Source organism: Paralichthys olivaceus, chromosome 9, assembly GCF_024713975.1.
Source record: "Paralichthys olivaceus isolate ysfri-2021 chromosome 9, ASM2471397v2, whole genome shotgun sequence".
Taxonomy (NCBI): Eukaryota; Metazoa; Chordata; class Actinopteri; order Pleuronectiformes; family Paralichthyidae; genus Paralichthys; species Paralichthys olivaceus.
In genome coordinates, this window is record NC_091101.1 from 2,423,174 (window position 1) to 2,488,071 (window position 64,898).

The 64,898-nt window shown below is 39.5% G+C and overlaps 3 protein-coding genes, 1 long non-coding RNA gene and 1 other non-coding gene across 14 annotated transcripts; 1 reads left to right on the forward strand and 4 right to left on the reverse strand.

Moving 5' to 3' along the window:
• Positions 1-13,073: 13,073 nt before the first annotated feature.
• LOC109642039 (tectonic-1) lies at positions 13,074-25,069 on the forward strand. 2 transcript variants are annotated; one of them, XM_020110466.2, is made up of 14 exons: positions 13,074-13,383; positions 13,563-13,680; positions 14,795-14,928; positions 15,063-15,199; positions 15,298-15,400; positions 16,418-16,530; positions 16,954-16,974; positions 20,339-20,473; positions 21,603-21,728; positions 22,860-22,948; positions 23,085-23,222; positions 23,307-23,460; positions 24,521-24,652; positions 24,747-25,069. In XM_020110466.2, the coding sequence occupies exons 1-14, from the start codon at positions 13,116-13,118 to the stop codon at positions 24,891-24,893; spliced, it is 1,815 nt and encodes a 604-aa protein (XP_019966025.2). In that variant the 5' UTR covers positions 13,074-13,115; the 3' UTR covers positions 24,894-25,069. The 2 variants fall into 2 exon arrangements, with proteins under 2 accessions (XP_019966025.2, XP_019934290.2); XM_020078731.2 differs by having other exon boundaries at positions 22,863-22,948.
• On the reverse strand, positions 24,957-30,921 carry hvcn1 (hydrogen voltage-gated channel 1). Of its 9 annotated transcripts, none has more exons than XM_020081593.2 (7): positions 30,490-30,899; positions 29,614-29,639; positions 29,284-29,510; positions 28,264-28,368; positions 27,945-28,176; positions 25,962-26,074; positions 24,957-25,528 (listed from the first exon to the last, which is right to left on the reverse strand). In XM_020081593.2, exons 3-7 carry the CDS (start codon positions 29,452-29,454, stop codon positions 25,472-25,474), a joined length of 678 nt encoding a protein of 225 aa, XP_019937152.2. In that variant the 5' UTR covers positions 29,455-29,510; positions 29,614-29,639; positions 30,490-30,899; the 3' UTR covers positions 24,957-25,471. The 9 variants fall into 9 exon arrangements, with proteins under 9 accessions (XP_019937152.2, XP_019935487.2, XP_019936301.2 ...); XM_020079928.2 differs by having other exon boundaries at positions 30,204-30,646; XM_020080742.2 differs by lacking the exon at positions 29,614-29,639 and having other exon boundaries at positions 30,490-30,921.
• Positions 30,922-35,269: 4,348 nt separating this feature from the next.
• Positions 35,270-38,292, reverse strand: LOC109624326 (uncharacterized). Its single transcript, XR_002202372.2, has 5 exons — positions 38,193-38,292; positions 37,167-37,259; positions 36,230-36,275; positions 35,822-35,859; positions 35,270-35,541 (listed from the first exon to the last, which is right to left on the reverse strand). It is a non-coding gene; the product is annotated as an uncharacterized lncRNA (long non-coding RNA).
• Positions 36,804-37,004, reverse strand: LOC138411551 (small nucleolar RNA SNORA74). The gene has a single exon (XR_011244171.1). It is a non-coding gene; the product is annotated as a small nucleolar RNA SNORA74 (small nucleolar RNA).
• Positions 38,293-40,054: 1,762 nt separating the features above from the next.
• On the reverse strand, positions 40,055-46,507 carry cfap96 (cilia and flagella associated protein 96). The gene is made up of 8 exons (XM_069531982.1): positions 46,402-46,507; positions 45,857-45,965; positions 44,856-45,075; positions 43,986-44,123; positions 43,297-43,372; positions 42,113-42,298; positions 41,837-42,000; positions 40,055-41,012 (listed from the first exon to the last, which is right to left on the reverse strand). Exons 2-8 carry the CDS (start codon positions 45,954-45,956, stop codon positions 40,958-40,960), a joined length of 939 nt encoding a protein of 312 aa, XP_069388083.1. The 5' UTR covers positions 45,957-45,965; positions 46,402-46,507; the 3' UTR covers positions 40,055-40,957.
• Positions 46,508-64,898: the final 18,391 nt, after the last annotated feature.

Consider the following 64,898-nt stretch of genomic DNA (forward strand, 5'->3'; position numbering starts at 1 on the left):
GAACATTTTAAACCGATTAAACAACCTGACACACACACAAACACATACACTGACCTTTGTCGAGACAAAGGCAAGCCACATTGATGTACACACACGTACACACAAAAACACACAGCAGGAAAGCATCGGTGAAGGGCAGTGTTTGAAGGCCAGTGTTTTAATTTGGAGAGTAGATAACATGATGCTATCAGGACAGAGAGATGACAAACTCAAAGACAGACAGAGAGACGGGGAAAAGGGGATGATGGGAGACAAAGATACAGACTAGATATCCAGATAATATTAATATTCTATTAATCACTGTGATCTGTCAGTTTGTTTAAATTACAGACACTCTCTAGTTTTGTTTTTTTTTAATGCAGGGGTGCACGATTGTTGGGGTATTTTCTCTACCTTTAGTTATTGTAGCTGCTGTTAAATGTTAAATGAAAATGGGACCATGGGAGTTCTGATGGGTTGGTTTGGGTAAATTAAAACACCTCAATCTCATGATGCTTATTTACAGTACCAGGTTTGGCATGTTATCACCAAAGTCCATAACTGTGATTGTAAATCTGCTGCAAGAGGCTTTAACATTTAAGGTGGAGTTACTGATTCTGGCAAATTACTTTTGATAATTGAAAAAAAAATACACCCCTCCCTTTACTGCTCTTGATGAGTAGTTCCACCCCTCACCTTCGTCCATACGTATTACTAAGGTGCACAGCTGATCTCAAAAAGTTGGAATGAGCCACCACAAACATTTACATCATCTACTGAGAATGTTCAATGACCAGAATCAGCTCTGACAGCGAAGGTCTGTTTGACACTACAGTCAGACACTGATGTACATTATCTCTGCACCACCAGTGTTAGTGGCTAAATTCTACTCGCTCGGGGAACATTACATACCGGTGTGTGGTAGCCACAGCCCACAGCGCAGTCCGGAGGCAACGTCTGGTGCTCCCTCCACCGTTGAGATGGCTCATCGATGTTCACTCAGGTCTTCGCCTTGACATTATTTCATCATCTTGTTTGGGTTGGCTATAGTCCGTGGTGCTTCAGTACTTAGCATTTGAGTGCAGAAAAAACTGACCTCTTAGAAATAGCTTACATACTTGATACTCTTCTAAACCACCACTTGGATTAAAAACTAAATTTGAGTACGTATAAATGTAATTCAATTGTCTTTGAGAGACAGTGCAAGTGTATACATTTTGTAACGTCATGATACTGTACAAGACCTATGCACATGTTGTTTTGATCTGTTAGTGTGTTCTTGTGAAGGACAGTGATTTCAACAGGGGGGGAGGGAGGGATGATGTTTGAGGTGAGACAGTAGAGACGATGACCTGATGAGAGATGGACAGATAAGTAGACAGATAGATGGAGACAGAAACAGAGAGAGACATAGGCTGAGAGGATTAGTGGAGCAGAGGTGGTGCTCTGTAGCACGAGGACATGATACACTACAAACACATACATGCTTTGTATAGTGAGTTATCGCCAGTTGAAGGCAGGAGAGAACATTTCAAGAAATACTGCAGATTTACAGCTAAGGACACTGTTTCCTGGGAAGCTATAGTACATGTACAGAGCCCAGTGAAGGGCGCACAGCGTGTGTGAGTCAGTTTTTATCATTTGATGGCCAGCAGTTAAAGGAAGATTCTGGTTTACTTCAACCTCTTGTGTAGTTCCAATAAATGTGGATATTGTGACAGTATGGGTGATGGTAAATGTAATGTAAATCATGCAACTCAAAACTTGGCAAATCAAAATGATTACTATAACAAATGGGGTGATAACATGCCACAGTCTGGGACCTCCCCACACTTTAAGGTCATCCTATGTTAATCATCATGGTTGCACTTGTTCTACAGCCATGTCCCTGGTACAAATAACATTTGAAGTCTTTGCTTGACTTCACCCACAGGATCTGCTCAGTTGACTCATTGGTGGAGGCAATGCAAGGTTTGAGGGAGTTATGGTATAGCGTTCTCTCTTTCCCCCCCGTCTGGCCCGTGCCCTGTAAACTAGCTCTATGTCCCCAACCTACCAGACTATCCCCTGGGGTTCTGGGTTCCATCAAGTGTGCAGTTTTCCATGCCCCTACCTGGTTTCACACCCTCACCATATTCCCTTAGTTAAATAACTATGCCTGTGCTCTCTTTTTCTGAGAGTTGAAAGTTTCTGATAGAGCTCATGAACACACCCAGCAACATTTTATTTCAACTGTGGGATGACTACACTCAAACTCAAACTTGGTCCTGTGAATCCCGGAATCCTAACTGACAGAACCATCTGATGGACGAGGAGGTGGCCATGTTGTAACATGGTGCTGTGAGTTGATTGATGTGATGAAACATCTACCAGCATGTAAATCAATGCAAATATCTTCCCTTGCACCAACTGGTTCTGCTGCTTGGATAAATCTGAATATATGTCAATATTCTTAAAGGCCTGGTAGTGGCGTTTACCTTACTTGTGACAAAAATCTATCCAATTTCTGAAAGAAAAAACTAAAATCTCTTAGCAAGGTTTGATAATTGAGCTGCAACTAATTGAATTACTGATTAATTAATTAATTGATTTATCATTTTGTCGAACAATGCTGGAACAGAGGCTGTAGAGGCTACAGTCCGCTGCTGTGGGCCCCACTTCAAATCCCACATCGGACGGCCCTTTACTGCATGTCATTCCCCCTCTCTCTGCCCCCTACTTCCTGTCTCTCTTCAACTGTCCTGTCCATTAAAGGCATAAAAGCCCAAAAAATATACGTAAAAAATGCATCATCTTCTGTGACCAACAATCAAAGGAAGGACATTAAAGAAAAGTATATCAAAATGATATACAGTAAGATAGAGAAAAACACTTTTAGTAACCAATTCAAAAGATTAATCGCTCATTAAAATTGTTGCAGACTGGAGTGATGTATAGCTCACCTTTTAGAGCTACCGCCCCAATGAGGCAAGGTCTGACCCCGCAGAGGAGCCAGGTTCAATTTTGACCAATGGCTAGAAGTGGCAAAAATACCCACATTCTTTACTGAAGTAGAAGTACAGATACAGGAGTACAAAAAAAAAAGACTCGGGTAAAAGTAGAAGTACTGATTCAACTCCTTTACTCAATTAAAAATAAAAAAGTACAGGCTCTGAAATGTACTTAAGCACAAAGTAAAACTGCATTTTTAACTTCAATGATACACAATGCTTTTTTTGATAACTCGGAAAAACGAAAATAGTTCTAGCACACAAAATAGGTTAGTTTTCTTCTTCTGTTAACAACCTGCACAGAGCTGGTACAGAGAGAACAATTCCCTGGACACAGTCTAGTTTTGACGCCAAATTTCAGACAGAATAACAAAGACTGAACTGAACCGAGGTCCTGCAGGAGCACCTGGATCATTCTTTATAGGGAATAAATGGATGGGGAATGTGCTTGCGTTGATTAAGTCCCTGCCCTTTGTACACACCACCCGTCGCTACCATAGATTGGATGGTTAGGTGAGGTCCTCGGAGGTCCTTTGTGTTCCTCTCTGTGTTGTTATGTCCTTATGTCATGTTGTCATCCGTGGAGGTTGAAAAAAGTAACAAGGCAGTTTTGAGAATGTAAGGAGTAGAAAGTATAGATATTTGTGTTCAAATGTAGGGAGTAAAAGTCGTCAGGAAAATAAATACTCAAGTAAAGTACAGATACCTGAGAAATCTACTTAAGTACAGTAACAAAGTATTTGTAATTGTTATTTCCCATCTCTGCCCATGGCCATGTATGCATGTCCTCCCCCAATCTCTCTATATCCCCCTTTCACAGGCTTACTCTGTCCTATCCATTACAGGGGATAAAAAGTCCAAAAAATACATAAAAATAAAAAAATGTTGCAGACTAATTTTGCATCCACAATTCTGAAAAGTAGAAGTAACAAGAACATTTCAAGAATTACCTAAACAAATTCAGCTGATGCAGAACTACTGTGGACACCAGCTTCTACCAGCATATGCAGAGATTTTTCTGACAGACTTTCTCAATGTCTGTGCTGTCAGGGACATTTTCTTGTTGTCAGCATGCAGACTATCTGCTTGCTGTATATTATTTATCTCTGAAATGTAGATCCATCTCACTATTGCAACAGGACGAATAACATAATTTCTATAACATGTTCTGAACCAAGCCAGACTTGGATTCATCATCATAAACTTTTTTTTACCTGTAGATCATTGGTGGATAAAATATGATTTAGCTGGCATGCAAGCACAGTGCACATGCAAGCAATCCACTGACACTCAGTATTTTAATTTGCTCATGTAAAGCTGCAGCAAAATGTTTTGGGTGTGTGGTGTCAGTGACCAAAGACACAATGTCCCAGTGGTGTCATCAGTGCTGTTTCAACACCCACAGAGCTGTCATTGTTTGTGTGTGAAAGTCCCACTGAACCTGCCTTTGGCAGCAAAATGTTGAATATTGTCATTTTAGTATAAATAAAAACAAATTTGTTAAATCCAGGTTTGGAATTGAGGCTTAGATAAGATGAGACATATCACCTGTTACTTTTGAAGAGAGTGAGGATGTGGGAGTAGTATCTTTGTTGTTTCTGGCAGGCTTGTAGAAATTCACATCATTTAAACAAAATTTCTTTCTCCTGTAAAGATTTTTTCACTTCATCTTTCGATAAGCTACATACAAAAAGGTCTTTCTAAAAATGTCCCATGTGGTTCTGTGGTTATAATTCAGGCATAGTAAGTTAACTGCTACTTTATGCTTTATTAGTGCCATTTTACACTTAACACTATAGGACTGCCTAAAACTATAACACATGTACTGGCCAAACGTATTCACAAATGTCATTTTCAGCATCTTACTTAGATATTTTCATCACCTATATTTATATATAAATATATCAAATTCCACCTGTTGTTCATAATAATCAGATTGTAAATATATCTACATATTCACAGTATCTACAATTAAACAGGAAGTGATGTTAGGACTGCCAGTCTTTCAGTGACACTGAGCTGTGAGTAAGTAACTGGTCTATTAGCCCAACGTTACAGCAGCATTGTCACAGTGACATCAGGACAGAGGGAGGAGCTGCCCGCTGAGTGTGCTCTTAATGACCACAGGATTTATTCAATAAGTCCTTTAGCTTCTTAATTAATGTTCTAATTAGACTTCTTTCCTCTCCTTGCTACCAAGCCAACCACACACACACACACACATAAACCACAGGAACACCTCACATGGCCTCACACACGTAACACAAGAGAGGTGGCGACCTTGTGATAACCTGTGTGTTCATAGCTCAATGGCCATGCCCAGCATCGGAACTTCCAGATCACACACATACAAGGAGAGTGTGTATGCTATACACACACCTTGGCTGTTAGCCTCCATAGTGTATGTGAGCCTCCCCCTGACAGTTGGATAATATCCACAAAGACTCCAATTGAATATATTCATCAGTGTTGCATCCCCCACTGCCTTAATGGCTATTCAGGATTAATTAATGGCTGTGAGATACTGCTTGGAGTAATGGAGGTATAAAGAAAGCACAAGCAGCAAAAGCCCAAATACATGAAACCAATGAACATGTTTGACTTTCACAGGATCCATCAACTGATGAGACAGATAGATGATGGTAACGGTTTGCTGTAAAAAAGATTTCAGTCAGGATTTTGAATCCATCACAGCACAGAAACAGCACTGTTAAAAGTTACTAATGACCTTTTCATGGCATCAGATGATGGACTTGTCTCTGTACTCGTCCTGTTGGACCTTAGTGCAGCATTTGACACCAGAGATCATAAGATTCTGCTACAGAGACTGGAACAACATGTAGGGATCGAAGGAACGTCACTAGAGCGGTTTAAATCATATCTATCAGATAGATTTCAATTTATCAATGTCAACAATGACTCCTCCATGCACATGCAAGTTAGTCATTGAGCTCCACAAGGTTCTGTCCTTGGGATGATACTCTTCACCTTATATATGCTCCCCTTAGGCAACATCATCAGAAAGCACCAGGTACACTACCATTGTTACGCAGATGACACCCAGCTGTACATTTCTATGAAGCATGATGAATCTAATCACTTAGTTCAACTTCAGGAATGTCTCAAGAACATCAAGGCCTGGATGACTCAAAACTTCTTACCTCTAAATTCAGACAAAACTGAGGTTGCTGTAATTGGCCCTAAACATCTCAGAGAATCACTGTCTGACCAGATATTCACCTTGGATGGTGTTAGTTTTGCCTCCAGCTCCACTGTGAGGAACCTTGGAGTTATGTTTGACCAGGACATGTCATTTGAACCACATGTGAAACAAGTCTCTAGGAGGGCTTTCTTCCACCTGCACAATATTGTGAAAATTAGAAACATCCTGTCTCAGAAGGATGCTGAAAAACTAGTCCATGCATTTGTTACCTCTAGACTAGATGACTGTAATTCTTCATTATCAGGATGTCCCAGGAAGGGGCTGACAGGAACTAGGAGAGATCATATTACTCCTGTCTTAGCTTCTCTACATTGGCTCCCTGTAAAATTCAGAATAGAATTCAAGATCCAGCTCCTCACATATAAAGCCCTTAACAATCAAGCCCCTTCATATATCAAAGAGCTCATAACACCATATTATCCAAATAGATCACTTCGTTCCTTACACAGGCTCTCTTGTGGTTCCAAGAGTCTGTAAGAGTAGAACAGGAGGTAGAGCATTCAGCTACCAGGCTCCTCTCCTGTGGAACCAGCTTCCACTCTGGGTTCAGGAGGCAGACACCATCTCTGCATTTAAAGTTAAAGTTAAAACATTCCTGCTCATTGAGGGAACTGTTGGGTTTCTCTATATTAATATGAATTTAAGGTCTTGACCTTCTATGTAAAGTGCCTTGAGATAATGTTTATTATGATGATTCAATTTTATTTGTATAGTGCCATATCATAATATACATTATCCCAAGGCACTTTACAAAAATAGGTTAAACCTCCAACACTGTTGGATTTCAATGTTCACAAATACTTCTCAGTAGCACTTACATATCAGTTGACACTCCCGTGGGCATGGAGGTGGCTCAGAGAGAACCTCCACCTTTACACAGGGAGTAATCAGTGCAGCAGCTGGCTGTTAGGTGATTACTCCTCTGGTCCAGAAGGCAGCAGCTGATCTGCCAGACAGAGACATGTGGGAGAGCCACACAGAGACACACAGAGTGAGACACAAATGGAAAAGAACTGACATACAAGACACATTAGAGCCGAGATGACAGCGTAAACTGCTATACTTTTGAATCTAGTTTTTTTGAGGCTATATTTGCCATTCTGAAATAAACATGTTGAAAAACGAGTGGTTGTCTCTAGTTGCTGCGGGGAGACCTGGTGGCATCGACATGTGCCACAGTCAGGTTTAAAAGGCAGAAGCAGAGGGGCCACAGGAAGGGTAGACACATGGCAGAGAGCAAGCGAGAAAGAGACAGAGCTGAGCAGCCAAGAAGCCAGCAGAAACTGCTGGCCAATTAATGTGGGATTTATGTTTGTTCCTTTTTGAATAATAAATCTGTTAAAAAGTGAATGGTTTGTTTCTGGCAGCTGTTGGGAGACCCCGGTGGCTGTGTCCTTTGCCACAACTCCAAACCACAGCCATCTATCACATTTACTGTGCATAATGTTCTGTACTGAATGGTGAAAATGTGAATTGTCAGGGTCCTTTCTCTTTCACAGACACGAATTTGAAGCTGCATGTGGCGACAATGGATCAAATGTGACAGGGTTTTTCTTGGTGATGATGAACCACATGGCATTGCCAGGGTTTTGTGTCTTTTAGCTCATTGCTTTAGATATGTGTTTTTTTTTAGTCTTCCAATGTCCTTTAGTCACCCATTTGTGGAGCAGCAAGAAGTTGGGTTATGTAGTGAAAACTCAGATTAACTCACTGTGATCTGAATGCTTAGCACCAAAAGGTTAGAAACTCGTTCAAGCTACGTGCATTCACCAGAGGCCTGCCCTGCCACACAGGATTTGCAGTTATCTGGGTAATTTTTTAGTTTTTCAGTCCTTCAAATCTTGTTCACTTCTTATGCTTAACGGCTAACCTGCTCCAGAGCAGGTTGGATTCAAGATAAAGCATCAACCCATATAAAAGAAGTGCCCACTTACCATCAATTCCTTTGAGACATGACATCACTGTTCTTAAAGAATCCCGTGGAGCTCGTGTGGATTGTTAGAGTCTCTGAGGAGGACAAGGGTCTTCAGAGACCAGCACAATCCTTTGACCTACTCTGATGAGTGTCTTTATGAAAGATATAGATCCTCGAATAATAAACCTTTGTCAGATGCTGGAGCTGAACATTACCAACCTGACACGTAGGCACAATGTGCTCACAGTAACACAGACTGTCTGCTCTCCACTTTTCTTTGCTTGAGGAAGTTACTTGTTCACTATGGGTGAACTGTCATACGAACACATGTAAATAACGCATCAATGTAATGGAATTACAAACAAAATAATAGTCAGATATTCTCTTTGCTCTTGTCTTGATAATGTGTTTGTTCTCCTGGTATTTTTCTAATATAGTTTGGTCCTTGTTTGTGAAATATGTGGGTCTGCTGCCAGTACATGTGAATGGTCATGTGCAGTAAACACCACTCCTTGAATGTGCAGGTGCTCCTGTAGGAAAACCTGGGTTGACAAATTTGAACTTGCTTAGTAGTGCAGGCCCCGGGTCACACAAATGTATGACTCTGTCTGCTGGATGTGTGTATAAAAATGTCTGCTGACAACTCCACTTTAAATAGTGTACAAGTTCTTTAATGGCATAACAATATATCTTTCCATGTATAATTACATTGCAGACACGTGGACACAAATGCATGGCGGATCAATGAGTGCTGTATACTTTGACTTTAGAGTTGATGGTCCTCTACAGCTTTGTAGTGTATATTTTATTTATTCAGATGTTGAATATCCCTTGTACATTTAAAAGTCTTCTGCACAATTTAAGTTTCCAACTACCAGTAGATGTTAGCAGGTGTTAGCTGCCACCAGTGGATGTTAGGGACATAACTGCATTTTAGCATCATTAAGTGTTTTGGTCAAGGTAAATCTGACTGGCTACTGGCTTGCATGGCAGTACTATGAAAGTACTATGAAAGCCATGTGGCCGCTTAGTAGATCAGACATCATTACCTCTATGCCTTTTCAAACTAAACACTGTTCCCTTTTAGAACATAAGACAAGATGGAGAATATTCCTTGCATGTTCACTAATTAATGCCCACCACCAGTTGATACAATAGTGTTCTAACACTGAGTTGGTCCGTTTGTTGTCATTAATGGCACCAATATTTTCAAATGTACCCATCTTACAAGAGGCTGAGATGAACCATTTTGTCAGCATGCACACTATGCTCAACAGTATTTCCTGTCTCTTAATATTCGTATATTAACTAGAATCGCACTCAGTAGAGCGCATACCTCCCCCAAGGCCCAACAGTCCCCTTAAAATCAACCAAGCTGAACCAAATTGCTCTCACTTATAGAAATCAGTCCCCTAAACATGCCAGATTTTTTTCATCAAGATCCATGAATTCTGAGGAAATTAGCGGAAAAAAAAATCAACCTACCTCACAATGTAGAAAGTAATAAAATATTCCTGAATCTACCCCCTGATCCGGAACCACAAAAATGTATCACATATTCTTCCCTGACTCATACTGCATCCCTCGAACAAAGGTAATGGTAATCCATTCAGCATTTCTTTTCCCACCAAAAACAAACTCCTCCTTGGCAAAGGTTGTGCTGAAACGTAACAGAGAGATAATCAAAGAAACCATAATCAATGATTTGATCATCACACGTTAAATTTGAGATTGGTGGTTGAATTAGAGAACACATTTTATAGATTATATGGTTCAAAATGTCACAGCTGCATGAGATACTTCATATTACATGTTTGTTTAGATATTTAGGTCTTTATTTTGTTTTCACGCATGCAGTGAAACCAATTCATTATTGGTAACACCCCAATCAGAGTGAGTTATAAAACTGTAGTTTGCTCGGAGGAAGGCTTTTCCCAGCACTCTCATATGTGTTATTCCACAGTTTCAACTGTCAAATGTCTTTGTTTGCAAGGCAGGCTTAGCATCTGGAGATTCCTCATCTTACCTTAATCAAATCACCAGCTCCACCGTTGAACAAGTAAGGTTGTGACATTTATATCAAATTATACCATGTCATCAGTTTAAAAAAAATTAAAAATAGTCACAAGTCGCTCAAACATTTTAGAAATCATGTGGTCCAAAAACAAAATGTTTCAGTTTGATAAGTTTATTTATGTATTGACATAGTATAAAGACAAAATTAAATCACTTTGAAATGCTGGGTACTTTTTAGGTGGCAGACTAGAGAAGGCAGAGTACAATGACGCAAGTAACTTTCCAATGTAACTATCCTATGCTGCCATCTTGTGGACAAAGACAAACTTTAGCTGTATTTTTAAATGGGTGCGCAGCATTAATTAGCATACTGCCATGCCTTCATGTCTCTATATAAGGACATCGGTTTGGTGCCCCATGGCCCCAAAAGGTAAAAAAACTGTTTTCACAACAGTAGAAATGGAAACAATTGTGTTTCAGGGGTAGAAGCCACAGAAGCCACACTTTTCTGTCGCGTGTCCACCAGAGTAAGATGTTTTAAAACAAACTGAGGAGCTATATGCTGTGTACTGCACAGTGGGGGATACTAGAGCTGTGGACATTTCTCTTAGATGCATCGCAACTCAGACGTGGACTCCGTACGTACGTTTGTGAATGAGGCCAGTCGTTGATATCAGTTCAGCATGTGGATTTTATGGATATTGACTTGTTTTTAACTTGTTTATGTTAAAAAACAGACTAGGTTCACCTCTGGTTACAAAACGTGAGCATTATCATGTACATGTATTAAAAACTGAGAAAAGTATCTTCTGACAATAGAGAAAGCTTCTCAACGCACTGGAATTCCAACCCATGAGTTCTCAGAAGTCAGACGTAGCAGCTGGTGTGAGCACAACTAAATATGGTCTATGCATAATGTATTAGAGAGGTCTGGAGTGATTACAACTGGGATACAGTGATCACTGTTCCAATCCCTCTTCTTCCAGCAAACTCCTTACCTGGACTATATCTATTTTCAAAGCCTTCATTTTGATCAGAATCAGAATCAGAAATACTCTATTAATCCCCATGGGGAAATTCAAAAATCTCAGCTACTTGTAATGTAGCTGTACTTTTAATGTAATGTTTCCTAATTATATCCTGCATGGTTGTGACACTATCAAGGTCTGGATTGACAAAATACGTCCACAGAAACAGTCCTAATACTGAAACAAAGTTGATGATTTGTACTAAAGGGTTAAGGGTTAGTGGCGGCTGTTGCTGAGGGGTAGAGCGGTTGTCCTCCAACCAGAAGGTCGGCAGTTCAATCCCTGCATGCATACCAAAGTGTCCTTGGGCAAGATGCTGAAGCGGTTGAGTGGTCATCAAGACTAGAAAAGCTCTATATAAATACAAACCATTTACAAGTGATTCATTTAAAGGCTTAACAAATAGACCCTGCTCATAATGATAGTGGATGAGACACTTACATGTTAACCCCACCTCTAGCCCAATGTTCAGCAGTGTAGAAAATGGATGGATGGACATGATACTGATCCAGTGTTACATTGCCTAAAATCAGATTGTAAATAATAAGTCATAAGTCATCTTAGCCCTTTTGTTCCTGTAGTGACAGCTATGCATACTAGCATACTAGCATGATTTTCTTCATCAGTCATGTCTGTGAAGATTCTCAGTCATCCAGGTCATGGAATTTTCACATACGTATGTAAGCAACTTGACTTGCTTGTGTTCTTGATTCGTGTAAAGATATTTAACCTCTGTGGGTCTGTACCTGTGTTGGACTCCTCTGAGTCAAATTGTGAATTGCTGTTGATACCTGAAAGTTGTGGACTGACCCTGTGAGTCATTAGGTCACTGGAGTTTGGGTGTGGTTGGATGTTGAGCTGTTTAGGAAAAACAGTGTTTTAGGCAGCTGAAAGTTTGTGTCTTTAACCATGTCCCCTGTTAAATGACTAATGTATTAAAAAACAAATCTATTGATGTTTGTATGATAAAATTGTTCTGGAAATGATCTATAATATTGCAGTTTTTACTTAAGATCTGCCTTGAGACAGTCTCCATTATCAATGGATAATAATCCTGACATGGCCTATAGTGACCCAGACTTGTTTTCTTTGTTTTGGTATGGCTTTCTGCATGAGAGATGTCACAAGAATCTTCTTTGTCCAAACATCTGTTTTATAATAAACTCACATATTAAGTTAGTTTACTAAGTTAGAACCACTGAGGCTCTTTATTATGACCTGTGTATTCACCACTGTGAATGTCACCAAGAGGATCAGCCATTATCATCAAACAACTTCGAAACAAATCTTTCCCTGTCTAAGCAATAACTAATTGCATTATTTAAAATGACAACACGGTTGATAATTAATGAATAGTTTCAAATATCCAGAAAAAAAATCCCTTAGTCCCCCATGCAAGTGTGTTTGAGCAAGATACTGAACCCCAAATAGAATCCCCTGATAGCAGAGCCCCTGACTGCTGTGCCAACAGTGTATGAATGGTATATAGAAAAATAGCACCATGCATGATTGTATATGTAGAATTTAAAGCGCTTTGAGTGATCGATAAGACAGGAAAAGCGCATTCCTATATAAATACAGCCAATTTACCATTTACCAAACATTTGTTGCTTCCAGATTCTAAAATGTGAGAATTAGCTGCTTGTCTCTGCTTTTACAGAGGTGGTTTATAAATTGTTTTTCTTTTGAACTGCTGGATAGACCTTTCAAGGGGTTTTAGTGAATTGTGAATATGTAAAACTAATAATACATTTTTACATAATGATATACCAAGTGTACAAGTGTCACGTGTCATTAATTATTTTCATTGTAATAACTTGCAGGATTTTATTTTGAACCACAGTATTCGAAAGGCTTGACTGGTGGGTGTGTTCTGTTGGTGGACTGCAGGTGGCGGTAAAGTTTCATTAAACGCAGGACGCGAATAAAACAAGAAGAAGAACCATAGCAACGGTGAAACAAAGATGGCGGCCTCCGCCGCTGAGCTGTTGTCCTGTATCTTCTGCTTATGTCTCTTGATCAATGTCGGGACCACAGGCGAAAATGTAACGAGCCACGACTTCAATGTGACTGCGTCTGATGAATTTACCGCCACATCTAGCGTCACAGACAGTTCCACAACAACACAGGGGGCCACAGAACCGACACCGAGCTACACCAGCACCGCTCAACCCACCGCGGCCGCTAAGCCCCTGCCCGTGTCCGGCCGCCTGCTCCTTCCTGCTACTGACGGTAACCTGTGCTCACAGTTCACTGATACTCTCACTGTAAGGGTTTCTTTGTTAATCAGTCTGCAACATTATCAGCTACTTGCACTTCATGTTGATTTGTTCAAAGCTACTGACCCTGATCGAGATGAGTTTCTCAGTAAGAGGACCACACTTTAAGATCCGCGGTCTGTTGTGTGTCAGTTGACAGGTTGTGTCCCTGTGACGAGCACAGAGGTGTGTGTGACATCGGCTGCTGCTGTGACACGCAGTGTGAGGAGGAGCTGCCTCTGTTCACCGGCTGCTCCGTGTCCACTGTCAGGCAAGTGTCCAGCTGCTCAGGGCGGCAGCATGAGACCTCTTCAGTAGAGACACGGCTAAAGGCTTGTTCCATTCAATTTGATTTGTATAGCGCCAAATCATAATATACATTATCTCAAGGCACTTTACATAGAAGGTCAAGACCTTCAAATCATATTTAATATAGAGAAACCCAACAGTTCCCACAATGAGCAAGCAGTTGTTCTGGGTAGTTACATGTAATGTAATGCAACTGTTAGTGAACCAAAATAGCAGGATATCAGCAAAAGAATGCAGAGCATCTGTATTGAAATAAAAAGCAATAAGCAGAGAGGGCAGTTTATTTTTTTAAATGATTGCCACTATTCAATAATGATCAACTGTATCAAATAATGGTACAAAATAGATGTTATTCACAATGATATGCTAGGTAAGAATGTTCATGTTCAGGTTGACTTACTGCTCTGTATATTTCCAATGCACTGTCACTGCAAAAACACAATGTGGGATATTTATCAACATATTTTCTCATTGTAACACGGAACTTCTCTTTTTAATTCACCACTTACATTCCACTGATTTTCAAGTGTAGTTCCTTCAAACATTTCAATTGAAAAGATGACCAGATCGACCAGGGGTTATCTCTTCAAATGCATTTACTGTGGCACTTCCCTGCAGGAAGTGATGGTATCTTATCGGCAATTAGAAGCAAAATATGACAGATGTAATTAGTATGAAAGCATTACTGTTACAGAGGAGAAAGTAAGAGCAGCAGAGTACTGGGTAAGACACAACTCTTGTTTTACTGAAGAGGTTAGTGTGGAAATGATATACTTTGATCTACTGTGTTGAGTTTGCATAAATAGCAAATCAATGTATTAGGATTATATCAGTAAACAGGATGGAATATTAGAAATATTTGCATGTTTTTCTTTCAAATTAAAATCTGGTTTTCTTTGCAGTTGAGTAACCTAAATTTGAAGATAATACTCAGTGAAATAAGTACTGTACATGTTAAATGGAATGCTTGTTTGTGGATGTATTTTTCATGTGATGTTTTATCAGTATGAATATGACTCTTAATGTTTCTAATAGGTTTACGTGTGGAATAGTTTTGTTTTTCATTTTGATTGCAGTGGCAACAAACAGCTTTGCAGCTGCAATGTGGCATCGTACTCTTTGAGGAGCACCATAGACGGCTACTCAGAGCTGCAGTCGTCTGTCAGGAAGGAGACGAATCATGACATTTTTTGCGTTCAGTCACAAAACCGTAAGTTATCAGTCAGTACGTTTATTGCAGATGTAGATTTAAAGTGATCTCGATGAGGCTGGTGTTATTTTCCTGTTTTTCAGAATTTGCATTTGTTTCTCCATCTTCAAGTCTGTCTGTATTATGCTTTGTAGGTATTGATGGATGGTCTCATCCCTCACCTGCTCTTCCAACCGACAGTAACTTTGATTCGCTGTTTAAACAATTTACCAGCTTCCTTTTTGGCTCGGAGGAAAACACTGCAGAGCTCCAGGCTTCATCTGGATACCAGGTACATCTCTTCTGGTTTAGTCACTGCTGACCCTTGTCCTCATTTACATACCTAACATCCGATTGTGATGTTCTCTCTCTCATGGCTTTTGTTTTCAGTATGGGGATGTGATGGTGACGGCAGGGGAAGATGGAGAGAGAGGGATGTTCTGGTTGCCAGCACCTGGTGTCACTGCTGATTGTGTGGACACAAGTCCTGCAGGTAGCTTCTTCTCACCCACTGTATGTGACACTGTCACCTCGGCTGAACCCTTACAGACCTTTTACCTGTTGGCATCATTGTGTTTGTTGGTTAAAGCTAATCTAAAGCACTCCTGATGTAACAATCACCGGATCCCCCATCAAACAGTCAGCTGTTTTCAATGTGAATGATGACCGAGATCTTCTGAGGGATTCGGTATCCTCCCATTTTTTAAATTTCAGAACTTTATATTTGTTGTATTTATTTGCTGAGACTGTTTCTGCTTTTTGTTGTCATCACTTGTTTTGATCATTTTGTGGTAATGCTAACACAGGCAACTGAGTTTCTAATCTAACAAAACCCAGTAATATTTCTGAGGTCAGAAGGGTTTTTTAAAACTCCACTAAGTCACCCTAGACCATCTGAACACATTCCACCACCAAAATAGCTGCACATCAGCAATAACTCATGATGTGGACAATTGGTCTTATTAAATTAGTAGAATTCAAAACATCAGTGTAGCTCGGAAGAATGTCCTCCCTATCGACAAATACACAACATTTCTCAACCTCCAACAGTATCATTAGAACTTCTAACAAAACAAGTCTGGTAAGAATTGTTTATGTTATGTTTAATAGGACCTCCACAAAGTTTACTCATGGACAATTTGTATGAGTGTTGTCATAATTCACACAGCCCACAACAAACAATTTGCAACGCAAATAAAAGTGAAACACAATTTCATGGATGATAAGTTTGATTGACACCCTGTAGCATCTGAGCCACCCAGCAAAGACTCAGCACAGTGGTGTACTGATGTTTCCTCTGGAACATGAGCAGAAAATCAAACTTTAAAACTGCATCAAATAAGCATCTGTCAAATCCTCAGCTTGCTCTGATTGGTTATTGTTTGTTAAAGGAAATACATTTCTTATCTGTCCTATTTTATGGTAATTTCTTATTTCCAACATGCTCAAGAGAGTTTATAAATAAAGTGTTTCAAATGTTTGCTTTAATTTTTAACCTTTGTCGCGACAGCCTTCTTAAAAGATGAGAGCAGAGTGTGTTCCCGGCGTGTAAACCTGGATCAGGACTGCAGCTCTCTGCCAGCTCTCAATATGGACACCTACACTGACATCCAGCTCTTCACTGTGAGTCTCACTCTTACTCCTACTGCTTGTTCCTGGAAGAAAGTCCACTCTCACCCTTACTATCACACAGTATTTGAGTGATGCTGAACATACTTTTGCTGTTAAGGGGGCATTCCACCAAACCTTCAATACACACAGTCCCTTAACTGTTTTGAAGTGTAATGCTTAATGACTGAAGCACTCTTTGTGTTGTTATTTACATTTTGAGTTCAATTTATGTCAGCCCTCCAAAAGATGAAATTTACCATATTTCAGAGGGATGCATGGTGTTTTGGGTGGACCTTTAATTTCTTCCTTTTAAAAAAATAAAGTAACGTGACTGTCTGTAAAATAACAATTAAGCACGATTAGCAATCTATTGTCTTGCTCATTGCATTAAGGAAATTAATTGATGTTGTTAAAATCAATATTTTCTACTTACAGGGAAAGAATAATGATGCCGCAGTAAGTATTTATATTTTTTCATTTGTTTACCAACAAAAGAAAAAAAAGATAATGATTCGGGAATTCACTGGCTCTAGCTACTTAAAGCAAATTAACCTAAATCCATTCATTTGAGTTAGTAAATCACATGTAAAGTCATTTTTTAACACAACCTACTGACCCCCCAAAAATGTGTGTGTGTGTGTGTGTTAGTGTGTGTTGTATTATTCCTTCTTTATCTTCTTTTTCACTTTTACCGAATCTAAGTCATAAAGTACGTTTTTTCTTTTCGCAAGACCTTAAATGATTTAACATTTATTGTGTAAACTTGCATTACAAGTTCAAGTCCAAGTTAACTTTTATTGCCATTCATCCTCACAAAGTTTACAACTCAGATAAATGTCTTGCCTCACGGACCAAAGTGCAAAAATACATAACATAGAATATAATAACTGAACAATACCAGGAAGGTGAGTGTTTTGCTGGTGATTAGGATGCTGTTTACATGTGAAAATATTAACAGTGAAAAGTTGCCTGGATTGACATCACAACTAATACTAAACATATTATAAACATCAGAGAAAATAAAGCAGTGATCTGCACTGTAGTTATCCTCATGTTGTTACAGTGTTTCTCTGAGATGTTTACGGCCAATTACAGCAACCTCAGTTTTGTCTGAATTTAGAAGTAAGAAGTTTTGGGTCATCCAGGCCGTGATGTTCTTGAGACATTCCTGAAGTTGAACTGAGTGATTAGATTCATCATGCTTCATAGAAATGTACAGCTGGGTGTCATCTGCGTAACAATGGTAGTGTACCTGGTGCTTTCTGATGATGTTGCCTAAGGGGAGCATATATAAGGTGAAGAGTATCGTCCCAAGGACAGAACCTTGTGGAACTCCATGACTAACTTGCATGTGCATGGAGGAGTCATTGTTAACATTGATAAATTGAAATCTATCTGATAAATATGATTTAAACCAGTCTAGTGACGTTCCTTTGATCCCTACATGTTGTTCTAGTCTCTGTAACAGAATCTTATGATCTCTGGTGTCAAATGCTGCACAAAGATCCAACAGGACGAGTACAGAGACAAGTCCATCATCTGATGCCATGAAAAGATCATTAGTGACTGAAAAAGCAACAGCTTTTTCTAGGATTTTTGAAATGAAGGGCAGCTTGAATATGGGTCTATAATTAGTTAAAACCTCTGGATCAAGCGTAGGCTTTTTAAGCAGAGGTTTAATAACAGCTACCTTAAAAGCTTGTGGTACGTAGCCGTTTAACAAAGACATGTTAATCTGATTTAATATGGAACTGTCAATTAGGGGGAAAACTTCCTTAAAAAGTATAGTTGGGACAGAGTCTATAGACAAGTTGTTGGTTTAGATAATGAAACCAATAAGGTCAATTCAGGAAGATCAATAGCAGAAAAATGGTTCGGATATAAATCTGGTGCTACAGGTGGTTCTATGGTTTCAGGACTAGACAATGTATCTGTGCTATTCATGGGGAGGAGGTGGTGGATTTCTTCCCTGATCATATCATAGTAATAGTATAATAATAATGTAGTAATGTAATAATCCTCACATCAAGAGAAACGTTGTTGATTTTGCACCAACTCACCAGTTGCTCCACTTCCTCTCTGTATGATGTTTCAACATTGCTGCTTATGAGGCCACTATTGTTATGTCATCAGCCATCTTGATGATGGGGTTGGATTCAGACTTGGCTGAAGAGCCATGGCTGAGCAGCTTCTGGTTTGCACTGTCTTTAGTCTTTCAGTCAGAAAGTCTAGAGTCAAGTTATGGAGGGAAGTGTCAAAGCCCAGTAGTGATGGTTTTGTCACCAGTTGCTGGGGGATGACTGTGACAGCAAGTGTCCTTGGTGTCAAGGTGTGATAGGGCTGAGTGCAGAGTGTACGAAATGAGGGATGCTATGCAAACTATAATATATATTATAATAACTACTGTCGTACCGGTATCATGCGGTGACCCGGCCAGATTATAAATATTGTCCTTATTCCCTATTATAAGGTTTAAATGTAGAAATACTTTCATATTCCTTTTTAATAATACTCAAATTATCAATCAGTCAATTAAAAAAAAAAAATTCTGATTAATAGATAATGAATTACTGCTTGCTCTAATTACAATTTACATTATTTTCAGTGTAGGAGTGGTCATATGACTATCATAATAGAAGGGTTTTAGAATCAGGGGTTCAACATACAACTTCATATCAAACTTGATATAACCATGATGAAGAATGTCACTCTACTTGGTGTTACACTTGTCTTTATTTTTCAGCTTTACTTGTCTTTAAAGGTACACCAGGGATTTTGTTGTAGTGACCATTGCCCTCAAATCCAATAATATTCCCCAGCTCAGAACCCCACCTGGAGTGTGGGAATATGCAGGTGTTGTATTGTTTGCTATATAAAAAAAAACATGGAGCTGCAGTTGTTAAAAATCTTCACATACCATCATTGCCTCTGCCTAACCAGGAAATTTAGCAAGACACTGACATTTCATGGGTGCAGCTTGCCACATATTAGCATATGTAAGCACAGGCGAAACTTTGAGGTTAACTGCTGCAATGCAAAGACCAAAAAACCAAAAGCTTTTCTCAACTCTCCACTCTGCTCCCAAGAAGGAGGAAGTAATCACTTATTTTCACATTGGCATTGACAACACACTTTGGCTTTTACCTGTTTGCTAAGTAGTCTTTGCAGCATTATTTTCTCTAAGATACAGTATAGTATGAAACTCTACATACCACGGCTTGTTTGAGATATGTACTAAGTATAATAAATGTACAATCACATCATATAACAATAGGTCACTTGTACATCAAATGATTCTAAAAAACAAGCAATGCTGGCCTTACAGCATTGAAAAAATGGTTTGTTACGGGTTCTGCAGTAGTTGGACATTGTACACTTACACTTGTTGACTGTCCAAGTTCATGGAGCAAAGGAATCGGTAACAGAGGCCTACTACCTCTCAATGAACCTCAAGAACTATTGGAGTGAAAGTCTGTGGCCTGAATCCTGGGAGGATGGGATGGTTGGGATCCCCTTTCTTCTTAAGCATTTTTTTCTTTTCTTATTGTTTGTACTTGTAGTTTTTTTATGTACCTGCATGTATTTTTAAATAAAACTGAAAAAAGAAACATCATAAAAATGTCAATGTTGACAATATTTAAAACACAAAATATCTAGTCTTATCTTTAATCGCTATGGTATAATCCAAGTCCCTTAAAAAGCTAAAGATCATTTGTGATAAATGGACCGAAACTGTGGAATCAGCTTTTAAAGTAGAAAATGAGTCGGATGTGAACTCAGGCTATAAATGAACTGATGTGTGTGTCCTTGGTGTCCTAAGGTTGTTCCTGTGGAGGTAGCTTCAGTCATCCAGCAGTCTGTAGAGGGGACTCAGACTACGTGGAAAATGAGTGGAGGAGAAAACCTCAGTCCTCTTCTCTTGAACCCAGAACTCTGTGCTAATGTGGTGCTGAAGGTGAGTCCATCACTTGCAAGTATTACACACATTTTTGGATAAAAAATAATTTTACATGTAGTAATTTTTTCTACCAAAACATTACAAATATTTAGGGGTCATTACTCAGGGTGGAAAAACTACATCATGGGACACATACACACCTACACATACACACCTGCATCAGGCACACTAGTGCAACCAAATACAGAACAGCCCAACCTTAAAGGGTCAGTGTGTAGAATTAGGTGATATCTAGAGAAGAATTTGCATGTTGCAGCTGAATACTCCTCATTTCAACCTCCCCTTCCAAACATGAAAGAGGTGGTGGTGAACTTCAGTTGTCATGAAAACTCAAAATGTGTTTAGTTTGTCCAGTTTGGACGACAGTAAAAAACATGGCAGCCTCCACAGAGAGGACCCCCCTCCATGTAAATATAAAGTTTTCAGATATAAAAGGTTCATTCTACGGGGGAGGCAGTAGCTCAGTCAATAGTGACTTGGCTTGGGAACCGGAGATTGGTCGGTTCAAGTCCAGCATGAACAGAAGTTGAAGAGGTGCCAGTTCACCTCCTGGGCACTGCCGAGGTGCCCTTGAGCAAGACACCGAACCCCCCAATTGTTCCCCGGGAGCCTTCATGGCTGCCCACTGTTCTGTTTGTGTGTGTGGTCACTGTGTGGATTGTGTTCCGTTGGTGCTCCGTTCACACGGATGGGTTAAATACAGAGGTCAAATTTCCCCATGTTTGCATGTTGCATGCTGTGTGTGGGACCATAAAGAGGAATCTTAATCTTAAATTCATACAATTTAGATGAAACACATCAGTGAAAACATCACTAGGATTATTTTATATTCAATTTCTGTGAAAAATCTATTTCATCTCAATCTTACACACTAGACCTTTAAGATCTATCTTTACAAATGCATTAATGTTAGTTGTTGTTGTGGACTGTGTCCGAAATGTGTAAATAAGGTAAGAAGCTGATAGTTAAAGGATTTGTACTGTGATATGCTACAAGGTTTTTGTCCTTTTATTGGATGTTGACAGTACAAGGATACATAATTAAGTGGAGAAAACACCACACCCAGAAGAAGATTTTTCCACAGAAATAAAAGGTTTCATTGTCTGCTGGCATTTTGTCCCCTCAGGTTGTATACGTCATGAAGTACAACCCAGCGGGCGAGATAGTGAATGTGAGCGTATCTCTGGTACTTGGATTTGTTCGTGAAGCAGCACTGCCCCTGAAACAGGAGTTTCATATCACCTTTGTCCAGGTACTGTCACTCAACCACATATTGTTGCTGAAGGTCTTTTTTTTTAGTATTGTTTTGAAATCAGAATCTGCTATTTGAACAAGGTTGTGTATTTAGCCGTACTTACTAAGTAGGTTTCATAAAATATAACTTATTGGTTGCTCACTGGCGGTTTTGCAATGACTGCATTTTGAGGGCAATTTGAATGTTTTTTTTGTTGTTGTTTTGCTTAAAGTGAAGCATTGTCAATTTCTCTGCAAAGAAAATGTATGTACAGCTCTCAGAAAATGCTCTTAAAATGTATTCCAAATAATTTGAGAAGATCTGTTGGGAGATAATGTATATAGACTACAGCTGAGACAGGCGGCAGCTGGTTGTTCAGTCCTGTGGTGTGGCACGGCATTGAGCTCAGTCAGACCTGACCATCGTCACCACTAGGGAGATCATCACCTTACAATAAGTCAGTAGAGATTTTATGGAGATATGTATTACTGTTCAAAGTGTTTATACAAAAGTAAACATCTGACAGAGATGTGTTACGATAACGGTATTGCCAATTGTGGTATCATATGTGAGTAGGCATATTGAATATTTAAACAGTTTGGTTGTAATCCATCATCAGTTGTCACCACGATCCACGATCATGATCCACGATGTGGCTGCAGCAGTAATTTTGTATCTGCAATGATAAAGCACAAGAACTCCAACGGAAAAAGTCAAGTCTGGAACATTTATTAATGAGAAATTAATGTGAAGTGGGAGAAGAGGAAAGAGAAGCTCTATGTCGCTCCATGTAGAAAGTCACATATTACTAATAGATTTAACTCAACAACACATAGATAGATTTTCACCAGATAAATCACTTATGGAGCTGATTTGTTAAAAGTCAATGACAACAAAAAGTTGTTTTCCAAAACAAGAGAGACAATCTAAGACATATATTGATCAGAAAGGTATCATATGATGTCATAAGTGAACTATTAAGAAGTCAAAGGAAAATGGCGTCATACATAGTTCAAATCTGCAACAATTCCCTCCATAGATTTGTATTTTTCTCTGAAACAATCAAATTGCTCAAACATCAGTTTTACAGCATCTTTTATATGTTATTCTTGACAATACATGTAAATGTGTCCTTTGTCTGTTATATAGCAGGATGCTGAGGAGGTGGCTGTGCATTATAGTGGAAATCCAGGTTATGTGGTTGGACTGCCTCTTGTGTCTGGAACAAGAACACAAGAATATCCTTTATCTGAATCATTGAAAGTGTCCTTTAACAGCAGTAGTCAGGGGTGTGTAGTGTTTGCTGAGAATGGTAAGAAAGGATTTTCTGATGTGCTACAAGACTCAGGATTTGTCCTTAGCAGTTATCTTCACTGGGATTGTCAGAAGCATCGACCCAAGAGAAACACTGTCTCTTCTGGACGCAGCTGAGGATCAAGACTGTCTGCGTGGTCCACATCAGCGCTCCCCTGTCCTTTTTGGTCTGGATTCTATGTCTGGCTGCACATTAAGGCAAGACAAACTCACCAAATCCTATTCCTGTGTAGAGCTACATTGTCTTGATTAGAATTGGGATGACTTGTCTTGTTCCTGCAGACTGGAGGACAATGTCAACTGCTCCCTGGTCTCCCAGGCGCTCCTGGATGTCCTGAGAGGACCAAACTATCTCCAGTATGTGGCTTCTTTTGGAAACTCCCCATTAAACAATCCACTTGACTGGTTGCAAATCAATAGCAGCTTCAGTCCAAGGGTAAGCACAGTTTTGAAAACAGAAAATAGTAAAATCCTGAGAGTTTAAGAGAAAGTTAAAGTAGGTCTGACCAAAAAAGCTCAATATGTATCCCATGTCCATAATACTGTCTCTTTATCTGATAGTAATATCTGATACATTTAAGTGAATAGTTTAATGTGACAGCAGCACTCATGAGACAGACATATATCTTTTTGCATCTATTTCCCTTATATATATATATATATATATATATATATATATATATATATATATATATATATATATATATATATATATATATATATATATATATATATATATATATATGTATAAGGTCAAGTGAGCATAGGTCAGTGGGGAAGTGAGGAGGGAGGACATGTGGCATGGTAATACAGCATTGTATTACTGGTGGGGTGGCATCATGTATAGGCATGCTATATGATGCTCCACACAAGGAGTCTTGTCAGAAGTGAGGGAAGGATGAATTGACCCAAATACAAAGAGGAAGAAAAATCTGCTGCAGAATACAACCAACCAGAGACTGCACAATGAACGGCTTCAGGATAAGTCTGGGACTGTCCCTGAGTGGCCAAGCCAAAGGTCGGACATAACCCTGAAAATTCAGCAGACACTTCTCATCAGTAATCTGTCGCATACAAAGATGCTCCTACAAGGTGCTGAATCAGATCTACAATATCATGACGTATAAAGACTGGAGACGTGTGAATAAATAATGTATGTTCTTCAAAATAAACCTCCCTGCCCCCTAGTTCTGAGATATTCCATATAATGACCTAAATATGCCTAAATATGATTTTTCATAGGTCAGAAATGCTGCATGTCGATAGAAAATTATCAAATCTGTATTAAACCTTTAAAATGATTTTGTCACAAAACATTCGCTAATAAGACTCATATTAGCTTTCCGAAGCTATTTGGTGGTAGTTAAACTCAACAGGCTAATACTTCAATTACACATTGTACTAAATACTTTTCTTAAACCATACTGTATGTTTTCATAGTTATGGGGCATGAAATTGTGTGCATTTACATCCAGCATAATGTTTGTTGTTTGCAGGAAGCCCAGAGTTGCAGCATCCCGTTGTCACTTCATTTAGAAGTTAAATGGACCAAATACGGATCCTTGGTGAACGCCCAGCCTCAGATCGTGAGCATCAAAGAGGTTATCCAAACCAACACCACCAGCTTGGTATGAATGACCCTTTCACAGAGAAATGCACAAGGCAATGGAAAGTTAATCCTCTATATGACTCTACTGTGTCTATCTGTTTTTTATCCAACAGGCCCGGTTGTCTGGCGGCAGCAGCATCCTGACAATCAGCATGTCAGTGGCCTTCATACCAGTGTCGGCCGCTGCTCTTCCTGGTTACAATGCTATGCCCACCATCAATGCCAAACTACCCTATGACTTCTTCTCCCCTTTTGTCTGATCCAAGAGTTACATCACAGTTCATAAAGGTTCCACATACACTGGACAGGACATTTTTGACAAGTTCTGTTTGTATGATCAATTTAATACTGTACACTGTAAATAACGTACATAGAATCTTTGTAAGATTATTAAACATTGTTGAATAAATGAAATCCTTTTTTACAAAACATACAATACTTCTCAATGTCACTCAGTAGATGTAAATTTAGTTTTATGTGTTAAGTTATCAGTATGAACAAAGTTTCAATTATTTACAGGCAAGTTAAGGCTGTGGTCATAGCTTTGGTCATATCCAGTAGCATCTGAATATTTGGCATATATTAGATAAATGCAGTACTCTAACTGGTTAGCATCACTCCAGGTTTCCATGGACAAAATGAGATGATTACACGAAATGCCTACAGCTAACTGTACAGTTGATGTAAAGCTTCTGTGAACAGGTAGTAGGACTGAAATCAGGTCTACAATAAAAGTTTATGAAGGAGTATATAGTTTGAAAATTAAAAACAATGGTGCAGAAAGGAACATAATATAAATGACATTAAACAGTAACTCCACCGAAGTTACTTTGATGAGTTAGAAGTCTATGCCATGCTTCTTCAGGAGGTCTTCAAGTTTCTGTTTCTCTTGTTCCTGTGCCAAAGACAGAGACAGGAGACAGACAGAGAGAAGAGTCAGTCTGATGGTGAACCTCATTGACCACATAATAAATATATGGTATTCATTTTGTGATCCTCCCTCTGAAATTATCTTATACACTACCTGCCATGTACATTTCTTTCAGGACCAAAACTTCACCCAACAAATTTTATTTTACTGCTGCCGGCTTCAGCAACAAGTCCATGGACCCCATGCAAAATTTGAACTTTCCATGGCCAGTACATACTGTATATATGTACAGTTGTAAATATTGTTCATATATATGTTATCTTTTTTCTAGAGTTCCTTATTTTTATATTTATGCTACAAATATAATGCAGCAAATTCTATGTATGTGTATATGTATATAAATGTCATGTAGTGGCTCTAATGTATGTATGTGTGTATGAAGCAGTTCAGGAATAACCAGTTTATCGGTGCGCTCCTGTAGCTCTGTGACTCTCTGAACGAGGTGGTCGTAGCTTTCCTTCAGTTTGTGGAGCCTCTGGTCTGCACGGGTCTTCACTGACACCAGGATTCCTGCAACACAGGCAAATACAAAGGAAATGTCTCAACAGTCAAACTGGACTCCTATGGTTTTATAACTGTCTATGGTCATAATGTTTCAATAACACTCGCCATCATATGTATTGGTAATTATTATTTTTTTTATCTTTGAATGCAAATCTATCAGAATAATGACATATTCATGCCAATATTATATTGCCAATGTTAGCAAGCCAACAAACTGATATTTGGCAGTGTTCATCATTATTGGAACTTTGACTTAGCGATGCTCACATTTTGCTCATTAGCAGCAAAAGCACAACAGGTTCTTTTTAGTGATCTAAGCTCGTGGTGAAAGGGAATTTGGTTTGTGTCCAAATCCACTTTTGTTAATTTAACAATGGAACTAAAAGGTCACTGTACCAGGTGCAAGGTTCTCTAGGGATGTACTCAGTCCCTTAATGTAACATGGGTGTGTTTTAATACACCAGACCATCTCCCAGAGGGCCATCTCCCATTCCCTTATGAAGAAAGGTGAGTGGTCACCTTAGTGGATTGATATGACGATGGATTGTAGATTGTGGTGGTGGATCCTGATCGTGGTGGCAGGGGGACTATTATTTTCAACAAGACTGCTTGATATACAATATGTCTACTCAGATATTCTACCATTACTGACAATAACTCCTCAACTTATTTACCTTCCATTGTGTTACAAACTATTTATTCTAACCGATATTGTAAATACTCTCCATTACACATGGCATCTATTGAACTTCTGTCCGTACTGGGAGAGGGATCCCTCGCATGTTGCTCTCTCTGAGGTTTCTATGTTTTTTCCTCTGTTAATGGTTTTTTCTTTCGTAGTTTTTCCTCACTCTTGTTGAGGGTTAAGGACAGAGGATGTCACACCTTGTTAAGCTGTTCGAGACAAATTGTGATTTGTGAATATGGGCTATACAAACAAAATTTGATATGACTGAAATACTGTAACATTTTTTAAAGACTAAATTTGGTTGCTCAGCCACTTTCCACGTCCTCAAGAAAGCAATGTGCGAACACTACACCTTAGATAAAGTCCAACACACCCATGGGTGCTCAGGGTGCATTTAGCATTTAAACATGAGTGCTTGATGGGAAAATTATAACTCCATCAGTCTGAAACAAGCCAACCCTAACAAAGCAAACTTTTACCCTTAAAGGTACAGTGTGTAGAATTTTGTGATATCTAGTGTTGAAATTGCATGTTACAGCTACTCTCCTTCCAAACATGAAAAAAAAAACTGTGGTAGATTCAGTTGTCATAAAAACTCAAAAGGTGTTTAGTTTGTCCAGTCTGGACTAATGTAAAAAACATGGCGGCCTCCGTAGAGAGGGTCCCCTCGATGTAAATATATATATGTAAATATATAATAAAGAATTTAAATATAAAGGGTATTTTCTGGGGTAAAGAAAACTACAATTCATACAATTTAGATGAAACAAACTAGTGGAAACATCATGAGGATTATTTTACATTAAATTTCTGCCAATAGTTCCCTTCTCCTAAATCTTACACACTGGACCTTTAAGATGAATTGCATTTAACCCTGTGGTGAACTAGATTAAATGTGAATGTACTACACTGTAAATCTGCTGTTAGCTTGTGTTCACTCCCCTGAAGGGACAGACTGAATAAAGCCCAAACAATAGCTAGATCTAATATTTGTTCCAGTTAGTCTGAGTCAGGAAGTCACAGCAGTCCTGAAAATTACAGCAGGTCCACACAGTCACAAGATCTCCACTTCCCTTCACAGGAAGGGAGTGAGTGAGTGAGGGAGGGAGGAAGTGAGGGAGTGAGTGAGTGAGGGAGAGAGGAAGTGAGTGAGTGAACAGAGAGACGCAGAGAGACAGTGTTACTGACCATTGACAATTCTGGCCACCCTCCAGAGTCGCAGTAGGATGAGGAGACCCATCCCATCAAAGGCATCCTCATGGAAAATGAAGGCAATGTCCAACACGAAGGACACCACCACTACCAAACCGTCAAAGACTTCAAACTTGTGGTGGAAGAATTCCAGGCGGTAAGCAAAAAGCTTACCAGCCAGCTCCACCAAGAAGAATGTGAGCAGAGCCAGACTCAGGTAATGAAACACCTGCAGAAACAAATACTCGCTGGTTACTTTTGGTTGTATTTGTAATGGTGGCTTTGCTGTGAGGAAGTGGTCAATTCAGTGTCATACCTCAGGAGCAAGGTGGCCATGTTCCAGCTGGATAACAGACAGATCAATAAGCAGCTCTGCCAGAACAAAGATGGCATCCAGGAGGACCAAACACACCACCAACACCTGAAAGCAACATGAGATAGAGTCAGCAGGAGGCACCTCGCTCAGAGTTGTTGGCAGTTCCACCATGGTTTGATTTAAATAACTAAAGCCAGAAGATCCCATATTATGCTATATTTTACAAATAAACCATTTAAGCAAATAAAGATTACATATAGGTTTAAAATGAAGACAGACTCGTGTATCAATTTTTTGGTCTTTCTTTCCCAATAACCGAGCCCGGTTCTGCCAGAGGTTTCTTCCACCTGGGAGTTTTTCCTCCCCGCTGTTTCTCATGCTTGCTCGGTGTAGAAGAAGTTAGATTTTGTGTTTCTTAAGATTTTGGACTTTTGTGCAGCACCCTGAGACAACTGCTTGTTGTGATAATAAATTTGATTGAGTGATTAATAATTTCATGACCTCTTATTTTTGTGAAGGTACACTGGAATATACTATACCTTATATGTGAATGTATATGTACAGTATATGTACTTTAATTATCTAAAGTAAATATACTCTTTCTGTAGTGAAATACCTGTGTTTTTATACATTTCTAAATTGTTACTGATGCGACATTTTTACAAAACTGTTTACCCCTGAGACTCCAGAAGTGTTACGTGGATCAAACACTTCACCCACCCCTCCGTCAGCATAGTAGTGAGTGGATAATGAGTGAATTTTCAGTGAACTATCCCTTTAAGTAGCAGCTCAATGTGGAACGAGTTTTGAGTGGTTTTAGTTTATTGTATTTTAAGTAGCCTCAGTAAAGATTCTGAGTATTTCTTTGGGTTTTAGTTTTGTTGAACTAAACAAAATTTTGAAGATGTCGATGTGGAGAATAATGATTGGCATTTTTTTACTTTTCATTAATAATAAAATCAAGTCAGCATCCACACCAGTGGCATGAACAGATGAAAAGACATACAGTATGTGACAGACCTGGAACCGATCAGAGATGTAGAGTCTCTTCAGTGAATCCCTGAAGGTCAGTGTTGTTGGGAACAGTCCCGTGGCCGGGCTCAGCTCCTCGCTGTCCGCATGCAGCTCCTCTTCCCACTGACCAGGCTGCTCATCACCAACAGTGGTGAAATACTTCAGGTATCGAGCCATTACAGCAGGTTCTAGGAACGTAGAGGTCCACGTCCCACCTCAGCTCGCCTCACAGGCTAAATAAAACACAAGGGGGCTCTTCAGTTCAAAGGTGTGTCAGAGGCTGTGCAGTAAGCTCCCACTCAGTGTATTGATGCAGTTTCAATAGCTGTAACTTACAAGTGTTCTTGTTACTTCAGGAGCTCCTGATAACAGCAAAAGACATATATAAAAAAAACATATGGAAGTTTTCTTTCTTTCACTGACTTCTTCAAATGTACAAAACATGTCAGCATCTGTACAGATTTCTTCACAAGACCATCTGAGTTGACTTCTCCTTTTTAGATTCAAGCTGTTATTGAGAAAGCGAATCCTCCCGGTCAAGGCTCAGAAGGAAGCTGCATGTGTCTCTGTTCATGATTCTCCCCCCATAAGAAGAGCTTGTTGAGAGGGAAAGTCAGGAAAGTGTTTACAGTGGAAGACATCCACCCAACCTCTTCATACCCCCAGCAGCAGTCCGTGAGGTGGGTCTCACTGCTCCAGCCTCTCTCTCTCGGGACATGAGGGTTATTGAAGCTTGCAGCTAGACTGAATGTGGCCATCAACTCATACACATAATGAAACTTTCAGCTGAAGGAACACAGGCTGAACAGACCCATGCACTGCTGCAGGGACACACGGAGGAAGAGTTTAAAATACAGGCTACTCCAAATATAAAACTCCTCAACTTATCAACGGTGAATGACACGCGCATGCCGCGAGACACTCACCAACAGGTAAACAACAGAGGGCTGCTGGGAGCTGGGGCGCAGATACAGGTCGGCTTTAACCAGGACAATGTTCGGGAACTGGTTTTCATGGGGAGCTGTGTTTAGCAGTTAGCCGAGCGCAGAGCCGCCGCTGCTGGACAGGAGGCTTACAACTCGTGATGAAAACATCCGTCCGGACTGCTTTCTGCAGACCCTGCGGTTTCTCTCGCAGTCACGTCACCAGCGGCGTCAGCTCTTCAGACCCGGGGACAGTGCAGCCATGAGTTCAGATGTGGAAATGTCTTACCTTCGTCGTTCGAGCTCGGCTCGGCTCCGGTCACTGAATGGAGACCGGGGAGAAGCTGAGTGGAAGCAGAAAAACTCCGCCTCTGTCTCCTGTTGTGTCCTCACACCGCTTCGGTCTCTCAGTGTCTCTCAGCTGGACACAGGGACAGCCCTCACGTCTAATAAGCGTCACATATGTAAAGGTGATGTACACTTTTACACACAGCGTTTCCAACATCGTCTCCACTAATTCACCCAAAAGACGATAATAGACCTTTGATTAAAAACACTACATTTGTTTTTAGTCGAATAAAAGTATTTGCGAGGAGCACATGGGTAAGAAGCTGCTCATGGATGAAGTGTTCAGTTCAGTGGGAGAGCTGATTTTATGTCCCGGAGCTTTGACACCAACCACGTGAGGTCTGGTTCTTCTCCTGCTTCCTAATAGTTTGACAGCCTTTAATGAGCCCAGGTTCAATTCACCTCAGGTCTGTGCCTCTGGACATGTTCAGCCTGTCATCAGACTGATGACAGGGCAATTGTAGATTTAAAAAGTATGAAACATACGCAGTCTATATGATTATTAAAAGTTACAGTGTGTAGAATTTTGTGATATCTAGTTTTGAAATTGCATGTTGCAGCTGAACACCCCTCACCTCACCCTCTCCTCCCAAACATGAAAAAGAACCTGTGGTAGCCTTTAATATTCATAAAAACTCAAAAGGTGTTTAGTTTGTCCAGTCTGGACCAAGGTTATTATAGTTTTGAAATTTTGATTAGTTTTTATCTTTATTTAGTTTTTCAGTTTTCTTTTTTATTTCAGTTTAGTTTTAGTTAGTTCAACAAGTGATTTTGTAGTTTTTAGTTTAGTTTTTATTTTGCGGAATCGACTTGTTTCAGCTTAGTTTTTATTTAGTTTTAGTCTTAGTTTTAGTTTTTCCAGGTATTAAGAGAAAGCTTCGACTTGTAGGAGCTGAAAAAGGATGAAACAATGTGTGACACCAAATATGGTTTATCAAGCCCTTTAATTTCATTCAGCTTAAACCATCACCTGCAGGACAGGCAGTAATCGAGGGAGAAAACTAAACTGAATTTATCTGCAATTATCTGCACAACCTGTTCCTCTGGCACACAGCACCAAGTCAGCAGACCGTGAGCTCAAGCAACACCTCATGCTTGGCTAACCCCGACACCAGGACCATGTCTAGCGTGTGTGGTAACTGCAATGATGCAAGGGAACTTCATCTTAGAATTTGAGATAATGAAGTCATGAAATGAAACGCAAAGAATTTACATAGAAAAAGAAAATTGCTGTGTTGGGTTTATATTACTGCTAATAAGAGATTGATCCAATACATATCACTGACTGGTGCAGTCCCAGGAATAACTGTCGATCACAACCTTTCACACTGAGAACAAAAGCCAGATGTTGTAGGACGTCAGTTTTGTTGTATTATTATGTACTAGAAACTGGTAAATTGCCCGGTTTTAGTAATTGATTGTAGACGGATTAATGACAATTGAAAAAATAATGCAGATAAATTGGGCCAGCTATTGTAGACTGCTCCAACAAAGACATCAACTGTGTAATTCCTTGTATTGAAGGTGAAAAGTGTAGCCATTAGTGCTAGGTGGCTATTTTAAAACTCTATTTTTTCAATCAATCAAATTGTATTTGTATAGCCCACAATCACATATTGCAATTTGTCTCATAGGGTTTTACAAGGTGTGACCACCTCTGCCCTTAACCCTCAACAAGAGTGAGGAAAAACTACCAAAAAAAACTGGGGAAAAAGAACATAGAAACCTCAGAGAGAGCCACATGTGAGGGATCTCTCTCCCAGGATGGACAGAAGTGAAATAGATGCCACGTGTAACTGATAACATCAGCAAAACAACAGTATTTACAACATTGATTAGAATAAGCAGTTTGTGACATAATCGAAAGTAAATGAATTGAGGAGTAATTGTCAGTAATGGTACAATATCTGAGTAGACACATTGTATATCAACCTGAAGTTGCTCAGTCTTGGCAAAATATGTTTAGATCAAAGCGGAGATGCTGGATGGATCCATTGTAGAAGAAGTTAGTTCAGCTATTGAACCTCGTGGATCAGGTCCTGGTAATAGGATTTGTCAAGGGGTGGTTATCTTCAGACAACGTCCGATGGTTGGTCCATCTTGGATGAGCTTAAAGCTTACATTTTTAATAAGTCTTGGTAGGTTTTCGGGTTTGGGATTTTGAGTTAAAAATAATTTACTATTGTACTACAATATTTGTACTACTCGTCTGTCTGTCAATCCATCCATCCAGAGCCCATAAACCCAATATTGATGTTATTAATGTAATCTCAGATCTTCTTTCCCACATCGCTCCAAAATGTGACAGTATTATGGTAGATTTTAGAATCCATGTTTTCCCACTGAAGCCATGAGCTATGATTTAATTAACATACTCGAATCCATTGATTTTGAATAATCAGTGAAGGACCACACCCATGTGAAGTGCTATACCCTAGATTTAGGTCTCAGGTCTATCCATCTCCAAGCCTATGTTAGAAGATTTCCCCTTTTTAATCTCAACTTGCCTCACTCTTCTCCCGTTTGCTCTGCTTTTTGTGTTACCACGTTATAAAATCCTCCACTGTCTTTAGGTGTGTAGCTGCCCATAGAGGCTCCCAATACTACCAGCATTAAGCTATACCATCTTCTGCAAGCACAGAAGAATTTGTCTCTCTTTTTATAGTACAGTTTTAGCCATCCTTGACTCTGTTGCTCCACTGAAAATAAAAAAGCATAAACTCTTAGTCACACCATGGTTTAATAACAACACCAAAGAAAGAAGAAGAGAAGGCAGAAGGGCAGAGCGAAGATGGAAGCGGGATAGATCACAAATGTCATTTCAAATTCTGAAGGATCTGTTGGACAAAGACCTGCTGGCTGTCAATAATGACAGAGGACTTTTCTGATTAATTATTCTCATTTATTATTCTGATTAGACAATCCCATAATCCCAGGGTACTATTTTGGTGTGTTCAAATCTGTCACCCCATCCACTTCCACCTCCTGCTAGAAAACATGTTTCTAAATTCTAGAATTTCTTAAATTCTTTCAGAGACATAGTAATTGGCGTCGGAGTGAGTATTATTCCCCCTGTAAATGGTCTGTCCATCCCCACTGTAAACTTTTTACAGTAATTCTTTTTATTCCACCTCCTTACCTGAACTTCATGAAGATGTCCTGCAGTTCTCTTGACATTATTCCTTCTCAACTCTTCAAATACGTTCTTGGCACTATCAGCCCAAGTATTCTCTCAATTATCAATAGCTCCCTGGACACCAGCCACATACCCCCATCTTTAAAGCATGCAGTACTCAAGCCAATCAAAATAAATTATCTGGATGAGTCCTTCCTCAGTAACTACAGACCCAATTCTCAACTCCCCTCTTTGAGAAATCTTTGAAAAAGTGGTTTTTAATCAATAACTCTCCTACAACGGCTTTTTTGGAAAATGTCAGTCTGGTTTCACATAGTACTGAAATAACTAATGACCTCCTAATGGCCAATTCAGGTAACTGCAATGTCCTGCTTCTGACACTATTGCTCACTTTCCATAGACTGACCAAATGGGCAGGGGCCTCTGGTTCTGCTTTAAACTGTTTTCTTCATATTTATCCAACAGATCCTATAGTAACTCCTCAGCTGCTTCCTCCTGGTGTCAGCCAAAGTTTCATACTTGGTCCACTCTTCTGTATCTGTTTCCACTGTCACGTTATTCAACCAGATTCCTATACAGATCACTGTAACCATTTGACAGATGAAACATCACTTTGTGATTTTAACAACAAATCCAAGTGAACATTTGTACCAAAATTTGAGGAAACCCCTGAAAGGCACTGTTGGAATATCACATTCATGGGATAGGATGGACAGTCTGACAACCTGAAAACATAATGGCTCTGGCCACTGGCTGTAACTGGTGAAGAGGCACAAAAACTCAACACATCTTTTCATGTGGATGATACACACCTCTACCTCCCCCCTTGAACTAAATAAATATTTTTAAAAAACTCATGACATTTAAGTCATGGATAGCTGCCAACTTTCAACTAATTAAGAAAATGATTTTATTTGGACCAAAGCATCTTGTTAGCAACATTTCTCATTTGTCATCTTTATTTAAAATTCATATATAAACCTTTAAGTCATTTGATCCTGCACTGAAATTTCACAAATTAATAAAGTTGAAAAATTAAGCTTCATGCAGCTACACACCATTTCCAAACTTCTCTCAGTACTTCTGATGTGGAGAAGGTCACCCATGCCCTCACACTTTGAGTACTGCAACTTGTTTTATTTTAGTTCAAAATGCAGCAGCAAGTGTTTTAACAAGGTCAGAAAAGAGGAAATGCACCCTCTCGCCTCACTGATTGCCAGTCAGCCACCGGATATATTTGCAAATTCTAGTTGCAAAAAGGGACCAGATGGTCTCACTTCATCCTCATCTCAGGGTTCCTACCCCCACATACCACTGTCTGGACACTGAGATTATCTGTTCCCAGACCAAGACACAATCAACACATCACATTTTTGTCTAGCACTATAGAACACAAATATTGTGTGTATTAAGTTAAGCCATTTGAGCAGCATGGTTCTCCAAAAACTAATAAGAGTTTAACTAGACAGTGACATGTTCATAATCAGAACCACACAGTGTATTTGACTGCAACCCCAGTAGTAGAATAGATACATCCTCTAAACAAAAAGATCTTTTTGCCATCACAATAAATCACAAAACTGGATTTGAGGTGGAGCAACATACTTTATTCCAACATCTGTACATAATATAGGATGCAGTTAAACAAAAACCACAGGTTCTACATTCCATATTGGCCATATGATTAACTATAAATTTATGAGACTGTGCGTTCTAAAAACAATTCATGCAACAAACTTTACCTACAGCTTTAATCAAGTTGAGCAGACATGACTGAATCATTGTGTACTGATGACTGTCAGCAGCCTAGTGGACCGAGACCTTACCCACTCATCCAGACCAGCAGGATGTCAATGCCTAGAAACACAAAGAAGCATTATTACCAAACAGCTCATATCCAAGTTAATACAATAAGTATTTTCACAAAGTATGTTTCAGGATCTTCAGTCAGATTCTAGTAAATAGTTTTACTTAAACCTGTGCCAAAATCCCGACTTAATCTCCCAATACTACGATTCCACAGCAGAGTGAATGGTCTCAGCCACGGCAGTACACGATTGGGTTCATAGCTTTTCGCCACAGTACATGCAAAATGGTGCACATCACTTTTGAATCATGCAGACAGCATGCCACGTACCTTTGCTGCCCCCTAGAGGCCTGCTGCTCACCATGCTCCTGTAGAGAAATGAAGAGCAGTGGGTGAAACTTGAACTCTGCTGCAGATTATTACTGACAGCCAGCAATGCTCAGGTCTTGAAAGTCACCATGGTTTTGTCAGCATGATGTGTTATAATATTCTGTCATCACAGCATGAAATATTAATATTTAGTATTAATGCAGAGGAGACAAATTAAAGGGAAACAAATGGAAGAAAATCAGGGTAACAGCGGGACACTGTCTCAGTTTAAGATGCAAGGGTCACATGGTTACCAGATCTCAATATTAAACACCTAGGGGGACAGATGGATGTCCCTACAAATCAGACATGGTGGTTTGCCCTTTAATTTGTCATCCATCAGTTGATTCAACTGCTTCCGTCACTCACCTCAGTCAGTCTGCAGCACGACTGTCCAGCAGCTCTTAGGCTCTGCCTGAAAGAAAGCCATGGACATTTAGACACAGCCACAAGTCTTTGTGCATTTCTATTGTCAAGTCAGAAATAATAATCTGTGTAATCCATAAAAATCATAATTGAATATTTGCCTCAGGACTTTTCTAGTCTTGACCACTCAAAGCAATTTTACAGTATATGAATATTCCTCCTTTATGGAAACTTGACATGGCCATTTATCAGACTTCAACATCTTACAGACTAAATGAGTAATGGACAAGTCAGCAGATTAAGTCTATGCATCTCCTGGCAATTAAACATAACTGTAACAAACTGCATGCACACATCTGATCATAGTTAGCTAAATGAAAGCACCATTTCTATGAAAAATGTTTTCCTTTCTTTTTAGGGTTGGGCCATGGCTGACATGATTAATCAATTGGTTAGTGAAAAGATCAATTTGGGTAAAACCCTTTCACAATGTTAATGGTGCATTTTAAATGATGAATTCTTTGTTGCATGTCTCATGGATAACACATCTTAACAGCACCCTGCTGGTGTCAGTAAGAGTGTGCAGCCCTACACTAGGCCTGTCCTGCTGGTGAATCAGAACAGGCCACTCTCGTTGGGCCACGCTCTGCAGCAGCTCAGCAGCAGCAGACTCTAAAACAGAACCTGCTGAGCTAAGACCAAGAACAGAGACTTCCTCTACCAGCACTGTAACACTGGGCCAGACACAGACCGCCTGGTCAGCTGACTGAGAGCTGGGGTGGCGAGCGCAAACACCATTAATCTGCTGCAACAAGTGAAACATGGGTCAGGAGGACCCTGGGTAGACCGTAAGAAACAAACACCTCATCTTCACTATCATGTCACTCAATCATGGCTGCTAATAGTTCTGTGACACTTCAGTTCTGGATTTTTTTTTTACCTTGTGCCTCAAAAGGCAAAGCAGGTCAGCAGCTCCATAGCTCCACAGTATGGCTACCAGAGCCACATTTATCCAAGATGGGGCACAGCCTCTCTGAAAACAAATGAAAGTCACATTAGAGGAAAACTCAGGTAATTAGGTTTTAAACAGTAAGAAGTGCACAGGGAGAAAATAAAAAAGCATCAAAGAGGTGATATATACACTGAACACCATATAATCCCCACTATCAAGCAATGCACAAAGATATTGTAATATCCCCACAAACTCTTGACCTTGGCCAGAGATTAGTTTTACTTTTAAAGCAAACGTGTATAATGAACCAAGCACATAATGAAGATAATCAGAAGTATAAATGTGTGCATTAGTAAATGCTGTGATACCAGAAAGATATTCCTCAACCAGGCAACACAGCCAGAGCTCTTAATAGTTCAGTGTGTAGAATTTAGTGATATCTAGTTTTGAAATTTAACGTTGCTGCTGAACACCCCTCACCCTCTCCTTCCAAACATGAAAAAGAACCTGTGGTAGCTTCAGTTGTCATAAAAACTCAAAAGGTGTTTAGTGTAAAATGCATGGCGGCCTCCTTAGAGAGGGTCCCCTCCATGTTAATATTAAGTATTTAAATATAAAGGACCTTTTCTGGGGTAAAGAAAACTACAATTCATACAATTTAGATGAAATGAACTATGAAAACATCACGAGGATTATTCTACATTACATTTCTGCCAATAGATCCCTTTCACCTAAATCTTCCACACTGGAGCTTCATGGCTGGGAGCTGATGGCTGAAGAATCAAAGAGTTAAACCAGAACTCATAATGAGTCTTGTTAGAAGCAGGCCGACAGCAGACCGTACTGAGACCACGTGCTCCTCGCTCTGCAGTGGCTCAGCGTGCAGACCACTTCACAAACACCTGAGAAACGTCCCATGTTCGATCACTCAGCATTAAAACACGAGAACACCGCTGTACTCTGGGAGATGACACCATGTATTCCGCCACGTGTTAGAACAGCTTCGATACTCACCACGGAGACGGCCGCAACATCCCGGCAGCAGCAGCGAGAGAAGGAGCGGAAGTCACGCACGACTTTATAACTGTGCCGCTGAGCATTGTGGGAAGGGGAGCTCAACCAAAGATCGTCCCCTGAACAGATGTGCCACTACTTGTTTTCCCTTGAACAACAACAACACGGATCACAGATCTAAATCTCTGCTCATTCTCTCCACGTCAGTACACACAATATTTGAAATGACATTCCAGAAATAATCTCTGGTCATACTGAACAATTTACTCAACCATACTTTCTAGTGACGCTATATAACACAGCTCATAGTGTGGCTTTTCATGACATCATCGATTTAACATGTAATTCCTCTGAGAGTAAATATGTCTCCTGTATTTCCTTCTTTTGATGTGTTCCTAATGCACTTAGATAAAGTTCCTTCTTTTCCAGGTCAGGGTCAGCATAATCCCTAACTTTGATTTAAACCAAACCAAAATCCAAACCAACAGGGGGGGAGAGTTCAAAATACTCAACATATTCATATAACAACAAAGATACATAGAAATAAATACAAAGCAAAAATTGTCCCTGATTGTCTCATTTGTTGCTGTAGGTCATAAGGAGGTTGTAATATTAAAACCAGACCGTTTCATAAGCAGTTAAAAACTCCTTTAATTTGAGTTCATATTTCACGTTTCAGTACCTTTTGTGTTTTCTAATGTGTGAACTGTTTTAGGGACTAGGTAATACAATCCCTTGTAAAAACCTGAAACGACACGAGTGGTCATCACCATGCTAACTGAGGGTTTCCAGGTGGGTGACATGATGGCGTGTATTTGAGGTTTGGTGCAGAAAAAGCTTTATCAAATGGCACCCAGTATAATATTATTGTTGCATTCATTTTTTGCATTTAGTATCGAAACCATATTAATAAACAGACAAACAGATGTGACCATTTTTGTTGTTATTAAATATGTAGCCAGAAAGTCCATTGCAAGTATAATGAACATTACAGACTGATTCGTCCAGTATGTAGGTCTAATGTCACAGCTTCAAGAAGGAGAATGGCCATTAACAGTTAAAATGAGCTGGTCGTGTTTTTTAGATTATGAGGAAATGGTAACATGGGAGACCCCTGCTGGTTACTTTTGACTATTCATCACTATTTGAGAAGGACGAGGGTGACAAAAACACATAAACCATTTTATCTATGTTGGATATGTATAGATTCACTGACACATTCATTAATTTACTTATTTATTTGTCTTCCTATCTTGCATTACTGAAAGATTCAATTTAACTTTCAGGTCTGGACTTTGCATAAAAAAAAGAATGTTTTTGATGCTGGCAATAAAAACAAGTCTCTTTTACCTGGTTTCTTTTTTGTTTGTTTTTGGTTTAAAATGTTCGCATTTGGTTTATATGTAATTCATACCCTGGTCCTCTACATGACATTGAGCTCTGTGACATTTTACACGAACCACCAGATACCAGTGTAGAGCTCTGGATCAACCTTTGCAGGAATATGACAAAGGCTTTCTTACTTACCTCTGAATTCAATTTACCAGACTTGTTGTCACACAGACCACATGATTAGCCCAGCCCACCTGTTGTTTCATTCATGACCTTCACACTTTGTGTATCCTTGTTGTGATGTCTGTTTCCAATGGGCAGTGAATAGAACTAATCTGAACCAGCCACTCTATTCTGTAAAACCTGAACCACAGTAACTACTGTACTGGAGGTTTGTCTCTGCCAGTTTGTTGATTTGTCCTTCAATGTTTTCTCCCTTGTAATCCAGAGGCTTCTCCCTGAGATATATTGTCCCTCCACCCGGTCCTGAGTCAACCTATCTTCTGAAGAGATAAATACACACTCACCAATTAATTTATTATCTATTCACCATTTTATTAATGCAGTTATTCAACCGTTTTAAAAGGGTACAGTACAACATCCTGTTGAGACAGGTAGGAAGATTCAGTTCATATTCACATCAAACATCAGTAAGAAATGTGATCTCACATTTGTGATTGACTGGCATGATTGTCAGATGGCCTAGTTAGAGTTTCTGAAACTGCTGCTCTCCTGGTATTTTCACACACACTGAGGCTGTGGACACAGACTCACACTGGACAGATGAAGACTGAAAAAATGTAGCCTGGTCTGATAAAGCTGGATTTCTATAGTCAATCCATGGAATCGCACTATTGATTCCATGGATTGAATCTGCTTTAGTTGAACAGTGTAGGCTGCTGCTGATGGTGTGATGTTGTGAGGAAGGTTTTCTTGACGCACAAATTCGCAGAAATTATGTAATGCAGTCAGGTAAACATGGAACGCATCTCAAAGAAAAGTTTCTAACATCTAGAGGGATCCATGAAAAGGTAAAGATGTTCTAGTATTGTGTTCCTAATAAAGTATCTTCCATGGTCAGCTATTTACATATTTTTACTTTATTTATTTTTTGGACATACTCTGAGTCATGGAGCCTCATGCAGGTCCTTCATAAAACTTAAGACATGCTGTACTGATAAACACTCATCATGGTACTTATTTTTGAACTGTGGACAATAATAATTGTGCTAACCTTTACTTTATTACTGTTTGCGTTTAGAATATTACAGTTATACACTATGAAGAAAAGGAAACAGAGAAATACAAACAGATTCATGTTTTAAACTCTGTAAATGGTAAAGATAACATATCTGTGGGACTCCTATGGCCCCTGCTGGTAAAACCAACATATTCAGCACACTGACTGGGTTGGTGCAGTGTGAGTAATGTAGTCAGAGTGTCATCACAGCTGGGATGCTTGAGGTGTAGTTTGCAGAGTGTACGCTCCTGAAACAGCAAGAAAACAACAACAGAGACAGGATGAAATTCAAAGACAATCCAAATGTATTCAAAGGACTGATTGTTTCCTCTTTGTCAGAATACTTGCAACATGTTAAGATTATAGACTCTCAGCATCACTGCCTAGTCTCAAACTTGGACTGTTACCTATTGAAAGTGCAACAATCTGTATTTCTATTTACAATGCGTATGCGATATGTGTTGCTCTTTGTGACAAACCCACACAGAATTACCACCGATGTCTTTCAGCTGCTTGTTTTGTTTTTTCACCGGAAAGTTGCAATTATGTTTCGCTTTCAAAGCTCTTATAACTTATATATCCTGTTCCACAGCAGGCAACAGACAGTTAGCAACTTGCTGGTGAACATTTTTCAAATTCAACCAAGTAAGTGCCGTTAAATCTGACAGGCCCTCTTGTTAAAAGAGATAAAGACACAGCAAGATGCAGAGACCAAGCCCCTGAAGAGGACAACCACTCTGCGTTTCTCTCTACAACCAAGGACAGTCCGTTTACAAATTACAAACACATCTCGTCTGTGCATCTGTCTGATATTTCAGCTTCTCTCTTATATGTTTGTCTAACTCCCTATTGATTTATTATCATTTAACAGATTCATTTGGTCTGTTCTAGTCCTGTTAGTGTGCAGTTATCATCAGCCAGGTCCTACAGCTGCTTGGTCTCCTTGGCCATGAACTGCTCCTTCTCCTGCAGACGTACCCACAGAGCACCTTATATCTGGAGGGGGGTTTTGTCCCCTCATGAGCCACAGCAGAAGGAGATGCAAGGTTAATGAGAGAGACAGGGATAATACCTGTTCACATTGATGGTGATGATGCTCTTCACAGGAGTGCTCTTAGGACCAGGAACTGGGCGAAAGACTGGCTCTTGATTGGTCTGTTTGGAACGGCGAATGATGAATGGATCAGCAGAATGTGACGGATAAGTGTCAAATGTTCCCGCTTTTATCCCTCCAATCTAAAGACATACATGAACATAAACACGCAGAGGAACTGGTCAATGTGCAGAACAAACAGACTTTTTATGATGTAACATCATTTACACCTAATGCAGGAAAGCAGACAGTCACCCGTTTGCCAGGGGACGGGGGCTTAAAGGGGACAAGAGACATTTTTTGTGCAGGTGGGAGGGGCTTCTGTGCTGGTGTCAGTGGCTTGTCACTGTGGTATGGATTCCCTTGGAAATAATCTCTGGGGTGAAGGTTGAGCTTGAAAGGACCATCTCTTAACTTGGAGCGATGGATCGCTGCCTCCCTCTGAATCACAGACACACAAACACAGTAAAATATAAAACTTTATGTTAAAGATGAAATGATTGAAAAACAATGCAGGAGTTTTAACAAGACAGTGTTTTTAATACTTTAAAGGTTTGGACAGACCAGCATTTACAAGAGTGGAATTTCACAATGAAATCAAATCATTAAAATGGCATCAAAGATGTGAAACTATATGTAACATATAAATGTTAAAAGTTGAACTGAACTTTGACACAAACATTTGCATACTTGAATGATTTTAAATACACTGTGTAAACCTATTATCCAGTTAATGACCAAGCAAACAAGATCTAATTTCTCTGATAAAAGTGAAAAGTTTGTTAAAGGGAGATTGTGTCTTATTATTATGTTTGGCACACATGTAACAAGTGAATTGCTGAGACTTGGAAATCAGCAATAAAAACATATGTCTATGAAATTGAAGGGTTTAAATAGAACAGGTCTGTTTAAAACCTGTGTGCTCCAAGACCTTTGTTTTTGGGGGGTTGTGTTAGAGCCATTTTCTGCTGTGGATGTGCAACTGAAGCCATGATTTGCGAACAGTGCACACTGATCAGGTCCACTTCAAGAGCAGGGGAGTGAGCCAATGAGATGATCTCATCCTGTAGCAAATTCCAAAATGAATTAAATGCATTGGAACATCAGAATGACTTGTTACACTGTCATAACACACCATCGTTGTTATGTAGAACCAAAGTACAATGAACGCAGATTGAGAAAGCCTCCAATAAATATTCAAACGTCGCTAATAATGGAAGATACTGGTATTTTATGCAAAGGATCTAGAAGAGACACATAGAGGCAGCCAAGGTTTTCTGTGAGAAGGTAATTAGTGTAGAAAAAAATAACCCAATTGTCCTTGAACAACCTGTGAATTTAAACTACTTTAGTTAGTTTAATGTTATATAACCTACAGAAGATGGCCAAAGTGAAAGACGCAAGCTGTAATAAACTGGATTGAGTTTATTAAGGGTTACCTTCAGTACATCTTTGGCTCTGTCGTAGGGGTCTGAGGCATACAGCTCAAATCTGGACAGTGTTACGTTGGGATAGCTGCAGCAGATACAACGGTATTTACCTCAGCTGAAATAAGTAAGCATGAAACAGTAAAACTGGTCACATCTGACTAACTGCATATGAAATATGAATCTTAAAGGTTCAGTCTGTAGAATTTAGTGAAACCTAGTGGTGACGTTTCATGTTACAGCTGAATACATCTCACCTCACCCTCTCCTTCCAAACATGAAAAGAACCTGTGGTAGCTTCAGTTGTCAAAAAAACTCAAAAGGTTTTAGTTTGTCCAGTCTGGGCTACTGTAAATAAAATGGTGGCCTCCTGCTCCCGCTGTAAATATATAGTATTTAAATATAAAAGGCCCATTCAAACAACAATCCATACAATTTAGTTGATCAAACACTAGTGAAAACATCACCAGGATTATTTTACATTACATTTCTGCCAATAGATCCCTTTCACTTAAATGTTTCACACTGAACCTTTAATTCTTAGAATACAGATATTTCAGCATATGAGGAAATATGAATTAAGGTATGATATGTTTTGTAGATATACATTTACACTCAAATGATGACAGAGGTATAGATAACAGTTCAAATATGCTTTGTGAGTGATTAGAAACAATGTTTGTACGATTTATCTCATCCACCTGTAACCACTGCCTTTCTTGGGGGGTGAGGTGATGATGTTGCGTCCAGGTGAGCGATGGGCTTTCTGGACAACTGTAAAAGGACTCATGGCTTCAACTGGCCCCGATAAAGTCCCATAGTAACTACCTGAACCACAACTAAAGACATAAAGAGATCATTAATAACGAGGAAAGGAAATACAAATTATTTTGTGGACACTTGCACAGTACTTGTTCTGAACCTGTTTGAAATAGGCTGTTTGCTTGTTCTGTGGTGGTGCTGGTTGTAGTTTTTTTTCTGAAACTGTAAATCTGACCTGCTGTAACTGAGCCGCAGCAAAGTAAAGACTCTCTGCAGAACTCAGTCCACAGAACTCTGCACAAATACCTGTTCACCTGTTTATTCAAAGTTCAGTGAAGCTCGACTCAGAGAATACGTTCTTGATGTTATCATGAGCGCACTGTTGTAGTGATCAGAATCGTCCAATAGGTATGTACAGTATGTGAGTCCCATTACTACAGAGTGCTGGTTGCCTGTTTGTACAGAGTTTATCTAACACATTGCGTGTCTAAATCACCAGATTAACACTGACTGCCTTAGGCCTTTAACAATACACATGCCAAGTGTGAAGGTGATGAGATGAACAGTTCTTGAGATGTTCGCTCCGCAGGACTGTGATTGAGTGAATCAATCAGTCTCCGATCTTAGACCATCTAAATGCCATATTATGACTGTTCCTCCAGCACCACCTGCAGGATCAAATTCCCAATCTCTTTTGTTCTCCTAAAGGAAGATAGCAGCATTTGGTAGCCTGTAGACTTACTCCTGTCGTTATTTATTTCTGCTGTCAGAGTATATGGGTAAATAAGTGAGTGTGTGTGTTTGCTCACGGCTTCTTGACACCATTACAGGGGATGAAGGCCTTGCCCAGGTTTTTCTTGGCCTGCTGGATGCGGTTCTGCCGGGCCAGTCTCAGCGGGTCACTTAGTGCTTCACGTTCGAAAATCCGTTTGTAGGACTTTTCGAAAAAACCATTTTGCAGAGCACAGTGTTGCATAGCGATGCCTGCCTGAATCTGCCGGCTACGATAGGCTGATTCATTGAATGGACCTGGATTTGGAATCACATTTACATAGCTATATTTTAGTTTTTTCTAAAAATGATATTATTATCTGAACTCTATTAGAGGCAGTCAAACTGTATCACAAGATTGGTCGGTGTCAAACAGATCAGTCAAATAAAAGGCATTAGAATATTATATCAAAAAGCATTTAACAGCATTCACATTGTGGTAATGATGCCCTGTTACATAAAAACAAGAGAACCTCGCAGCACAGAATTAGAATTACATTCTCATAAAACTAACTAACTAACTAACTAACTAACTAACTAACTAACTAAAAACAATACATCTCAGGTCCAAATGGCAAACAGTGAGGTCTGTGATTTATTGATTTTCACTTTCTGGAAAAAACACATTTCTTTCTTTCAGCAAAAAGCATATTGCTTGTTATTGCACCATAAGGTTTACTAAAACAGCCTGGGGACTCTACCAAGCATTAAAACACATTACTGCAGGAGACTGAAAAAACAGGCTTATAGCTTTCAGAGCCGGTAAAAAACTGTTGGAATAATGAAGCCTCTTCAAACCTCTGTGTGTCTTGAAAAAGCATATACAAGGGACAAAAGTGCATGGTCTATACTTATCATCAAACCCTATACACGAAACTGTGCACATTCTGAAAATTCTGTGGCCCAGCTGGACATACATTTAATAAACATGTCCTTTTTGTAAAGAGCACACCATCAGCACCCATTGTCAAATCAAATAAGACTGATTGTAAATACAAGCTTTTCTTATGAGGTAGAAATAAATAGAGTTCATGCTTACGGTTGGTAGGTGACGTGTATTTGTCTCCTACAGAGATGTAGCTCATCTCTTTAAAGACCCCCAGACGATCCATGTCACTCTTTACCCCACCTGATGGCATCTTTACACACTGCACACACACACACACACACACACACACACACACACACACACACACACACACACACACACACACACACACACAGACACACACACACGACACAGTACAACAAACACAATTATGTGATTGCTTTAATCACTGTTGGGGATCTCCATGTTTTTACAGTAAACCCAGAACACTCAACACAAATACTGGCTCTAATGAGGGCTTTTTGCATTTTAATTTTCCCGAGTGTCGCTATATACACACTGGGACTGGGAGGGATCTAAATATTGCTCAGTGGTGCTTTTAATGATTTACTTTAAAGCTGACTGACATGCATAAGATTAACTTATTTTAACTAACATAACTTTAACATACAAGCAAACTAACACACACATAAATGTATATTCATATACAGAAATGTGTGTATACAGTATATAGTATAAAGTTCATTTAGGTTTACCTGTGATTGACGTGTTGCAGTCAAGTTCAATCTATCTATCTTTCTATCTGTCTATCAACTCTATTCTCATTCTATGTATGTGTATACAGGTTGTGTTACCTTGGAGAAGAGGAAGTAAATAAACTATGTCAAGTTCACCGTTAGACCCTTTCCTGGAAATGAGACCTGTCCCTTCAAAATAAAAGCATACCAATTGTTTGTTCTACACTTTTGAAGCAGCATTGTACATATTTAGCATTTCAATTGACAGGGGTCTTTCTTTCTTTTGGGCCTGCTACGGTGTTGTGCTAAAGCATGATCAAATCTTGAATATGTACCATATATTCTACATATGTGCAGTTTCCTGTGGATGTTGGTACATGTAAAATGTCTGAATCAGCAAAGAACTCCTGAAAAATGACATACAATGCAGAGTGGATTGACAGGAACTTTTGTGTGGCAATTTTCTTAGAAGCCAATGAACAGTCAGCTTTAGACTTTAAAGCATATTTCAGTGAACGGACCATGCAGTCCCAAATCCACAAACTCAGACTCCTGCGAACTCAGATGCAGTCATCAGAGAGTGCATTTATAAGAAACAACAGCACAAATGCAGCTTTGTTTACTGTCACCAAAAGCAAAATAAGATAAGCTTCAATACAGTTTGTATTGATTCCACACAGGGACAATTACAATTAAGTGTCACAGCTGCAAGAAAACAAACTCTTGACATATTTCTGTCAATTGCATACAAGAAGAAGATTTTTCAAATTTTCACCTTGAGATTGGTTACTACAACAAATGTTATTTTTTTATAAATATAATCATAAACATAATAAAACTTAATCACACAATTGATGAAGAATATGTCGTCCCACTAATTTACTGTAACAGAAATGACACCACTGATTGTTTCATCTGCCATCAGAGTCCAAACTGTGATGATATGTAATCAAGTAAAATGTAAATAGCTGCCTCTGAATTTTAATTCATAAAGTGCAAGTACTTAAGTGAAGCATGGCACAGATTACTGAGGAAATGTGCTCAGTTACTTTAAATGCAGGCCATTAACACTTTGTGTACTGTGCTGTAACTATTTTGTGTGCAATAGACTTGTCACTTTCCTTCAACCAGTATACAGCCTCACATCTGTGTGATCGCTTGATTATGTGAATGTATGTATGCTTGCAGGTTTTTTTTTTTTTTTTTTTTACAATGAAAGGTAAAAGCAGAGGATTTATTTTAAGAAGACATTTTGTAATTTAGAGATTTTGAGTTGTCTCAAGGGCCACAAGGTGGCAGTACAGCTTCATGGATGAGGAGGGCACCGCTGTAAAATCAGTCATCATCTAGTGAAACATTTAACAGTGCCGAAGCTTTAAAGAAATTTTAACACATATTTCAAGACACAGGCCTTGGATACTTTAGGTAAAGCTCACTGGATTTCTTGTTTTCCACAGAAAGTAGCTTTAGATTGGTTTCAAATGGAATCAATAGAGAGCACGAGGAAAAAAAATCAAAGACACAGATTGAAGAATAAAGCAAAACAAGAGGAGTGTTAAGAGAAAAGGAGAGATGTGGAGAGGAGAGAGGAATACAGGGATGGAGACAGAGGAGGACATATACACAGTGAGAGAGTTAGAGAGACAAAGGAGTTGACTCTGTCGGCCAAATGTCCTTAGAGAATAGGGGGGAGGGCAGCTCCGTGGCAGCTGGGTCGCGCACACACACACACACGTGCGTGCACGCACACACACACACACACACACACACACACACACACACACACACACACACACACACACACACTTGACATGTTGCTCTTTTTATTATTTAATGGAATAAATAATGCAAAAAAGTAGTAGTAGTAGTATTGATATGTACATCATATGTTGTAAATTGTCACATCATATCTCAAAATGTGATGTGACAGTATAACCATTATGACATTTCATGGATTAAACACTGCTGAGAGCCTACAAACCAAGTCTGAAAAAGGATTCATGACCTACAGGACTGAGGAGCTGGAGTGAAGTTTGCAGATGAATTAATGTGTTTCTTGCCCTCATATGGCACCAGGGATTTAATGACCTGCAGGAGAACCCTACAGTAGAAAGCAGCTGTGGAGAACATATCTTTTCAGAATCAGTCGTATTACTGTGTAAATCAATGCTTCAACCACATTCAACTTTATATTCTATGCTGATTTAAATATATCACGGGTGATGGTGAAACACCACTTAACTAAGCATTATTCTCTTGGGTTGTTTCTGCGCCTTTGCTGAAAGAATTGAGTTAGTTGTTTGATAATATCAGTAAAGTGCCAGCAGAGTGAAATAGCTTCAGAAACAGACGAGGTTCTGCTGCACACAGTGGTGAGGCCTGGGTTGACCAATAACTCCCCCTCTCTCCACATGCACACACTGCATTTATGTCGTGGAAGTCAATTATCTGCCTAACCCCACCATAAAGTAACCAACATCTATCACACAAAGATCGGCACCTAGACACAGATAGGCCAAGATCAACAGAACAACACAGACCTAAGCGTATCATCTCTCTCTCTCTCTCTCTCTGCAGGTATCTTTGATTCCAGAGCTACAGCATACATTATTATTATTATAATTATTAGTATTATTAGTAGTAGTGGTGGTTGTATTTTATTTTTTGTCCCAGAATTGTTTTCATTAGCAAGCTAATAGCTAAGAAGATGAAACGTCATTCAGGAGAATTTGAGAAGGAGCCATGTTGCTGCTGTGGAGCTGAACCAGACCAGGCATTACTGAAGGAGGTCCTGTGTGTGTGTGTGTGTGTGTGTGTGTGTGTGTGTGTGTGTGTGTGTGTGTGTGTGTGTGTAGCAGCAGCTGTCAGCTCCTCTCCAGTAGCAACAGGACAACAGCAGCAGTCACTCTTCATCAGAAATACACATCAGAGCAGTCAGGAGAACCTTTACCTTTAATACCCAATACAAACACATAACTTTATAGTAATTGGGTGACACACATTACTGACCAAAATACATCTAAACCAAGACATTCCTTTCACATTAAGCATTAAAATTCCTTAAAACATGTGTCTTTACATTCTGAGCAGAGGTAAGTTGCTCCATCTTCTACAAACAAGCCTTTACCTAATATGTTAGCCATGAACCAATAGTTTAACTTGTAGATAACATGCAAACGCTAGTTTGGATATCAAAAGTTTACCATGAGACAGGAAGCACACAACAAACATGCGTTTCCTCAAATATAGATGAATGATTCTGTTTCTTTATCTTGCAGGTTGGCAATACTAAATTACTTAATTCTGACTTGTTTTGTATCCTCGTTTATTTGTTTGGTTTTAACACTGATTGTGATTTTTTAATAAGGTATTCTAAAAGGGTGGCCTAGTGACAGAAGATCACCAGTTCAAGACTGACAGGTAGGATGGCCCAAAAAATTTACCTGGACCGGACCTGGATCTGCTGGAGTCCAGGAGGACAGACAGACTCTCCCTATTCCACTGTCTAGGTGCCCCTGAGCAAGGCACCTTACATCTGCTCCCCGGGCACTTTCAGTATCTGGTCACTGCTCACACAGGATGGGTTCAAGGCAGAGACCTAATTTCCCCCCATGTTGCGTGTGCTGCATGATTTGTGAATCTTAAATGATGTAAATACTCAACAAATGCATTTGGAACCATTGGACTGGTATGGTTTTAGCAGTTACATGGCTCCTTCACAAATTCTTCTTCTGAATGAAGTTTCAGTGTCTTTGCTGAACATAGCTTACTTTTATTTCCTTCTCTTTATATTTTCTTAATAAACCAAGATCAAGTTCCCTCTTCCTCCTCATGGCACTCAGGTCTGAGACTGTTATACATTAGACTTTCTTACTTACATGTGTATTCACGTAAGTAAGAAAGTCCCCAATGCAGACGTGAGGTCACATTAGCAGAGGGGATGAAGGAGTAACCACATGGGTTAGTGGCAGATGGAAGTACTTTATTTTGGAAAAGCCTGTCCAGGATTTTCTCAATTGTATTTACCTTTTGTTTTGACACAGCCCATTTGTTTAGCTCAATCCACAAGCTATTGTTTTAAATTGGCATTGATGTAATAGTTTATAATGTCACTCTGAATGTGGACCAGCAGATAGATTTGTGTTGCCTTGCTGTAATGCTGTCTCCACTGCACAGTGAATAAAACATAGGCCTATCTGAAACAGCAACAGAATTTAGACCAGAAGAAATTTTTATTTTTCCACACTATTAACTTATTGACTCACCCAAACCCCAGCCCAAAGTTACCCTATCATCACTGTGACCACTGGAAACATTCCACATCTACTTTCTTTTTTGTGTGTGTGTGAGTGTGTGTGTGTGTGGTGAGGGAGAGAGCTGAGGGAGAGAGACCGGACTGTACCCCCCTTAAAAACTGGTCAGCTCAGGTGAGCCACATCCCTGCTGATTACTATGGTCTGACTCCAGCTATAGGAACCTGAAACACATACACAAGCACAACACCACAGCAGGACAACTGCAGGGTCGTCACACAAGTCATCAACATAGAGGGTGATAGATGCCCCTGATGTCGAGACACAAAAACCCCACCCAGTCCAGCTGCACCAGCAAGCACAGCAAGCCCAGCACCCTGAGATTCAGAATCAGAATCCGAATACCTTTATTGTCCCATAAATGGGGACATTTCTTTGTCACAGCAGCAATAGGACAGTAGTGTTTTAATTTTAAAAGTGTTTTTATTCTAGGAGGGAGGGTGAGGATTACTGATCAGAGTTAAAAAAAGGAGCATTCATTAATATGGATTATGGATTCAAGATCATGGTGGCACTGATCATGGATTGTGATGGTGGATTGTGATCATATATTGTGATTGTGGACCATGATTGTGGTGGTGAATCGTGATGGTGGATCATGATCGTGGGTGGTGATAGTGGATCATGATCATGGGTTGTGATAGTGGATCATGATTGTGGTGGTGAATCGTGATAGTGGATCATGATTGTGGATCGTGATTGTGGGTTGTGATAATGGATCATGATTGTTGATCATGATTGTTGATCATGATTGTGGGTTGTGATAGTGGATCACGATTGTGGGTTGTGATAGTGGATCATGATTGTGGGTTGTGATAGTGGATCATGATTGTGGGTTGTGATAGTGGATCATGATTGTGGATCGTGATTGTGGGTTGTGATAATGGATCATGATTGTTGATCATGATTGTGGGTTGTGATAGTGGATCATGATTGTGGTGGTGAATCGTGATAGTGGATCATGATTGTGGATCGTGATTGTGGGTTGTGATAATGGATCATGATTGTTGATCATGATTGTTGATCATGATTGTGGGTTGTGATAGTGGATCACGATTGTGGGTTGTGATAGTGGATCATGATTGTGGGTTGTGATAGTGGATCATGATTGTGGGTTGTGATAGTGGATCATGATTGTGGATCGTGATTGTGGGTTGTGATAATGGATCATGATTGTTGATCATGATTGTGGGTTGTGATAGTGGATCATGATTGTGGATCATGATTGTGGGTTGTGATATTGGATCATGATTGTGTGGGTGAATCGTGATGGTGGAATGTCAATTGCGTTGATGGATTATGATCATGTATACTGTCCCAGTTTGTATCTTTGATTATTGTCCCATTACAGTGTATGTACTTCAACATCACGTCAGTGCAGTTTTATCCTTAAGAAGCATTGTGTACTTGAGAGGGTTACAACACGATTTGGCTTCTTGGTCAGTGACTTTTGAAGAATATAAGTGAACAAAGCTTAGTGACAATAAAAAAGTTAAAACACTTAAAGTGAATTCAAAACGCACACAATAGCTACATGTGCACACATCATACTTATCCAACATGAAATTCCAGGACATTTTTTAAAACTGGACAAATATCTGTGTTGCAGCACTAAGAAAATGTTACCCACAGTTGAATGAATGCACACAAAGGCTTTTCCTCCTCTCTTTCTTCCCATTGACTCTAACCTTTATTGACATGCAGCACAATGTGGCGAATCTGTGCCAATACCAGTCCAAGAGGAGAATCACTGAAGAATTCAGTGTGAATTGATTTTATTCTGGTGCCAATCTCACTCAGTCTGGTGATTAAGATGCGCCTACTATCAAAATGAAAATGGTGGTCCTATCTAAAACAGCAACTAATGAGGTGGCATGAAAATGACAATTTAATAATCACATACAACTGAATAAGATTCCAAAATCATCATTGTTGTTATATGCTGATGAAAACTGCTCACAGCTGCTAGTTTAGCCTTTTGACATCAGAGTGACCACATGGTGTTTGCTCCTTTGCATTTACCATATTGCTTTATTCATGGAACCTTAAAAAAAAAAACTGAACCTGAACTAAAATATGAGCTGGTGAGACTATGGTGACTATGATCACTGCAAATAAAATTAGGATCAACAAACTGATTATACCATCACAATCTGTTTCCCATTAAGAGACCATTAACTTACATAGTAGCTTCCATAGTTTCATTTCATTATTTTACATATATCAGAATGGATCATCAATTATACTTTCAGGTTTGTATATAAACACATTTTACAGTATCTTTTCAAATGACATTCTGGGCTTTTAAAACCATCTGGACATCTATCAAAAATGATTAAAGCTTTGATGCATTTAACTGTAATGTTGTATTTGCTCTGATCTTTTCCAAACAAGTGCTTTTACTGTATAAAGCTGACAACATGCAGGATGAGAATCAAACTCTTGTGATTTTGTGAAATTTACAATTATACTGTTCAAAGCAAATGAACTTAAAAGCAAATGAGAGTTAAACAATGGTGACATCAAGAGGTTTTATCACAGCAAACAACACTGGATCTTCCACCAGGCAAGGACAATACACACATGTCAAATTGTAGGCACAATGGCAGCAAATGGAACAGCAATGGCACTTATATCCAATAAAGTCTAAAATCAACCTAAATAAAAAAATAAATTCTGCTCTTTTTATGGGCGTAACTTGCTGTTTATAGCTTGTTTCAACAAAGTTGGTTGGTAATAAACAAGCTGGTTCAGTTTTGACCCTGATGATATCATTATTTGGGCTGTTGGCTGTTGATTTAGGCTTTTAAAATAGACGTTTGAGGAATGAGTCACTGTGTCGTGAGTTTGACAAACGCTTTGCTTTCCCAAAAGGGCTACGAGTTCTCCCTGAACCAATTAATTTTGAAATTTTGAAATCATGCGCCTGACTACATCTGCCATCCGTGTTTCGTGTGGCTGATTGATCCCAAGTGCAGGGTGTTTATTATTTATCATGGATCATGGGCTTCTTTCATGTGTTTTATTGCTTGTCTACTTGGCTATAGGCCTAATTATTGTGGAAGGATTTGAAGGCTAATCTGTAGTTATAGGTCGGGTCGACTGCTTTGACCATGACATCTGTTTGAAGACACTCTCTGCAGAAGACTTCAAAGAATACTTTTTTTTTCGTATATGTTGTAGTGGTCTACTCCAACAGTTGGAAACACAAGCTGATTAACTGACTGAAGGTAAGTCAACATTTACAATGTTAAACACTATTGCCAGGGGATATTAACATCATACATTCTGTTTGTATGCAGTAGGGGAGACATTATGATTTATGAATCAAATAAAATTAAAAAAATCTTGTCTACAACATACCAAAAAACTATTTTTTTTTGGTAGAGATAAGTTTAAATGACATGAGAGGGTAAATGGTAAGACAAAGGTCCCATGGCTGACTCAAACTGTGAACATGGTTAAAAGGTATCCCTTAGAAAACCTGGTTACTCTTATTTTATTCAACCACCTCCTTCCCTTTACCCATTCATTCATCCACCCTCCATCTATTTCTAAAGCCATTAAACCTTGTGACTTTAAGCAGTGTGTAGTGATGAGGAGGGATAGCAGCCTCTTTCTTTCCTCCGCTCCACACCATCCTTTTAACCCCCTCCTCCAATAAATCAATGCAATTTCCTCTCTCTTCACATGGTGTAGTAAAACTGAGGCAAACACTTCATTTTTTACAATTTATACTGTAAGTAAGAGGTGATGTGCTTCATGTTCACATGTTCCATAGCAACAGTGGACAGGATGAGATTTATAGCATAATGAAGGTAATTAAATATGAGAAACACTTGTCCAGTTATTGGAATGAGAGTGAAAGAATTTTTAGGCAAAGACAAAGAAGATTTAGAGGCATAACAATAGGGAGGATTTGGGTAATTTGGGAATTGTTTAGCAATTTTGACAGTTTACTGATCTGTTTTACATATCAGATCAAAACAGTATACCTCTGTGTAATCCTTAAAATCTTTTCTAACCACACCAGAAGAAAGAATGGAGATATCTTACTCAGAGGAGACATGACTCAGCTGAAAAAAGGAGAGAAAGCTGGACAACACAATGTAGAATATTCTTAGATATGTCATGAATTCATACTGACAAATAAAAGCCCCCATTTTTCCCAAAAAACTTACGTTAATTATTCATTTAAAACACTCTATTAAACATTGACTCCTGTCTGACAACTGCAGATCATATGCTACATCTCTTTAGTTTATTATTTTTTAATGCAGTTCCTAAATGTATATCTACTCGTTTAGAGAACTTAAGTGACTGTCCCAGATTAACCAAAGCATGGTGTCCCACATTACCCAATGTCCCAGATTACACAAATTTACCCTATTAGTAAAGGTTAGTTAGCAGACTAAACTTTGACAATAACATACACATTTCTTTCACACATTTTGTTGTTATTACATCACATTAAATGTCATTTAGCTGATGCTTTTATCCAAAGCAACTTCCACTTAGTGCATTCAACATCTATGAGGTGCCATTTGGGGTTCAGCATCTTGCCCAAGGATACTTCAGCATGGGCTGGGATTTAAACAACCTTTTGGTTAGAGGACTACCGCTCCACCCCTTAGCCACAGCCGCCCCTCTAATTATAACAATAATTAATGTGGCAGCTTGTGGATTCTAAAGAATGAACATTGCTCTGTTACTCTAGATTTTTTACTTGATCGATTATTTGCTCAAAACAATGCAATAAACTGATATTTATCAAAGAAGAATATGTGACAAAAATATACACATGCACATACGCACACTCTTGACCAGAATACACATTCCATCGAATCTAACAAATGAAAAATGTACTTTAACCTTAAAGTCCTTAAAGTCATATTTCACTGTAGTCTACACACTAACTTAAATGTCCATCAACAGCGCATGAACATTTGTAATGCATTAGAGTTTGGTACCGATCTGGATCGGGGGCAGATCAGATTTATTTTATACTCTCTTTAACATTGTGAGAGCATGTTTTACTTTTTTCCCCAGGATCTAATTGATGGATCTTTGGTGCAGCTTGGTTCAATTTAAGGGGACTGTTTGGCCTCAGAGGACATATGCGCTATTGATTACCTAGTTTCTAGTATTTTCTTGTATTTATGTTGTGATGTCACTTCATCCTGTCCTGTGGAGCATTCTCAACAAATTGATTTCTTAATGTTTAATGATGTTTGAGATATCATTGCACATTTACACATCTATGTGATAAGAAAATAATATCAGTGCTATCTGTACTGCTCTGGTGTAATAACATTCACTACCATTGCACATTTTGAGCCACTTCCTGAATCACTCTGGCTCAGAGAGGCTGAACAGAACTTTGGTGGGCTTGATCCTTCCTCCAGACTGCATGTCAAAGTGTCCTTGGAAGACATTTGGTTGCAAGAACTTGAACCCCAAATTGCCTCTGCCAGTGTGTGAATGGGATGTATGAGTGACAGAAAAGTGCTATACACACACACACACACATATATAGTGTTGTGTGTGTGTGTGTGTGTGTGTGTGTCTTTGAATGGGTGAATGTGACTCATTGTGTAAAAAGGCTCTGAGTGGCTGTTAAGACTAGAAATGTGCTGTATGCAGTCCATCCACCACAATGTCCAGTGGCATGTCTACAAAGTGCAACAGATTTAAACAGAAGATTAAATCAAACGTATTTCCTTTATGATTAACAGTGGGAATAGAAATAAGATCAATTCCGCAATGATTGAAACTGATATATGCATGTACACATACACATATAGACCCTCTACAGACAAAGCACTTCACAGGTTTCAATTCAGTTCAACACCTGTCAGTGCACAGTTAAGCTGCAAGTGCATTTTCCAAATTTTCTTCCATTTTGATAAAGGTGATGATCGGAAAGTAGGGGGTGTAATCTAAGTCATTTGAATGTGGTCTCAAAGAATTAGAGTGTAGCACTTAAAATCATTAATTACATTAAGTAATGTACCTTTTCTACCTTAGAGAAAATAACACAGAGGCTGAAATAAAGATTAAGTGTAAATTGTAAATGTGAGCAGGATTCTTGATCATAATGAGTTGTTGACCTCATGCAGATGGTGTTGTTGTCACCACCCAATGTTCCTCTCTATGACCCTGTGACCTTCACCCTTTCTTTATCACCCATTTTTTCCCTGCTCTCAGTATGATGTCATGTCTCATTGCCTCCCCCATCCCATGGGACCATAACCAATCAGGCAAAGTGCTGTCCCCCCACTGAACCTCTTAATTCTTGAACTCTTCCTCAAGCTCCTGACCTGTCACCTAACCATTATGTGCCCAGCGATACTTACCACTGACACCCTCAGTTTGTGTGTGTGTGTGTGTGTGTGTGTGGACCTGTGGGGACACAAATGGAGGTTCCCATGAGTGGCACAAGTCCCCATGGACTGATTTTCAAACATCCTTTTATTCATAATGATGGACTGTGACAAGGTGATACTCTTCATGTATGAGTCTTTTCCTTTTTTCTGTGTGACAAAATGTATCATTGACAAGTTACTATACCTCCACCTGCCCCTGTCCATTGGTTTGCTTCTTTGTCCGAGGATAACACAAAACTACAGATTTCCACGAAACTTAGCGGAAGCATGGGCCAAGAAAGATGCCATTAACTTTTGGCATGGATCCAGAGAAATGGGCAAGACCAGGATTTGGTTTATCACTTTCTTTAACATTGCAAGATTGAGCTTTTCATGACATTACTCCGATATCCCAGGGGATAATGCATAGAATAAAATCGAGTATACTTAGGGGACTATCCATGAGTGTGTTCAATTGGGTGCGGCTTGACTGAATTTAAGGGGACTGTATGAGAAGGATGTGTGGTAGATGGTCTGTATATAGTTCTATATATTATATAGTTTTGCCATTTCCCCATTCACACACACATTCATATAGTGCATCTATGTGCATCTAAGTCTTGCCCAAGGACTTCAGCTAGGATTTCAGACTGGGATCTAACCACTGACCCTCTGGTTAGTGGACAACCCGCTATATCTCCTGAGCCACAGCCAACACAGTATGAGTGAGTGACATCCTAGTACAGTAATGCAAAGTATTCAAAGCCAGGCAGCCACTGGTGTACCAAAGAGATTCAGAGAGAGAGATGGAAGCTATTAACATTTTCCTGAAAACATCCAACAAATCATAGTGAACAAACTGGTACAACTAATCGACTATGTCGGTACATTTACCAACTTTCTTCATCTTCAGCCATTTTCTTTTCTTCAAAAAAGCACCAGGCAACATGCATACCTTTCTATGTCCTCTCTGAGTGAGTGGCCAATTCAGTCCGCAGGACACACACACACATCGAGCGAGCAGAAATGCTGCTACTTTAACAAATTGTTATCTGAGTATATTCATTTACATTAAATTGAACTCTTGTAAACTACTCAGAAAAAAACAGCCCCCCCCCCCCCCCCCCCCCATTCTCTCTAAACTTCAATCAGGAATACTGTTTATTTTACTGACATGATTACAGATTACTTTACTATACTACTAAAGGTAGAAGAGAGAGAGTTAGTAAGGTAGAGTATAGAAGATGAAAAACAAGATGTTAAGTGCTGAAGTCTGACAATAGACAGAATGGGAATATGACACAATGACTATAAATATGCTCATTAGCATATTGTGTAATCTAGCGTCATTTAGCGATTTTCCTTTGATACTTGATCTACAACCATTTTCTAAATGCTCACATTTGCATATTGATCAACCAACATATACTATACTATATACTATATCATTTTATTTCTATGACCTTTTCACTTGCAGGTATACCATGGAATGACATCACAAATATACTTATTAGCCAATGACATCATCTGGCATCATCAAACAACTTTTCAAGCTGGCTTCAGTCACTTTCCATTGAAAGTAGCTGAAAAAACTGGACACTCACAAATGAAGATGCAAAAAAGTTGATGAGTTGTGAAGATTTGGTCTTTTACTTACATATTTTAATTTATAACTAACCATCTGTCAATTTTCAAAGATGAAACCTCAAATACCTCAATTACCTCAAATGTCTAACCTCAATCATTACTTCCTGCTGCTGAGTCAGCTCACCATGAACCTTTTCCCCCACGAATGCTCAGTATTCAGCAAAATGAAGGGAACTGTTCAGCTAGTGTTCCTAGTGTTATCAAATTAAATAAATTATTCAATATGTGATCATGAACAACTTCTTCAACTTTCAATTAGCAGTTACCTCGCAATAATGTTTGTAAATCCTCATTTGGATGAAGTTGGCAGCTCCATGGCTGCAGTGCAACTTGCTTTTCTTATTTCACCTTTTGTCCATTATATCTTTCCTGTTAAGTGCTTTGCATATTCTTTTCTCTTTAACTTCAGCTGTTAGCTGAGTGTGACTATTGTGCTAGTCTCTCGGCTTGAGGAAAACACTTATCACCTGCACACTCACAACCCTCTTTTCAGAGTGCCTCTTGGGAGCACTAATGGAACATAATAACTCAGGGAGTAGTTATTCTACAACATTAAAATAAATATTATCATAGATTACTTGACTGGTGACTGCTGTATTATTATTTATAATGAAAAGAATATCAAAGGAAAGAATTCTGCCTTATTATCATATTAGTTTGATTTCCGTCACTTTATTTAACTGTCCTTCAGAATTTACTGTAGAAAGATGAAGTAAAAGAATTGGAGGTGCAACTGAAAATCTTGTTGCCACCCGACATCACAGCTCAATTAAAAGAAGAAAAGCTCAATAGGAGCCCATAGCATAATGTCTGTTTGGATAATGTTTAGTCAGGTGCGAACATGGACACTGAAACTGTTTTTGCTTGCTGTCCTCCTATTGGTCCCTTCCACATTGGAGTGTTTGTTCCATGCAAAAATATATTCCAAAATGTATCTGAAGTTAATATCAATCGACTTCATTGATGAGACTCTGCACAACTAGAATGGAACTCAGTAGAGTGCATAGCTCTGCAGAGGCCCAACAGGCCCTATTGTGCAATGTTAAAGAAGTGAAAAAACCCATCCTGCCTGCCCCTTAATCCACATTTGCACAAATATACAATAGGTTCGTCACAGGTCCAGGCCATCACCCCCACCAAGTTTGGTTAATGGTCAATATGAACAGGAGGATTGATCACAGCAAGCACATTTTTTTATGTTCATATGGCACCGGGCTTTTGTTTAGGTTGAATTGTGCAGGCCTGTCCTGTAGGGCTGGAAGAATGGCAAAACTAATTCTGTGTTGATAGTAACATCCAATAGTCTTGATGTCATAATCATGTCTCCAGGAGTGTGTGTGTTTGTGCCTAATAAGTTGTTGAAAAACCCCATTCATGAGTCACTCTGGGAGTTTATGCTCATACACCTTTCAACAAGTTGCTTTCTCCTGCTGTAACACTCATGTCTTTACATCACTCCCTTCTCTGCTTACAATTCATTTATAGCTCAGTCCCCTTTATTAAATCTCTCCCTCTGTTAAGTCTCTCTCTCTCTCAGTGGTCCCTGCTGGCAGTGAGTTCTAATGAGAAAACACAGGGGACCAACGGAATAATTAGGTTAACGTAGATTTGCATGTCCCCCTTCTCTCACTCACAAACGTAGGTTATACACACACACAGACACATATCGCACATGGACACATACTACGTAAATATGATTATTGGTGAAGGGGGACAGTTGGAGTCTGTGTGTGCATCTGGGTGTGTGCGTTGTGCATGTACATGTCTTTGTGCCTGAATGTGTGTGTGTACAAATTCATGCACACACATTCTCTCTCTCTCTCCCTCTCGCCAGGGACCAACAAATAGCACCCATTACTGTCAGGCTCATCTGCCTCTAATTGGCTGTGATCTGAGCCCATCGCCCCCAGAGGGAGGGGCCTCAGATTGAATTAAACCGTGTGATTGGTCCCTTTAAATATTTAATGTCCAAGACTAAAAACAGCCGGGGCAACACTTCCTGGAATCAAAGTCACGATGACCAGTGTGGACGGAGTGTTTTTATAGTACATCTGTATCCATACACAGTACGTAGCTGTCTTCCTGTGACTGTGTATGTGTGTGTGTATGTGTGTGTGTATGGGTTTTTTCTGACATACAGTGAACAAAATCTTTGTTTTTCCATTCAATTCAGTCAGTCTACGCTTGTGTGTAGGTGTTTCCATGCGAATGTATGCATGGACAGTTGGCAGATACATTTTGCTTCATGTATACATTTGTGTGGTTTGTTTATTTGTGTGTGTGTGTGTGTGTGTGTGTGTGTGTGTGTCTGTGTGTGTGTGTTTGCTTGTGTCCCAGTTAATCCGGCAGGCTCAAGGGAGAGTGACTGGAGCCATCAGAGGCTTTTCTCCTCTTCCAGCCAGTGCCATAACACACACACACACACACACACACACACCCACACACACACACACACACACTGCCATGATCAAACAACCACTAGCAAGACAAGAAAAGCAAGAGAGGGCAGGCTTCATTCTCAGTAACACTGAATGAAACATCTTGGTAATATGATCAATGTGGTAAGACAAAACAGGAGAAATACTGAACTTGATTATCACAACATCTATTTTGAAATGCTTAGCCTAACCTGATGTACTGAGTGGCAGATGATGGGGAGACATTTTACATGGTGCCAAAATACATATGGAGAGGAAGTAAGTGGGAGGGAGACAGGGACAAGGACAGAGAGATAGAGTAAAGAAAAGAGAGAGTGGGAGGAAAAGAAAGAAAGGATTGAAGGAGGAGTAGGCGGATATAATAGACACACTGTACTATAGAGTTGACTTGTATACAAAAAGGAACAGGTTCCAGAAAGAAAGACAGAAATAAAATACATGGATAGAGATAAGGATTAAAGTATAGATAGATGCTAGAGGACTAGACGTTCTTATGACACTTTGGTAAAATAGCAGGCTTAACTGTATGTCCCAGGACATAACATACTGATTACCCTGCGGGGATCAAGTTATGTTAACTGTACATTTATACTGGCATCAGCCTTTTCACCAAAGGCTCCCTTGACACCTTCATCAGTGTCTTCTACATGTATGGTACCTCTTTTTCACTCGGACATATTTTTTTTCACATTTTTCAGGTTTCTTTTTGCGTCTGTCACATGTTCCCACCCACTTGCTCACTGTGAATCCTGTGGAGGATCTCCTGTTGTGTCCTTATATGGGTTCGTTCACATACGCTCTGGAGTTTTTGCTGAGGGGCTGCCGGAGAATCTCCCCTGAAAGTCTAGAGGCTCTCACAGACATATTCAGCCTTTGGTCCCCTCCATGAAGCCTCCATGTTGTCCTAACTAGACCTCCGTAATGCATATCACCTGGTCTGTATCGGAGAGGGCGGATATCGTAAGACAGCTTTCAACACTCTACTGGGAAAATGCCATACTCAGGGATATGCTGAACTGTATCATGTTTCTGTAACTGGGCGACATCCTCACCTTCTCCAGATCTACAAAAACACAAAAAACTCACTCCAGAGACTTCTGGAGAATAAACCTTTTGTTCAAGCTGAGAAATGTATGTTGCATACACAGTCTGTTTCTTTCTTGTGTTACATTATGGAGAAGGGATTGACCAAGGTGCAGATTGTGAGGGAGTGGCCCGTAAGGTTTCCACACCTCTCACTAGACTCACCTCTTCCAAGGTTCCATTCACCTGGTCGCTAGACTCTGGCAAGGCTTTCAATAAGCTTAAGACCCTGTTCTCCACAGCTCCAGTTCTGCTTCACCCCAACCTTTCCCAACAGTTCGTGGTGGAGGTTGATGCCATGGACACCAGGGTTGGGGCCATCCTCTCAAAGCGCTCTCCTGATGATTGCAGATTACACCTTTGTGCTTTCTTCTCAAGTGCTCCTCTGCGACTACACGTTGAAGCTGACTTGCCATCTGGGGGTCCAACGCACATTGGAATTCATTAAGCGATAATTCTGGTGGCCTACCATCGCCCAGGACACTCAGTGTCATCACCCCTAAGCTGTGTTTCTGCTCTACATTCCTCAGCCTGGAGTTCACACTTATCTTGGGTGGAATATGCACATAACTCCCTCACTCACTCCGCCACAGGTATGATACCCTTCATGGTCATGTATGGTTTCCAAACCCTTTGTTTCCTTCCCTGTTCAGTTCCACCTGCGCCACTGCCGAAGGATCTGGAGAGAGGCTCGGGCAGCGTTAGTCCGCACAGCCCGCCAGGAACGAGCAGATGGCCAATTGTCGACGCACCCCCGCTCTGACCTACTCTCCAGGACAGAGGTAATGGTTGTCATCCCGGGACTTTCCGCTCCAGTTGGAGGCAAAAAAGTTGGCCCCCCTCCCTATGACACTGAAAAGTCATCAACCCAGTTAGTGTTCACCTCAAGCTTCCGTCCTTCCTAAAGATACTCGATCCTGTCGATCACTATTTGCTTTTGGACAAGTTCCATGCCACTGGTCGTTCTTATCATGCCTTACTGTGGTTTAACTTATATCTCCACAACAGAAGGCAGTGTGTTGTTTTAAGAGGCTGTAAATCTGATTTACTGACTCAGCATAGAGATGTGCCTCAAGGATCTACTTTAGGACCACTTCTTTTTTCTATTTTTATTAATGATCTTCCACTCAACTATATTCTGAGGATGCTATTGTGTACACCTCAAAAGCCTCCATTTCACAAATTCAAGAGTCCTTGCAATCTGACTTTGACACTTTTTAGACTTGGTTGTCAATCAAATAAAACATAATAAATGCTATTAGACATGAGACAGAACCTCAACCCCCAATCTAACTCTTTGATTTTAACTTTCACTGATGAGAAAGCACTTCAGAAAACTCACTTATATAAATAATATGGTGTGTGGATTGACTCTGGGCTTACCTTTCAACCACACATAGATCATGTCCTTAAAAAGTAAAATGTTTGAGTTGGTGTTCTGTTTCATTCCAGGCACAGTTTTACCTCAAATGAAAAAAAAAAACTTGTGTCTGAACTGATCTCCAGCCACTTAATGTTATTTATAATCGGCTATGTAGATTTATTTTAGGTTGTTAATTTTTTACACATCACTGCTGGCAAAAGTCACTAATGACCTTCTAATAGCTTCAGATGAAGGGTTCCTTGTCCTGTTAGACCTTAGTGCAGCATTCAACACTATTGATCATCAAATTTTATTACAGAGATTAGAACAGTTAATTTGCATTAAAGGAATCGCCTGGTTTAAATCCTATTTTTCAGATAGATTTCAATTTGCGCAAATTAATGATAATTTGTGCAAATGAACAATGAGCCATCTATGCACACCAAAGTTAACCATGGTGTTCCACAGGGTTCTGTGCTCGGCCCAATTTTATTCTCATTACATATGCTTCCACTAGGAAACATGATCAGGACACACTCAAATTTCCACTGCTATGCGGATGACACCCAGTTATACTTATCAATAAAACCAGAACAGTGTAATCAATTAACTAAACTTCAAGCATGTTTCAAGGACATAAAAACCTGAATGACCCACAATTTTCTCTTATTAAACTCAGATAAAACAGAGGTTCTAATACTTGGCCCCAAACACCTTAGAGATACATTATCTAATGATATAGCTGCGCTAGAGGACATTGCCCTTGCTTCCAATGAAGCAGTCAGGAATTTTGGAGTCATCTTTGATCCCGATTTGTCCTTTCTAGGACTGCTTTCTTTCCCTTACATAATATATGCAGCCACATCGTGGATTATGATGGTGGATCGCGAATCAGAGATTGTGATGATAATGGTGGATCCTGATCGTGGTGGCAGCTGATCGTGGACTATGATTACAACAAGACTGCTTGACATACAATATGTCTACTCAGACCATTACTGACAATAATCCTTAATCCATTTACCCTCCATCATGCCACAAACTATTTATTGTAACCAATGCTGTAAATACTCATTTTTCTCTGACTTTGCACTTCTGTCCATCCTGGGAGAGGGATCCCTCACATGTGGCTCTCTCTGAGGTTTCCCCTGTTAAAAGGTTTTTCTTCACTCTTGTTGAGGGTTAAGAGTAGAGAATGTTAAGAGATAAATTATGATTTGTGAATATGGGCTATACAAATAAAATTTGATGGATTGTATTATGTTTGAAACACTAAGATGGCTCCCTTTAGACAAAAGATGTCAAT

Coding starts and splice junctions, on each gene's coding strand:
- cfap96 (XM_069531982.1), bottom strand. CDS start 45,956: ATGCCATCAGGTGGGGTAAAGAGTGACATGGATCGTCTGGGGGTCTTT. Junction 42,001..42,112: donor CCCCGTCCCCTGGCAAACGG/GTGACTGTCTGC, acceptor GTATGTCTTTAG/ATTGGAGGGATAAAAGCGGG. Junction 41,013..41,836: donor ATCACCATCAATGTGAACAG/GTATTATCCCTG, acceptor TTGCTGTTTCAG/GAGCGTACACTCTGCAAACT.
- hvcn1 (XM_069531474.1), bottom strand. CDS start 29,454: ATGGCTCGATACCTGAAGTATTTCACCACTGTTGGTGATGAGCAGCCT. Junction 28,369..29,283: donor ACATCTCTGATCGGTTCCAG/GTCTGTCACATA, acceptor TGTTGCTTTCAG/GTGTTGGTGGTGTGTTTGGT. Junction 26,075..27,944: donor GGTGGCCAGAATTGTCAATG/GTCAGTAACACT, acceptor CCTGTGTTGCAG/GAATCCTGGTGTCAGTGAAG.
- LOC109642039 (XM_020110466.2), top strand. CDS start 13,116: ATGGCGGCCTCCGCCGCTGAGCTGTTGTCCTGTATCTTCTGCTTATGT. Junction 13,384..13,562: donor GCTCCTTCCTGCTACTGACG/GTAACCTGTGCT, acceptor GTTGTGTGTCAG/TTGACAGGTTGTGTCCCTGT. Junction 16,531..16,953: donor CTGACATCCAGCTCTTCACT/GTGAGTCTCACT, acceptor TTCTACTTACAG/GGAAAGAATAATGATGCCGC.